The 72,089-nt window shown below is 36.6% G+C and overlaps 3 protein-coding genes, 1 long non-coding RNA gene and 1 pseudogene across 5 annotated transcripts; 2 read left to right on the forward strand and 3 right to left on the reverse strand.

Annotated features, from left to right (window-relative positions):
* Nucleotides 1-787: 787 nt before the first annotated feature.
* Nucleotides 788-7,059, reverse strand: LOC136830904 (uncharacterized). The gene is made up of 9 exons (XM_067090876.1): nucleotides 6,979-7,059; nucleotides 5,291-5,474; nucleotides 3,558-3,688; nucleotides 3,153-3,290; nucleotides 2,815-2,893; nucleotides 2,579-2,715; nucleotides 2,260-2,371; nucleotides 2,032-2,140; nucleotides 788-1,526 (listed from the first exon to the last, which is right to left on the reverse strand). Exons 2-9 carry the CDS (start codon nucleotides 5,334-5,336, stop codon nucleotides 1,340-1,342), a joined length of 939 nt encoding a protein of 312 aa, XP_066946977.1. The 5' UTR covers nucleotides 5,337-5,474; nucleotides 6,979-7,059; the 3' UTR covers nucleotides 788-1,339.
* Nucleotides 7,060-14,117: 7,058 nt separating this feature from the next.
* Nucleotides 14,118-21,008, reverse strand: LOC136830718 (dnaJ homolog subfamily B member 4 pseudogene; annotated as a pseudogene).
* A 7,505-nt stretch (nucleotides 21,009-28,513) lies between these two features.
* On the forward strand, nucleotides 28,514-33,996 carry Pomp (proteasome maturation protein). The gene is made up of 3 exons (XM_067090511.1): nucleotides 28,514-28,631; nucleotides 30,986-31,207; nucleotides 33,455-33,996. Exons 1-3 carry the CDS (start codon nucleotides 28,629-28,631, stop codon nucleotides 33,635-33,637), a joined length of 408 nt encoding a protein of 135 aa, XP_066946612.1. The 5' UTR covers nucleotides 28,514-28,628; the 3' UTR covers nucleotides 33,638-33,996.
* Nucleotides 33,997-36,299: 2,303 nt separating this feature from the next.
* On the reverse strand, nucleotides 36,300-47,191 carry LOC136830719 (tudor domain-containing protein 1-like). 2 transcript variants are annotated; one of them, XM_067090509.1, is made up of 7 exons: nucleotides 46,975-47,191; nucleotides 45,003-45,221; nucleotides 43,994-44,197; nucleotides 42,693-42,860; nucleotides 42,071-42,138; nucleotides 41,281-41,366; nucleotides 36,300-41,160 (listed from the first exon to the last, which is right to left on the reverse strand). In XM_067090509.1, the coding sequence occupies exons 2-7, from the start codon at nucleotides 45,117-45,119 to the stop codon at nucleotides 38,870-38,872; spliced, it is 2,934 nt and encodes a 977-aa protein (XP_066946610.1). In that variant the 5' UTR covers nucleotides 45,120-45,221; nucleotides 46,975-47,191; the 3' UTR covers nucleotides 36,300-38,869. The 2 variants fall into 2 exon arrangements, with proteins under 2 accessions (XP_066946610.1, XP_066946609.1); XM_067090508.1 differs by having other exon boundaries at nucleotides 36,300-41,366; nucleotides 46,975-47,117.
* A 1,584-nt stretch (nucleotides 47,192-48,775) lies between these two features.
* On the forward strand, nucleotides 48,776-55,723 carry LOC136830721 (uncharacterized). Its single transcript, XR_010850726.1, has 3 exons — nucleotides 48,776-48,820; nucleotides 54,638-55,101; nucleotides 55,451-55,723. It is a non-coding gene; the product is annotated as an uncharacterized lncRNA (long non-coding RNA).
* The last annotated feature ends 16,366 nt before the right edge of the window (nucleotides 55,724-72,089 follow it).

A 72,089-nucleotide genomic window follows, 5' to 3' on the forward strand; every position in this document is an offset into this window, starting at 1 on the left:
CATCTCTGACTTTTTGGTGTTCTTGTTGCAGAAAAGGATAATGGTCAAGGATTAAATCAAACAGTCTAATGTACTATTAAATAAAGTAAAGCTAAAGACATTTATAATTGTAAAAAAAACAAGGGAATTCAATAATAATGCAATAAACAGTACGAAAGACAAAGGGTATAAAGTATAACTGTATCAATCTAAAAACTCTGCACCTCACGCGAACAGTGTAGTGTTCCCGCAACTACGTACAGCCGGTCACTACTGACTTGGGATAAATTTCCCTTAATTTAGTAGAATTATTTCTTAGATTTCTTTTGTGTCTTTGAACACTAAAACTTTTTCTTTTTTATTAAACTTCAGCAATTACAAGGTTCTTGATTTTCCTCAATTCCCCAGTAAATCAGTTGGACGATTACTCAGTTGAACTGGAAGACAGTTTCCTATAATGATAATTTCATAGGTTTCTTTACCATTTGTCTCGTGTTTATCGCTTTGTCTCTCTTATTACCTCAGTAGTTCCTTCCATGTCTGAAAATTGTGAATTACTGACGACCATTTCATGGCGCACTGTAGGCATTACTTAAGGTTCTCTTGCAGCGTCCCTTTGTCCCCTAACTGCAACCCCTTTCACTCGTTTTACTGTAACCTCCGTTCATATTCTCTTTCTTCCATCTCAATTTCCACCCTCTCGTTTTAACATTATTTGGCTTAATTTCATATTCCAATTTCAATAAATTTATCAACGTTAATTTGTGCACCTGCTTAAGAAAACGAAAAAAGAAAACAATTCTCAAGAGAAACTTACTCACGTTTATAATATTAATTTTCTTTTACAATATAACAAAAATAATGATGATAAATATTATAATGCTGGTTACAATATTATGCCCTGATATTATGCCAAGGGCATTTGAACCTAAGTAGACTGTATTGATCATTGCATATCATGCAAGTACAATAAAAGACACTTACAAAATGCATAAGGTAATCTATATCAAATTATTTTTTTCATTACAGATATTACATCGAATTATGTTTGGCGCTTAAATTCCAGTCATTATTATTATTATTATTAGTACACATTCCCAAAGAACAACTACTTCAATGACCTTCGTTACTGTGACGCCAGGAAAGCTGAAATCAATGAATCATTCGCAGAGTGGAAGGGTCACGAACCTGCATTGCAAGCTCCAACAGAAAAAGACAAAGAAGAATACTATGCGAGAAGTAAACAATGAAAGACGCTCAGATTCAGGGGACGGTCAAAGTAAGGAGAACTGGGAAGTGACCAATGAAAGACGCTCTAATTCCGAAGTTGGTCGTGTCCTGACGACGGTTTTTCCAAGATCTAGATCTTGGGTTTTTCGTGGGAGACGCAGAGAGGGCTCCTCCGGTCCAGACAGTCTTCGTCTGTGATGTAGAAGAAGTGGTCGAAAGAGAGGCTGGCGCAGTGGCCTGGGGCGGCCTCCTCTGGTCTCTGGTGGTAACGGCGGCAAACTCCCTCCGTTTCCGCTGCACCGCAGTCAGGACTGTACCTGTGCGAATAATTTATATTTATAAGGCATTAATTTGCTAGTTAAAATATAGAAAATGTACTTATACAGGCAAATTATACAGCAAAGACTACACACGTACTAGCAAATTTCAAAACTACTGATGTACTTCAGAACTTTTGCATGACGTTACATGGCTGTATCTTCACAGAGGGTTTGCTTTAATAAAACTATATGTACAGAAATTTCACTACGAAGACTGTATCTGCATACAGAATTGTACATCTGAGACGTTATATTACTTATAAAATCCCGTGTCAAAGAGACTTTATGCTAAGAGAAATCAAGAACTAAGATTATGCTTGAATGTGATTAAAGAAATGTCTAAGATTATGCTTGAATGTGATTAAAGAAATGTCTAAGACACAATACTACTTAAGGCGGAATATATATTTTACCAAGCTTAGCTGCAGTGAATTTAATGCAACAAATTGAGTTTACAGTTTATATTGCCCATTATGAACACAAAAGATCGCAACATGCTTACGTTGTAGCCCAAAATGGAGTTCCCATGACCATAGGGGAGCCATCAACCCACATCCAACCTTCGCTGGCATTTTGAAGCGCTCCCCCAATCCAGAAACTCTTGTCCAGCCCTGAAAATTAAGAAGAAGAAGAATATTTTGTATCATTTACCAGAGAAAATCAAGTTACAGGAGACTTTGTACTCAGTTATCATATAATTTTGAAGATTCACTGACACACAGAACCTCACCGTGTTTCTGCAAGTGTTGAACGATACCCGCGAACTGAGTGACACTCTTAGGGAAGGTCATGAGATCGCCGTCGAGGACGTTGCAAAAGGCGCGAGCCTCTGCCCAGCTCATCTGTGGGTTAGTAACATAGACAATTTTAGTAAATTTAACTTATCAGAACAAAACGTCAGATCGTTAAGCAAAGAATGCAACTGGCTTGCTTGGTCCTGTAGGAGGAGATAGGCCTAGAACCTAAGTGCATGAAGCAATGTATAAATAAGCGAGAGAGAGAGAGAGAGAGAGAGAGAGAGAGAGAGAGAGAGAGAGAGAGATACGTACACTGCCAATGAAGAAAATGGAGACGCATGTATCTCCCACAAGGGTATACATCAGGGGACACTTCTCGTGTGATATCGTGAAAGGAATAACCTGTCGGAACGCTTCCGCCAATTCTTGTGACATGTTCACATTCCCACCTGAGAAGAGAAAGAAGATGAAGATGAAAGGTCACTGAAACACTTGAAATGTTATTGTATCTGACCAATATTGACACTGAGTACTAGGGAATACTTTACCTGGTCTAAGGCTACTGAGGTCTTGAAGCCTTCCTCTCTTCGAGCATCTGAAGACATAAAAATCACTGAGGTTATAGGCCTATCCACCTTTGAATTGGAAATCGATATAGAAATTGTGCTTGCATGTGTATTAAAAAATGGCAACAGTAATTTATAAGGCACAGAATATAACTGACTATAATTTGAGCATCTGAAAAAGATACATGAAAAAAAAACAGTGCGGTATTAGGCCTATCCACCTTTGAATTGGTAACGGACACTGAAATGGTGCCCCTATGTTTTATTAAAACATGGCAATAGTAATTTATAAGATACAGAATATAAAAAATCATAATTACCAAGCATATCCGTCTGTCCAGGTCGCCTTCACAAGGTGGATTGGTCGCGGCACAGTATTTTGCTATTTCCACGCAAGATTCTTCGCCGTTTCTGATACACAGAGCAGATTTCACTGGGCAGCGCTCATTTCTCCAAACCTGTTTGGAAAATACTTTTGTTCACACACACACACACACACACACATATATATATATACTTCTGCCACTATGGCTCCATCGAGAATTACTGCTCATGGTGTGAGCTGAGACGTTAATATTCTTCAATTCCAAATACTAATTCTGTTCCGTTATGATCCAGAAAATTTTTAACATGACTTGGCTTTTTTATATGTATATATTTATATTTATTTATTCATATATATGCATGTATATATACGTACATATATATACATAGATCATACTCACGTCACAGAGCTCTTCATCTTCGTCGGATTCGTCGTCGCAATCGGAATGGTCATCGCAAATGTAGTCCTGGGCAATGCACCTCTTGTCTTTGGCACAGGCAATCTCGGTGCTGCTGCATTCCAAGGCGTCAGCTTCAAATTAGAAGAAGGATCGATGGGTTAAGATGGGTCTATTATTGTAGATAGCTAGGTCTAGAGAACTTTATCTAGGTCTAAAGATCTTTACCTTGGCCTAGAGACCTTTACCTACCTTTACCTAAGTCTAGAGACCTTTGCCTAAGTCTAGAAACCTGTACCTGGGTGTACCTAGGTCTAAAGAACTTTTCCAAGGTCTAGAGACATTGACCTAGGTCTAAGGACCTTGACCTAGGTCTAGAGACCTTTTCCAAGGTCTAGAGACCTTTACCTAGGTCTAAAGACCTTTTCCAAGGTCAAGAGATCTTTACCTTGGTCTACAGACCTCCTTTACCTAGGTCTAAAGACCTTTTACATGGTCTAGAGACTACCTTTACCTAAGTCTAAAGAACTTTCCAATGTCTAGAGACCTTGACCTAGGTCTAAAGACCTTTACCTAGGTCTAGAGACCTCCTTTACCTAGGTCTAAAGACCTTTTCCAAGGTCTAGAGACCTTTACCTGGGTCTAGAGGCCTTTACCTAGGTTTAGAGGCCTTTACCTAGGTTTAGAGGCCTTTACCTAGGTCTAGAGGCCTTCACCTAGGTTTATAGACCTTTACCTAGGTCTAGAGGCCTTTACCTAGGTTTAGAGACCTTTAACTAGGTCTAGAGGCCGTTACCTAGGTTTAGAGACCTTTACCTAGGTCTAGAGGCCTTTACTTAGGTTTAGGGACCTTTACCTATGTCTAGAGGCCTTTACCTAGGTTTAGAGACCCTTACCTAGGTCCAGAGGCCTTTACCTAGGTTTAGAGACCTTTACCTAGGTCAAGAGACCTTGATAAATAGGGAAAATGCGGGAGGGAAGCCACCAATTATCAGACTTACTTGGGACAGGGTTGTTATTATATAAATGAATGTATCTAACAGACGTGAAAAAACAATTTGCAAAGGAAAATTCAACTGAATAGACTACCCATATGAGAGAGAGAGAGAGAGAGAGAGAGAGAGAGAGAGAGAGAGAGAGAGAGAGAGAGAGACTTGCATGGATATTCATTCTGTTAGTACAAGACAGAACATAATACTATTTGAAGTTTGCTTTAAATGGAACGTGAGATACAATTACAATAACAAAGAAAAATTAAGAATGAAAATAAAAGTAAATTGAGGAGTTGATTATAATTTTTAATCGCTTACAGTGGACAATGATCTCTCCCATACAGCGATGTTCCTTTGGATTTAAATAAATATTAGAATGTTTGATGAAAGTATTGAAGATTTATTTAAACGTATTAGAACATTTGTCAGTATATTTGGTTTTATGTGATTATATGGACAGAAGTGAGATAATGTAAGCAAATGTTTCCAAGCAAGCTACTATGAAAGAAAGAAACTGATAAATTATATAAGTAATTTCTAAAAAGAAAACCACATTCCTATGGGAACCTATTATTAAGTGTGTTTATTATTATAAGTGGCTTATTTGTACGTGCTAAGGCTATATATTCATGTATCTGTTAAAAGCAGTCCATAACCTTCTTAATAATAATAATAATAATAATAATAATAATAATAATAATAATAATAATAATAATAATAATAATAATAATAAAATAGGCTTACCAGATAGGCCTACGTAAACGAACAGCAGAAGCGCAAGCACCCACATATCTGAATGCACTCCGTCAGCGTAATCGATCTATTCTGAAATCAGCGTTCAGTAGATATTCAGTCAGAATGTGTTGATACACAGCAAGTATTGCAATGAAGTACTCCGTCAATCCTGGTTGATTTCAACTGCGAACTGCTGTTGCAATGAAAAGCTAATTATGTGATTATGTAATGCGCTATGAAATGTAAAATTCAAGAGATTCAATAGATTTTGTATTTACTTGTAATAAGAATAGGAGAAAGTGCCTTTTAAAAGTTGTATAGATAACATAACAAAGTTTTTTAAAATTACCCCAATCCTGCATACACTCTGGCTCCAAGGGTATATTCTGAAATTAAATGAATAGAAAGTGGAAGACACAATCATTATCTATTGGCTGACTTGTGAACTTTTGCGACAGGCGATTTCATAACTTAGATACAGTGCCTGTAAGGTATAGCATAGTTTCGTCCTATTTCCATCATTTCCGCACATTTACTGAAGTCTTTCACAAGCTTTCAAAAGATTCAGTCTTACCCTGAAAAAAATCCGGTTTATGTTAAGATACTGTTAATTCTTTTCATCAAGGTCCAAAGAAAAGGTTGCCTATTCGTTCCTCTTTGGAATGTTATTCATGTTAAATAACTTCTACCTGTTTGTCTCCTTCATCTAAACTGATTGAATCTCTCTCTCTCTCTCTCTCTCTCTCTCTCTCTCTAGTAGGTACTACTTCGGCCTAGTAGTAGCTGTGCGCCCTTTTCCCACAATTACCGGCGGAAATCGGCAATCATCGGAAATTCGGAATACGCTGTTCGGTTGTGAATGTTGTTGTGCTCCTACTATCATGTTCTGGTATTCTCTTCCATTATCTTATAAACATCGCATAGTCTTTCTTAGACCGTGGTCTATCGCTTCCTCCTTGTTCTTCTAAGGCGTGGTAGGCAGATAGACAAGAAAAGACTTCTCAGAATGGATCTCGGATATCCTTCAAGAATACATGAGCAATCTCCTCTTGGAGGATATCAATAGGAAATTCCAGCCCTTTCATTGTGTTTGGCGTTAAATACCGCATTCAAGGTCATCCTTTCATGTCTCCAGACATTCGGATCCTGATCGAAACTCTTAGAAAAACTACAATTACGCCTTTCCCTGAAATTCATCCTTTAATTTAATTTTTTTTAAATATAGTATTCACTAATCTCGAAACACAGTCCTTGGTTTAAATATAACTTTCTTTTACAAGAAAGTAGCGAATCACAGTTTCTTTTCTATGAAACTCCCAGAGCGAACGAATCTTTTAGGGTACGTTCCGTTGATTACGTTTTGGTGATGTTCGAACTCACGTATGCACTGACACGATATTTATTGTTTTCCTGTAAAACAACTGATATACCAGTTAAACTATTTTCGCATATGTGAGTCAACATAGATGGCGTAACCATCAAAATAAAATCTGACCACACAAGAATCAAGCCAAACACGGTTATGTAATTTGTACACAATGACCGGAACCAGCGATATCTACGGAAGATTGGCGTCGATATTCAACAACTTTCACAAGGAAACTTTGATTTTCACCAAAAGGATAGTGTGATGTTGCTAAACGTTAAGCCGTGAAGGCGTAAGGCTGAAACTATGACCACAATACGGAGATACTCACCAGGAAACGATGACCTCGCCGGTACTGGTAAGACTGTGTCTGACTCAATACCTTCTTGCATTCCGTTGTGTTGGGTTAGACCTGTAAGGGGCGTGCGGGGCTGCCACTCGTACTTTTCAGAAAACCCCAGATTCAGATGGAAAAAAAGACTGCTCTATAGATATATATATATATATATATATATATATATATATATATATATATATATATATATATATATATATATATATATATACTAGTACCAGGTAATTACATTAGACATACCTGGGATATAAATAATCTGAAGAACCTTAGGCTTCCAGTGACTAAGGGAATGGATGGAAAAGGCTCACGTTTGTGTTTCTAGATCCGGATCGCTCTCAGATTCAGATACTTCTTGTAGGGTCACTTTAGTTGAATCTTGTAGATCTTTCAGACGTTTTTGACACCCTTTATGACAAACACCATCCATTACATATTTTACAAGTTCTGATGCAGGTTCCCAAGTGTCACTATTGTTTAAGATCTCGTATTTACAGAATCTGAAAGTTTGAATTTTCCATTTGGTAACAATGTGAGACAATACCCGCCGTCCAGACGGACACTTGTGTTGGTGTAAATGGCCTTAATACCTGTCTGAGACATGTATTAAACAGAGACGAACCAATGAATCCCTTGGGGTAAATACCAAATATAACGTCACTGCAACGTCTTTGTTGATATTATGTACTTACGGACCATAGATACATATTTACAAAAATATCTTACTTCAATCTAAGGGGGGTGGAGGGATGATGGGAAAAAAATGACCTTAATGTGCGACTCTTTAGATGGATTTGTGTCACATTTCCAACTATGGATTGTTTACTATATTCCTGTATTTTTACTTCAGAACAACGAGGAATCTTTCCTTAAGCTATAGGAAACTCCTATATATCAAGGTAACCACTCAGTTTCCTAGCTGTTTGATCATTTTTGTTGTTTTATTTGGGATCAAGATTAATTACTATTAATACTAGATTTTGCCGCATTTTCAAGCAGGAATTCAGTTCTCTATTTGAAGTTTCGTTTAAATTGTAATATGTGACCACATTCATTTTTAGGAATATCAAAGCAGTTTATTTGTCATTGCATCTTCAGTGGGCTGAAAATTTCGTCTTTTATTAATTATCAGTTCTGTAAGCCTCATACAATTGAAGGTGCTTCAGTCTTTTTTTAAGTCACTAACTTATATATATAGTTTCGTTGTACTTTTCTGTAGAATAGGTACGTTAATTCAACGCAACGTTTAGTTTACCATACGCTATACAGTAACGTATAGTAATAATATAGTCTATTATAGAGCTGTTATGGTGTCCCAGTTCAAGTTCTAAGGGCCAGTGCTTCCCAGACAAATTCAATTCTAGACCTCATTATATTCCAGATTTATTACTATCGCCAACCAATTTTCGTTTCCAGTTTGGTTTGTCTGTAGGTAACCTGGCAGGATTGCACACAAATTATCTGGTCCCTTTTTTTTTAATTAAAACTTTATCTAAAGGTGGACCTCTGCATCGTCAATAGGTGATTGAAGTTCGAGATAGAACTGTTGGAGAGGAGAATCTCTCTCTCTCTCTCTCTTGGTTAAGTATACCTTAGTTTTACCAGGCCACTGAGCTGGTTAACAGCTCTCCTAGGCCTGGCCCGAAGGATTAGACTTATTTTACGTGGCTAAGAACCAATTGGTTACTTAGCAACGGGACCTACAGCTTACTGTGGAATCCGAACCACATTATAGCGAGAAATGAATTTCTATCACCAGAAATAAATTCCCCTAACTCTTCATCAGCCGGCCGGGGGAACTGAACTCCGGTCCATCGAGTATATGCCTCAGATACCCTCAGTTTTTGACTGGGAGTTTTTAGTCTCTGGGATAAAGCCCTTGCTTTATAGTTTCCTCAAGGAAATAGCTATTCTGTACTGTCTTCTTCATCTCTTCTTAGGTTACGTAAATCATAATTTCATTTACTTCTGAAATCAGTGTGGTCTTGGGGATTGGGTGGGGGTTTGTAAAGGCAAAGATGGGAGGGGGTTGGCATAGGTGAAGGAAGTACTGTGATCGGGGAGAGAGAATCCATGTCTTTTGGTAGAGCTAGGCTGTGGTTGTTGGGACGTACCAGTCTGTTGTTTCATATGTTGTTCTTTTAGGGTTTGAAGTTTGTTTTGGAATTAGTGCCCTGTACTGAAGTCTAATAAGGTGAGTTTTTGGTTATGCATTTTTCGTGTTATTTTGAACTACAAGCTATCCAGGCAGCTATGGTTAAGAAGACAATTAAAATTTCAACAGATATGATTAAGCCTTGTAAGAGCGAGGTATATGTAATTGCATGGTTAAAAAAAGGTAAAATTGCTCGCTGGGCTTCAGAAAGTGAATAATGTAACTGCTTTTATTCCATTTTTTATTTTTATTTTTTTGTTAGGTGATGCATTGGCCTTGCATTTGGAAATGAAAGAAGATGACCCAGGTGATAGTGACAAGATTGAAAGCTCTATCAGATGGAGCTTTTGTAGCATTTGGGAAATTAACCGATATTTCTAAGCAACAGCTCTGCACGGACCATTACCTGGGAAATAGATTTTTCCGATACTTTTAGTGTTGCCAATGAAGGAGGCGGCATTGTTCATTGTAGGTCAATTATTATTAACCTCATATCTACCTAACATGGTTGGGGACCCAATGGGGATGCGAGGCTTTGGAAACGGGAGATAGACCGGACTGTCATGTTGTTGTTATGGAATGGTTCCGCGCATGCACAAGTCATCAGGGAGCCATATGTTTAAGAAGGGATTGGCTAAGGAAACCTATTTATAAAGGAACTGTACTAACCTAACTTATCCTAGCCTTACCTAACCTAGCAGGCCAAGTTACTTAGTCGGGAGGCTCCACCTCCTGGAACCCCCAGTGGAGGAAACTCCACTTTTTACCAAAAGCTCCCCCCATGACATTGCACATAGGCGATAGCATTCTAGGACGGCCAGCATACAACTTCTGAGGTTAATTACAGTTGGCCGACAAAAAATAACAGTAAATTCTCGATAAGCAACCAAAATACTATAGCAAAAATTAATTTCCAAAGTAGTACCCCATGCAGAGCTCAGTTACTGCTTAGTTCTACCAGTTAACTAGGCTAATTCAATGTGGCCCGGGGAGCAGGTAGATGTTTTTGCAAATGAATAAGGTTGGCAGGGTTAGCTGGGTTTAAGGGGGATGAGTTGAAACGCATAGACAGGTTATCATTTGTGAATGGTATGCCTAGTCAAGTCAGTGCATCATTGCAGCAGCTACCAGGAATACAAGGAATGGCAATGAGTGAAATTATTAGTAGAGTGAGAATACTGACTTCTAATACATTCAGTGACGTTGCTACTGCGAGTACATCTAGGCCCAAGTCTGCTGAGAGTAAAGCAATGGTTGGGTGGGGGGGGAGCAAATGGGTTCAGTAGGCAAAGTTTTGGTGAATTCAGGGGTCAGTGTTATGGGTGTGGAGGCCCACATTTGCTGCGTTATTGTAAGGACCAAAAACCAGTTATGTGCATTTGATGTAATAAGGTGGGTCATATTTCAACTCAATGTGATTCGGGAAATGAGAAAAGGGGGACTGGTGCACCAACAGCTTCACCCTCAGGAGGTGTAAGGGCCCCCCATTCGTGATTACCATTTGTTAAATTGGAGGTGAATGTGTATTCTGTGGTAGGCTTGGTGGACACTAGTTGTTCAACTACAGTTCTTGGTTCACATTTAGTGGATAAAGTTAGTGGAGGAAGGGTCTTAACTGCCTTTGATGGGAGAGAGGTCTGGTGTAAAGGTGAAACTTATGTAAAATTGAATATTGATGATATGGAAATTACTATAATTACTTTGGTGGCTGAGAAAGTAATTGACAATGTTGATTTAATTTTGGGTGTGAATGCAATGAAGGGGTTTGGAGGTTTTGCATTGGCTAAGGGCAAAGTTATGGTTGGTAGGGCCAGATGTTCAGTGGTAAGTGGTAACTCAGAGTATGGTGTTATGGCTAACACATGTGGTAACTCCAGTGTTACTACAATTGAAGATAAAGATTTTGTGACAAGATTTGATGGGAGTCAATGGACAGTAGAGTGGTTTGTCAAAGAGGGAAATAGGGTAGAGTTGACGAATGAGATTAGTTGTTATGATAAAGGATGAGATGAATGGAAGAGAAGGGAGTTTGAGAAGGAAGTAGATAGATGGGTTGAAGAGTGTATTTTGTTCCCTGGGACAAGCAGATTGAGGATGGGGTCATACCCTTAATGGCTGTTGAGCAACCAACTAAAAATAAAGTTGGACCAGTGCTGGACTAATAGAGATATTAACAGGTTTGTTGAGTGCCATACTGGGGATGATGCTATTGATGTGTGTGGTGAGACCTTAAGGGAATGGTGCAGAATGCAAGGCACAGTAAACCCCCCGTATTCGCGGGGGATGCGTACCGCACCCCCGCAAATAACTAAAATCTGCGAATACTTAAAACCCCTCTTAAAACACTTAGAACTGCCTATTTTGATAGTTTAAACACAAAAAACCCACTAAAAATGCTTTTACCCCAAGTATTTTAATAGTTTTATCATAAAAAGTGCATTTAGTCATGAAAATGATACGAAAATATAGTAATTAGTATTTTTCAGTGAAAAATACCGTGAATGGGCGAATTTTCTGCGAATAATGGGTAGATATGTTCCACAGAGAAATCTACGAATAGTGAGGCCGCGAATACGGGGCGGTTTACTTTAACGTAGCTATTGTAGATTTGAAGTCGGCTTATCTGCAAATTAGAGTGGCCAAGAAGCTGTGGTGTCATCAACTCGTAAATTACAAAGGGTGGACTTACTGTTTAACAAGGTTGGGATTTTGGTTGAATTCTGCTCCTCAAATTGTGGGATAAATTTTAAAAACTGTTTTGAGAAGGAGTAAGTACATAAAAGTCTACAAGTTCTTACATCAATGACATTTTGGTTGACGAAAGTCAGGTGCTAGCTTCTGAGTTGGTCACTTACACTTACTTAAAACTGAATGGATTGATTGCTAAACCACCTGAGACTTTGGCTGGAAGTGCTGCTTTGGGTCTTAAGATAAGTGAGAAAGATGGTGTTCGGTATTTTGCAAGAGGTAATGCCATCCCAGAGGTTTCGAACAAGATACCAAGACGAAAGTTGTTCTCAATTTGTGGAAAATTGGTGGGCCAGTGCCCCATTGCCAATTGGCTACGAGTAGCTTGTGGCTATGCGAAGCGATGAGCAGGTGGTAGGTCATGGCACAGTAATGTAGACCCAGATGTTGTGTTGATGCTCAAAGAGGTTGTCCAGAAGGTAAATGAAGATCATCCAGTTCAAGGGCAGTGGCAAGTTTCTCGGTCTGAGGATGTGGTTTTTTGGTGCAATGTGAGTAGTTTCAGCGGTGGGAGTTGTGTTGGAGATAGGTGGTGTTGTGGTTGAGGATGCAGCTTTGTTGTGGAAGAAACATGATAGCAGTCATATTAATGTGGCCGAGTTGGAAGTTGTAGTAAAGGGCATCAATCTTGTCCTGCAGTGGGAACTAGAGAAACTGGAGAGTAAGACTGATTCTGCTGCTGTTCTTTGGTGGATGAAATCCGTTATCACAGAATTTGGTGGATGAAATCTGATATCACAGGATAAGAGGTGCGTACAAAGGGAGTAGGAGAGATGTTGATAAAGTGAAAATTGGTCATTGTGAGGAAGCTTATGGAAGAATTTGGATTAGAATTGAGGGTGAGACTAATAAGTACAGTGAAGAACAAGGCCTTGACCCAGGTTAAAAAGAACTGGCTTTTGGATGAACCAAAGAACCAGGTGACCAGTGAGATGTGTTGCCTGAACACTATTGATTTGAGAGAGAAGCACAACAGGCACCATCTCTTTTAAAAATGTAGGCTAATAAAAATCATCATAATAATGTACTTTTTAAGTGCAGAATGATGACCCTGTCTCTGTAATTTTGGTAATCGACCAAAGTTGGAAAACAGGAAGAATTTGATCACCAGAATATTTCCTATTATTCTGAGAGCAAAACAAGAACGCCCTGCAGAGTATTGCCAAAGGTCCAACATTATCAGTTTTTTTTCAATGCCAAGCTATGCTTCCACAGTAAAGAAGCAGTCTGTACTACCTAATCTCTAAATTCTCCAAACAGTAGTGTACTTAGTGATGAACTTATCAACAAAAACTGGAATGGTCTCTTTTTGTGAAAGCAGTACCATAAGATGAATACTGTAATCAGGAGGATGCAAGTACAACAAGGGCTTGAGTATCAAGCAGTCCTTGTGAGAAAGGAAGGCAAGGCAGCAGCCACCTCTGTTTTCATACAGAAAAACAAAAGCATCTGCCACCTGCAAGAAAAAACTAGCAAGGAGAACCAGTGACCCTTCCATCTATCTGGGTACTGTACTTCTTAAAGCAGCCGGAATGTTCCTCCATCCAGGCGTGTTGACTCACCAGTACTGCAAACCTAAATGTTTCAAAATAGGCAGGTTTGATGATGATCCAAGTATGGAGGGACATGAAACTACATCTCATTTTCCATTTACCCATACCTGCACACAAATATCTCATGTTACTAAGTACTGTACCATGTTTTTTAATTGTTAAAATATCAACCATAGGAATCAATAGATGTAACAATAAAAAATATTATTCATGTCACTCCTGCCAAGGATCAGAGTGGATAGAGAGTCTCACAGCTGGTCAGTAAATGGCACAGTTGAAACAAGAGCATTTGTGAGACCAAATGTTGAACCAGTGACAGTTATGAAATATAAATTACTATGTTTATAAAGGCAATCACTGTTGACAAGGCACTTTTTATATTAGACCTGGTCTGCCTAGTCTAGAATACCAAAAAGCCATTCATAAAACGACAGTTTCAACTTTGTGAGGTCTGGAATTTTCACCTACCACTTAGTATTTCCTCCTTTACTTCATCTTACAGCGGTTCTCATTTTGTATGTTTGCATGCAGTCATATTACAAAAACAGCACTTTTCTGTTACAAAACCGAAGCATGAAAACTGTAACAAATCAATGACTATAACACAAGTTTAAATAAAAGTTCCCTTCTGCAGCAAAATGTTTGGGAATTGAAAAACGAAATGCTTTAAAAGATCATTAACATTTTATTGGCTTTTATCTTAACACTTGTGATATGCTATTCTTTGGTATATTTATTTATGAAGCTGCACTTACACAAGACAGTAATCCTAAGAGGCATAAAAATATACTTTGGAGTTCAACATCAGACAATTGAAAAAAGTGCATTACCACATCAACATTCAACTGCTGAGACTTTCGACAGTGAATAAACTTATCCACTGTCGTCTGAAAGACTTCAGTGTAATGCAGCAAGCTAACAAAATGGCTTAAACAAGATGTAGTTACCATCACATTTTCTTCAAGCCTATAACCATTCATTAATCAAAGTAGCTACTACACACCATAAGCCATTTAAATTCTATAACTGATGAGACATTGTAGAATGAACAATATTTTACAGAGAATATACTGTATCCTAATACTAAAAAGGACTAGAGCTCTCCAATATTCCACTCTTGAGGTAACTAAGTTTCAACATAAACACTGTAAAAACATGTATAACATACACAGCAAAACTTTGACAACAATAAACTAACACAATCATACCACCAATTACATTACAGATTGTACTCAAAATCACTCCTGGAAAAACAACAAACTTTCTCGAAAACAGAAAGAGCAAACTTTCTCGAAAACAGAAAGAGAAGAAGACTGTCCATTCCTAGCATATAGAAATGAAAACCAGTTTATAAACAATGCACTAAATCACTTCAAGTAGAAAAGGGATGAAAAGAAATTCCCATGAACTGTACTTTTCATTACAAGGGCAGTTCCTGACTAGTTATAACCCCATTACACTATAATAAGGCTGAAGGGGTGGGAACACTAACAGTTATTAACACACCACATATCATGAACTAAATAGGAATGGGGACTTGTGTTAAGTTTAACGTGGGAAATCCACATAAACAAAATAGAGAATAAAAAACGAATATATTACTATGACTACAGTAATTATCATTTGCACTGATCACTTCACATTTACATACAATTAATTATATAAATGCAGTATAATGTAAAATTATTTCCACTCAATGCAATACTTAAATCTAACTTGATACAAGAGATTCCAATGAGTAAACGTAACAGAGGGAATTCAAGAGCATGTAAGCTCTCTTAAAAAAGAAAATATTCAATAAGCTATATTCTCTCAGTTTACCATTATCACACTGACCTTCACACACTGTTGAATGTAAAGCTGAAGCAATAAATATACCCTTGATAACCATTCTTTGGATTTATAGTTGAAAAATACATTCTAATAATGAATGACAGCTTTACTATATGTTGGAAAGCCACCACAGAACAGTTTCCTCTCCCTTGTATGTTAACATATGCAGTCTCAAATTTAGTGCAATTCTAACTGGGAGAGTTGTACCAATGTCCTTAAACCATTCTCCACAACGTTATGTGATTCAAGTGACGCATCTTCATTGTAATCTATCAAGCCATGTTTTAAACTGAAGAGATGAGTATTTCCAAAAAAAGTAGATGAGATCAAAGCAATAAAAATTGTAATTCATGATGAACTACAAAAAGTGAATGTAATTTTAGCATTTGTAACTTAAGAATGAAGCAAAGTTTAGCTAACAATGAATATTATCATTCCAAATAAGCCCATTAATAAACTAGTTGGACAATACAGAGGAAAAAAGGCCTTTCCTTATTTCTTTTAAAGAATTTGAGTGTAACAACTTACTGAATGAATAAGAAGCATCTTAAATCTAATAACCTTTTTTATGTAATCGACCACAAAGAACTTCAAAAGGCTTTGCACAACCCAGAAGCAAGCGGAATGCTACAGACTTTTTGTGAGGTTTCAGAGAACCTGACTCAATGTCCTAAAGTGGGATTACTTCAGACAAAATTTCCTTGGTACTATCACTAAGTGTTGTTGGGAAGAGAATATCAAATTGAATAATTATGTCTCCCTTTCTGTTGGGTTCCTTGTGATAGGGTAACCCATAGCCCAGTAATCTTTTAGTGGTTTTTGGATTTACAATCTCATTAGAGAGATCAAGACTTACTGTGGTACCATCTAATGTAGGAACAACTATTTGACCACCACACAGCGCTTGTCTGAGTGATATTTGTCCAGTATATATTACATTTGCTCCATCTCTCTTGAACATCGCATTTGGTTTATCTTTAATAACAAAGACAATGTCAGCAGGAATCTTTCCAGGTATTTGGTCACCCTCTCGCTCAAATGTGACTTTTGTGCCTTCTTTCCAGCCTGGCTTGACATTTATGGTCAGAATCTTCTCTTCTTTCCGGGACAAACCATCTGCACCCACGACACTGCGAGTGATTTTCATTTTCTTTGTCGCGCCTTGTGCCACGTCCTCTAGTGAAACAAAAAGGTCTTTAATGATGGGAGGATCCTGATGCCCTTTTCCTTCTGGTGGTCGAAAAGCATCCTGAGGGCTAAAACTGAAGGATCGTCGTGTGCCGCCAGCCATTCTGTGTCCCCCAATGCCTCCACCCATTATATGAACAAATGGATCATCTTCCACATCCATTTCTTCAAATATCTGTGCACCATGTCCATCAACTCCCATGTTGAAAAACTGGGCAAATGGATCGCTAGTGCCAAAGAACTGTTGGAAGGTAGCTCTGGGGTCACCTGAAAAAGTATATGTGAAGTGAGTACCATCACCACCAGGGCCTCCTGGTACACCACCTTTCAGACCTTCTTCGCCGTACTGGTCATATATATCTCGCTTCTTCTTGTCACTCAGTACCTCATAGGCTTCGGCAACTGCTTTGAACATTTCCTCTGCATTAGCAGACTTATTCTTGTCAGGGTGATATTTGAGTGCCATTTTCCTATAAGCTTTCTTGATGTCATCATCAGAGGCACCCTTAGACAGACCCAATATTGAATAATAATCTTTGCCCATTTTGCTTAGTATTTGATGTATAACACTACACAGTACTGACTTGAGTTTCCTGCAGTTCCTATTCCAGTTAAAAAAAAGGTCTCCTTCCTGTAAAGAAAAATTAAAAAATTAAAAACTTATTCAGCGATATGGAAACTAGGATACTGAACAGAAAAATATTCAGTATCTTGTATACGACGACTCAGATTATAGAGCACACTGAAATACAACGGCACATTCTATAATCAAGCAAAACGTAATCCTAAAAGAAATACTTCTGACCAGTGAATAAAAATTTATGCCTTGGATGACTTCAAAGTAATTTTCACCCCCTTTAGTATCACACACTGACACTTACAAATACAGTAATGGTTTGCAATGTGAAAATTTTAAGAAACACAACATAATTGGGGAAACTATTTTTCCCAATCAACTGAATTATTATCAAGAATTAAAACCTCAAAGCACCTGCCTCTTCCTTTTTGTCAATATTTTATTACAGAAATGGGGATTAGGAATTTTTTCCACTGCCTTTTTCCTATCCACTGATTAATCACTCCACCTTTCTTTATAAATTATATAGTCACTGGTGATGGGCTGATATTAAGAAATCTCTTAAGTGTACTGCCGTTACTTTTTCTTTATTCCATAGCTCTTTGGGCCATTGCTTTACCATGTAGTACTTTGAAAGTTTTAGTTGTTAGTTGGAAATCAGGACTGAAAACATCAAGTCTCAAGAAAGTATAGAAAACCTTCTCATTATCTAAACATTATGATAGTGTGGTTTTCAAAAATTAAATACGAAGTACACCATATGATTCTTTGTATGTCTCTACAGCTGTGTGTAATGAAAAATTAATTTGTGGGCTTTAGACAGCACCTTCAACAAATTGGGTCCAGATAAGAAACCCACTGTAAGTGGACTAGCAAGCCTACTTAAGTGAAGTCTTCTCTTTAGGACAAAGTAACTAATAAATGTGACATTAAAATAAAAATCTGATAAATAAAAGAAACACTGAATACTGTAACAGATGAAATCAGTGTCAGATATAGGAATGGATAATAACAAAGTAAAAACTATAAAATCTATTTTTAGTTGTCAAGCTCGGCACCTAACCTGAGCAGGTTAGTGTGCCTGCCAATGCGTTTGTGGATTAAGCACTAAGGAACCAAGGATGTACAGTAAACAAAGTGAGAATAGGGTCAGGATAAGTTGAGGGAGAGGGAGTTCAAACAGCTGGTGACTCTACTTAAGGGTGGAAATGTAGAGAATAAACAATGGCCCTATAAGTAAATATTTTTCAAAAGGTTTACAACATCCTAGATTACATCTGGAAGTCCAGACAGTAGGTAAGTTAAGGGCAACCTATGATCAGAATGCATCCCTGTATTTCACTTCGATTTACCACACTCTAGGTTAGGCAGGATAGGTTTAGAAAAAGTAAAACACAGTCTCTCTATCTAAATTTCTATAAAATAATCAGGATATTCACGTAAATTGAAACTTGATATGTAAAGCAATGGCATATGCGTTGAATGATTTTTTCCACAGTGCCTGAAACCTTCCATTAAGCAAAAATCTTTGTTAATTACCAATACATAACGTGGATATGGACTGCTTGGTGTTTTAAAATTATTCTCACTTTGGTTACAGTACATCCTTGGTTCCTTAGTGCTTAATCCATAAACACATTGGCAGGTACACTACACTGCTCAGGTTAGGTGCCGAGCTTGACCACTAAAAACAGATTTTTAAGTTTTTACTTTCAGTTCATTATTCACTCTTATATTTGACACTGATTTCACCTGTTATTCAATGTTTCTTATATGTAACAGATTTTTATTATAATGTCACCTTTATTAGTTACTATGTCCTTGAGAAAAGACTTCACTTGATGTGAATGTTTGTTTCTATTGAAAGACCATCACCCTTTCCTGTAACCAATACTTAAAATAATTCTTTGTGAATGCACAAATCACTATTGTACACTTACAGTCTCATGCCCTTGTCCAACGACTGCCCGAATATAAGTGTTACTACTTTGCTTAATTTTCATTACAGAAAATTAACATGTTACTACTATTTAATTTTATACTACGAATTAACAGGTTATTACTTTTCTTTTACCTCCCTTTTGCTTTTTACATTTACTAAGATAGTGCTATGTCCGTCTGTAACAACCTGTGCTTCCCAGGTTAACATAATTCTTAACACTCAGTTTTGAAGTCTCAAAGGTTACTTTTTTATCCATTTCATTTGCTTCCTTAGAGTAGAATAAATGTTCAGTGGTGCCTTCTTTGACTCAAGAGAGATTGCAAACCTCGTCCCTATATTTTCACTTTTAGTTTGCCTTTGAGGTTCAAAATATTGTGATAATATGTTCAAGGATGTACCTCTTCTTCCACATACCAATTGTTCTTCCCGTCCCATAACACTGATGCTTCTTTTCGTTAAGTAAATAATATCGCTGATTCTTTCGTGCGTTACCAGCCCTAGCCTAGTGCGCACGATGTAGGAGGTGGCGTCATGATTTCCAGTACAGTTTTGTAATACAGCTATTGTTAGTCATGTGTGCTTATACTTGTTACTGAAAAACGATGAAGTTTATTGAGGGTCAAGAGTGAGAAATGTACTGTAATAGGTTTCACCAACAAATTTAATTCTAAATATGGTGAAACATGCTTGATCTAGTATTTTTTCATGTGATTCTGGCAAATTTGATATTCATTTCTGTTGTACATGTTTGGTTAACATGTACAAACCCCATTATCTAATGAAGAAGAGGAACTTCAATGAGAAGCCATGCCTTTGAGCTCAGGTCAATAAGGTAGGCCTAAGTGGCTCAAGTTAGGTTAGGCTGGTTAGAATTATCCTTTTTCACTAATTTTTGTTTCTAAAATCATACCTTCTCCCCACCATCATTAGATATATAGGCCTAAAGTTGTAGCTGGTTAATCAGGCATTTCCACTGAAAATTAAAATATAATCCTTCAAATTAACAAAGAAGCTACAACAAAGAAAATTATTTCACCAGTTTTAGAATGAATAATTAGCCTAGACTATAAATATCTACGAACGTAGGCCTACGACCAGCAATTAACCTCAGCCTAGGCCTACACTTCTTAAGTTCACTTGACAGGTTTGTGTCTCCTAAGACAGTTACCTTAACCATAATTAAATTAAAATAAAAAGCCATTGATAGCGTTATTATGACATTTATCGCCGTGACATATTTAGGCTAAAAGAGGTTTCAGTAAAAGGCTATCCATAGGCCTAGGTCGAGTTGCGATGACGACCTAATCTACGACTTGAACAATTCTTTCAATAAGCTAAGGGATCTCGGTAGGCACCAGATCATCCATCCACTAAATTATCGTGACAAAAACCTTAGACATCTTTTGCAATTGTGTCCGGGCCTGAAAGATTACGCCTTACATAAACAACAGTCATTGACCGAAAGAAACCGATAGGCCTAGGCTGAATCCAGCCTGTGACAACGCACCGTAGAGCAGACAGGAGCAATTCCAGTCCTCGAGTCAACTCCAGAAACTTTTAACAAAACACTTGCTTATTTAATGACACAACATACCAAACTGTGACACTTTCGACAGTTGATCCAACACAACACTTACAGGTTGAATGGTTCGTTGTCGACCTGGCTTCCTACAACTTATAAACTGAAGAGGCGCTCGCTGACAAACAGAAGACCCCGAATCACGATTCACAGTTCCTCACCTATCAGCGTTGCCAACCTTCCAGGGATTGCGGAACAAACTAGAACGTGCTTTAATGTAAGTTATAAGACCCAGATATATTAATTATGAAACATAATTAAAGAATATTAGTATTTTTATCTTCTGTTACAATGGAAATCCACAATCTATCCGATTTCCCTTATGTAATTTAACGCCGCTTACTAGAACATCGTGGTATGTCCGACTTCTGCCTGGGAGTGCGGAACTGTGGAATGTGTTGTCTATTTTCGAGATGATTCGTTCAATTTCTAGTATCGGCGATTACGTAATGCCGTATTCGGCTAAATACCAGTGTTTGTTAGACGCGCATTATTTATTTCTTTTGTACATTAATTAATGGAACGGCTTCCAAAGAAGAACGCTTTCAATGAAATCCATTAAAGTGAATCGGTGGTTGCATTGCATTTTTGTTCTTGCAACCTTAAATGCATTCAGTTACTAGTCATCAATCGTGATTTAATGAAAATGAACGAAACCGATGAGTTATTGATTTAACTAGACTTCGAACAGCATCCTTAAGTTGCAAATGAAGACTGCGGACGTTTTCGCGTTGACTTATATAAACTATAATGTAATTGGTCACAAAAGTAAAAAAAAATTATTATATCTCTCTCTCTCTCTCTCTCTCTCTCTCTCTCTCTCTCTCTCTCTCTCTCTCTCTCATCACCCTGACATTTTTTGTATTCACAAACATTAAGCTACAAATGTTTAATATCCAATTCGCTCTACCTCGGAAATAATACCGAAGGGGAATTATAATTAATTTTAGCATGTTCATGAAAATTACAACAAAGCAAAAGATTACATAATGCATGCATAGGTCATTATATTTGGGGTAGGTCTTCAGGTCAAGACCAGTAAAAGGGTTGTATATCCCCATTAAAACTTAGTTGTTTGTAAAACTGATTCGCCATTGTAATCGTTTGTTTCATTGTACATAGCTTTCCTACAAATGTCTGAAGAAGAAAGTATAGACAAGTGAAAAATAGGAAGGGGATGAAATACTGTACAAATGGCTATGCAGAATGGTTGGTTAAAAATTGCTTTAATTTAATATAATAATAATAATAAATTTTCGTCATTGCTATAATTTTTCATAATGACATTGCTCTTGGAGTTTCTGTAAGGAATGAGTTTATCATTACCTTGGTGGAATGTAAGAAGCTGTAATGCGCCTTTGGTTAGGCCTAAGCTATAGCTCTGGATAAGTACTCAGGGATAACAAAATAACGGTCATGATTACCTCTGCGTTTCCTAGATTTATTTGAGTCCCTTATCTCTAAATAAATGATGCGTTCATTATGAAATCTATGAGAAAGGCAGACCATATCTGTGTAGTACTATGCAGTTTACTGTAAATTCGCTTGACTAGACCTCATCAACATTAATTTTGTATCAACTTCGTTCGTAGATAATTTCATTTAGTTTTGCATATCAAACGGGAATGTTACAATCACGCAAGACCTTCCATAATACTGGTCTGCGGACGCCGTCAGACACTTTCTCGTAATCAATCAATAAAAACCACCAGAAGGTGATTCTAATTTAAATATACTGTTGCACAATATGTCCATACACAATATTTGACCTGCGCAACTCCTGAGCTTCTAAAAGCTCGTTTATCCCCAAGCGTTTTATCAATTCCTTTCCTTAGGTTATTGAGAATAAACATTGTAACTACAACCGACATGAGTGTAATGCGTCTATAGTTAAACCATTTAGCCAGGGCACTTTTTGCAGAACCGCAATCTATCGATTTTGCATGAGCGCACACAATATTTTCTTACTTTATTCATGTAAAACCATTAAAATTATATCCAAAACCTCATTATCTGTATTAGACGTCCAAATGCACTGCGTGTGGATCTTGATTATCTCAACTTTTACTCGAATATACGTAACTTTAACAGGAACCATACGAAGTTTAGCGAACCAAAATGTAATACAACTTCTAAACACCTATTTCATCTCTCATTTGAGCTACTATGAACTGGTAATCCATTTCTTTGAAGAATTTAATACATTTCCTTGAAAGGCGGAATTCTATCAGCCTAGTTCCTTGTTGAACGAACGGTTCGTAATACTTTTGAATGTGAAAGGGACGGCATAACGGCATGCAGTCGGAAAGGTCAAAAAGAATCCTAAAGGTTGCAGGATTTCTATCGACAAAAGGAAAAAGGTCACTGAACCTTCACATGTTGTTTGTCGGTACCTGAACTCCGAGTCGATTCATAAGTCATAATGAGAGACGCCGAGAGTGTGGGCGTGGGTTATGCATGTAGCTTTGTGAATAAACGATTTTTAAAACTACTTTTACTTAAACAAATTCAGAGAAGAAACGGATGTTTTCGTCATCTTGCCACATATTCTACGCCTATGTGAAGGCTGCATGAATCAACGCTGTGGTTCAAGGTCTGTCAATGAATTACCTAGGTCTAAGCCTAACGCGGTATACAGCCCAACAGCTGGTATCGTAACGTCTTGAAATGTTAAAGGTGACAACTCACCCTGTTTATTGTCATTTACAATGGCACTAAAAATAGCTTTAAAAGGAATGGATCCCGATTAGCGGAATTCCGAGCGTTGGTGTGTGATTTTACGTGACCTTTTGGGTATGTATGACTTAAAGATGAAGTGTTTATCGAAGTCTGCTGGTCCATGTTACTGTCAGTGCATGATAGAGATGGAAGCTACAAAATTATTCCTTACTGGATTACAAGGTTACAGTGCTTGCATTACAGACCTATTTTTGCTATTATTTGCAGCTTGTGAAGGGAGGCATAATATACGAAGGGATCGTAAATTTGCAACTACTGTAGAGCGATACGACGTCATTAATTTCAAGAGACCTTGTTCACACTAAACGCTCTAATGAGACAGAATTAGATTGATTTGTGACGTAAGCTGTGGGTGTTATTCTATATCTCTGTAAGTGGTGCCTAGGTTTAATAAAGTGCAGATTATTATTTTTTTGGTGTTTTGGAGAAGGCTGTCTCTCTTAAATATATGGAAAACTCCATACAATAAACACCCATATATAAGTGGGAATGGAAAAGAACGCAGCGCAGCTAATGAAACAGACTGGTGACAAACCTTTTGAACATCCGATGAAGAAAATTTAGAGTTAGACATAAGGTAGAGACAAGGTATTAAAATCATTTAAGAAATTCGTACTAGAAAGTCATCTCAACTGCAATGCTTCCACAAAACACCCTGAGACAAACTTGTCATTTAACAAATCTTGCCGTTAATTCATTCTAGTACAAATCTCACGCCCATAAACTCCTTAGGCCTTGATGAGAATAAAAAGTACAATATAACAGGAAGAAGAGATTTCAACTTCTTCTGGTCTCAGAATCACAATGAATTTTGGAAGAAGACAACAAATATCCGACTCACAGAGAAAGTCGACGGATTTCACATCATACTCGAAAGAAACTAATCCTAATCTAAAAATGTATAAGTGGTAAACTTGAAAAGTTTCTTGAAAAGTCCCAGGGCTTCCCAAAAAAGAAAAGAACCTTTCAATTTGACTCCTCGACTTGGAATAAATTTCAGAATCACAATGAAATTTGTCACATATTCAAAATTCTGACAGAATATAGAAGACATATACATATATCCGATATATACCATAGAAAATATCAGTATATTTCATATCATACTACGAAAGAAATCACCTAATCCATGATTAAAAGGGCCTGTGTGAAACTTAACCATTCTTGTCTTTCCTGTCCTTTGTCTTCCACAAATCTCCTCTCATCTCCACCTTCCCTTTTACAGCAGATCTCATCCAAGTAGATCTAGATCTTTCAACCCTTCTTGTCCCAGGGCTAAAACGAAAGACATGACCATGAGCTCCGATTCATCATTATCACATCTACATAGAAAAATTTGAACCCTGTCATTTGAATGCTCATTTTTAATGAAATCTCATCGACAATTGGAATAAATTTCAAATATATATATATATAGCATATTTCAAATGGAACTTTGTCACATATTCAAAATTCTGACAGAGTATAGGAATGATTAAAACGAATAAACATATATATATATATATATATATATATATATATATATATATATATATATATATATTTAAAATATATATCACCCATAAAACACTATTTAAACGTTGAAACCATATATTTTGTTGATTAAAGAATATGGACAGGTGGAAAGTTACAATGGTATATATACAAAACATGAAGGTGTGGCCTTAGGGCCTCCGATGTTAAAACTTAAGAAGGAGGAGATTGACCAAATTCCTAGTGGTTTTGGCCTTGGATCTGGCTGTTTCTTGTCTCTTCTTCAAAACAAAAGGTGTCAATCGTCCGATTTCCAATCATCTGACAGGTTCATATTGTTGGTTTGATTGATGATAGCAGCATCTTTCTTTTGTACGGACAGCTTTAAAACCAACTCCGCAGATCATCCCTGTATCCAAGTAGAAAATTCCCGAACTCTCCGAAGCTAGATTCTTTGCAACCCCTGTCTCGCCTGTGACCCAATCTTGTAAACTCCGGCTTCTTCCCTTTTGTTATTTAAGTATACGTTAACGAGCGAACTCCCGATGGATTTGGGATAATGGAAAATGAAAGGATTATTAGAACTGAGTTGCGATGTTTTCATCGTAGGACATGATTTGCTTTATTAATAGCCCTCTCGATAATGTGTGGTGGATAGAGCAGTTGCAGTTTATGTTGGCATCATCCAGGTACTCATTTGAACATATCCTAAGTCTCTGAGGAATAGGTTGCACCCTAGGAAAATGAATGTGGAGACAGCGAAGGTGGGTTTTCTAGTTGCATACCTGTTCTGTTTTCTTTGATGTCATTTGAACGGCAGTTTTCCGTCCTTTTCATTTGTTTTAAATTTTTGTATATATACCATTGTAACTTTCCACCTGTCCATATTCTACCAGTGAGGCTTGGTTTCAACGTTTAAATAGTGTTTTACAATTTTCATAACTGTTATTACAGGAAAAGACATGAAAGTATATATATATATATATATATATATATATATATATATATATATATATATATATATATATATATATATATATATATATATATATATATATATATATATATATATATATATATATATATATATATATATATATATATATATATATATATATATATATATATATATAACGAATCCCACAGGAAAAAGACAGGCAGAAGTTCAGTAGTACCAAGCGCTTTCACGTTTATTGACGCATCATCGGGGTACGAATGAGACAAAAATATAAAGAAGGTTACAAAGTAAACAAAATGAACAAGAATACCAGATGGTCAGTTGTCCAAGGGTAATAAACAGAAAGTTAATCCAGGATAATCCCGGACCGAGCTGTCACAAACTGAACCTAAGACCACACAAAAAGAAATACTAAAGTTTAGGCTTACAAAATCCAAAAACATGTATAACCTTGAATACCAGATGGTTAATTGCCAGGGGTTAAACAGAAAAGGTTAATCCACGGTAAATCCGGGATCACGCGGTCAAAAACTAATCCAAATATATACTTAACCATAAGGCAAACGGCTTCTTACACATTCAAATTGCAGAAACATGTATATTTATAGGAAGAATTAGTAAGTTATGACATTCCCTTAACTGTAGCAAACCTCACAAAACTTATTAGGTTATGTATCAAAGATAGTAAATTTTGTTTCAATGGGGAATTTTTTGTACAAAAGTTTGGTATGGCTATGGGTAATCCCTTATCTCCTGTCCAAAGCAATATTTACATGGAATTTTTGAGACAAAATTCTTACAAGAATTTTGCCCGAAAAGTTATATGGTTTAGGTATGTAGATGACATTTTTGTATCTGGCCAGTTCACGAAAATCTCCAGGAATTTCTCGTTAAGCTAAATAATTTAGTCCCTTCTGTAAAATTTACTGTAGAGGAAGAAAGAAATTGTAATTTGAATTTTCTTGATGTAACTGTCCATAAACATGATAGAAATTTCACCTTTTCAGTCTTTCGAAAATCAACTAACATTGCCTCTTTTGTTCATTATTATTCCAATCACCATCAGAATGTTAAATTCTCTGTTTTTTCTGGAATGTTCTTAAGGGCTTTACTTGTTTGTAGCCCGCAGTTCATTGATGCTGAGATCAAAACTATTTATGATATTGCTTTGAAACTTAAATACCCAAGGACCTTTGTAGATGTAGCATGGAAAAGAGCCAGGAAAACATTTTATTTAACTAATAACAAACTTGAATTCAGTAAGCATAATATTCTCAAATTACCGTATGGTGAAAGGTTTTACAAATTCCTAGAATTTTAAAGATTTTCAACATAAATGTTGTTTTCAGTAATTTTAATGTTAAGAGTTTAGTGATAAAAAATTCTCCTAAAGATGTTTCTGGCTGCATCTATGAAATTCCTTGTAAAAATGTGATAAAATATATTATGGACAAACTGGAAAACCACTTTCCAAAGAATCAAACAACAGCAATATTCTGTCTGAAATATCGAATGCATTATTCCAACATCCTATTAACTGGATTTTAGTTGCAATGACACAGTTAAACTTGTTTTATTAAATCAAATAATGAAAGTGTTCTAAATTTAAGTCTTGGTTTATTTAAACAGATGCTTTAATAATTTAAAAAGTTGTTGATAAATATAAGCAAAATTAATATACATGTTTCTGCAATTTGAATGTGTAAGAAGCCGTTTTGCCTTAAGGTTAAGTATATATTTGGATTAGTTTTTGACCGCATGATCCCGGATTTACCGTGGATTAACAACCCATCTGGTATGCAAGGTTATACATGTTTTTGGATTTTAAGCCTCTGTATTTGTGACTTCGATCCGGGATTATCCTGGATTAACAAACCCTACAAACCATCTGGTATTCTTGTTCATTTGGTTTACATATTTTTGTCTCCAAATGCGTCAATAAACGTTAATTGTAAAACTTCTGCCTGACTTTTTCCTGTAGGAGATGATGGTGATTTTTTATATATATATATATATATATATATATATATATATATATATATATATATATATATATATATCTTGGTTTCCGATAAAATCGCTTGAAAAAATCAGTATAATTATGAATGAGCATTTTAATAGAAACTAAATTTCTGTTGCTTGTTATCTACTGTACGTGTCACCTAGACTAAACATGCCGGAAGCTCAAAGCCGTGTCAGTAAATCATTAGTTATCAATTTAATTTGACCACACACTATAAAAATTGGATAAAGTAGCTCCGAGTTTCTTTATACATTCATTGTTCCTCTGTGACATCCCACCTCGAATAATTGGTCAAAAGACAGATTATTATCTAGCGTCATCCCCATAATTCGATATAATAATTTTAGTGGACGTCTGAAATGGCCAGAATGATTGAATTGTCACTTAAACATAATCTCACTCTGTTTTTCCTCTGTAAACAAAACAGAAATAAAGCACTAATTGTAAAAGACAGGATGATGGCTGAATATGCTGTTGCGCAAAAAAACAGTTGAAAAATAAAAATAAACAGAACAAAGAAATATAATCTGTGTTCATGATGAATTTGTTTCTTTTTCTACTAATTTTAATTTATTTTTCTGCGTTTTATTTGTTTACGTGGTAATTTACAACATTCTCTGTTCTGTCCTATTTCTTGCATTCCTTTTTACATTATTTCTACCATTCTCTCTTTATACCTAATCTTTAAAAACAAGGTTTTTTTGTGTGTATTCTCGAGCTTCCAATTTTTCTGCTCGCCAGTTTGCAAGAAGAAGCATCTTCAATTGTACACAATCATCGCCGATTCCCCGTGTGTTGTTGACTTGAGTGGCTGACGTGAAGCTTTGTGTCATTTCAAAACTTAAAACCAAATAATTTGAAATGGTGGTATACATTAATACGTTAGTTACGACTGGAATGAAATAACGAACTTTTAAAAGCATATTGTTTGTATAGATTTGACTTGGTTATCCTTAGAATAGCTAGGCTAAACCTCTTTGGCTTCCCTAGACTAGCTTGTCTTGTTTTTTGGGTACCGGTACCCAGTCTTAGAAGGGTACAAGTAAAACCGTATCCTATTCATCTGTATTTTATTGCAGTCAACTCATTCTCCCGGCCTAAAAGATGCATTTTACTGAAAATTATCCTAGTGAAAGTTTTGAGAGGTTGTAATTGTTTCCTACGGTAGCCTACGGCAGGCTACTGTAGCCCTGTATAGTGCTGCACTGTAGACCAGCCTACACATCTGTTTTACAATGTAATTCATTGTCCGGTTCTAAAAAAGTATCCTACTTAAAATTATTGTACTGAAACATTCGAGAAGTACAATTGTAGCGCACAGTAGCCTACGGTAGGCTACTTTAGCCCATTACAGTGCTGCACTGTAGGCTAGCCTACCAATGATAGGTTCCAGGTTCCTCGTTTCTCATTCTACCAGAATAATTTTGTGACCACATCTTGCAGATAACCTTAAGTGCAAAGCATCTTTACTTGCACTTTTTGCTTACTTTCACTTTGGTTTTATGTAAAGCCCTCCAAGGGATGATTCCCTCTCTGGCGGGCCCTTGTACGTCTTCAAAAGAAGGTGCTTCTTATATTTTATAGTTGTCTTTTGGAGTTTTCTCATCAGTATCATAGCTCCTGCAGAATAGGAAAGTCCTTAGTTCTTATTAAATTTGTTTAGTATGATACTTTAGGCTCATTGGGGCCAGTTGGGCATGAAAGGCACAGGTTCTGCCGACGGAAACAAACCCAACCTTGCCTAGTATGCTGTGTCCTGACTTAACCAGACCGTACCTTCTTAACCTGACGTAGGGTGCTGTGCCCTGAACAGGCCTAGGGGACTTTGCCTCCCCTGAATCCCCCAAGTAACCCAAAACAATGAAAATGTTATTTTGCAAACTACCCCTTTAATTTCTCACCAGGTATGTGAACTGTATTTTTCTGAATCCTTATGTTGTGTTTTATGCGTTTTTAACTAGTATTGTTGGTGGAAACTAGGGGTGAATGCAAAGCGATGGTTAAGGGGTAACGCAGTAGCCTAAGCATTTCTGTGGTAGGCATTTCAGAGGGAATGTGACCTAATTAGACGTAGGCTCTTTACCTAGCCTAACCTCGGACGTTATGTTCTTTTTGGCCAAAAGGTCAAAAGGTATACTTTGATTAGTTTTTAAGCTTTGAGGTGAAATCAGGGAACCAGTGTTAAGGCCTCATTCCAGTTATGAAGGTAGGCCACGAAAGTTTCTCAGATACCTTGCATGGTCCTGACTTAAATCAAGGGCAGGATCTTTTGTCTTTGTCTTCTACTGGCAAAGAGTTGTTCATAGATTTTAGGGGTACAGTGTTTAAGTATGCTGTATAGTTTTATGCTAGTTATGGAGTATGTTATTCTTATCTTATGTTGGTGACAGAAAATTAAATACTTTCTAGGCCTATATCCAGATTCAAAGAGGGGTGTTGTTTTTCTCGGGATTAATATCATCAATTTGAAATTAATTTCAGTGCTTAAAACACTTAATTTTCGTACCTTTAGGTGCAGACGCTTAATAGATTTTGTTATAAACTGTGATACAACGATTAATATCTTAGGTGATTAATTAACATTGAACTGACCATGTAGTTAAACCCAACTGGGTAAATAAGTGATAAGGCATGATGCTTTTTAAACATCATTGTTACTATTACTTAGTTTAAATATTCATTAGAGGAAAATTTTGTGTAATTAACATTACAATTCTTTCTTAATTCATTCATAACCTCTGCCTGTTTTGAATAGTTTCCAAACAAAACTTTATAGAACATACACTTCTTCTTTTCAGTAACAGAAAACAAATTCATTCTTTACCCTGTGAGGGATTATTCTTACATTGCTGCTGAAAGATTAGGAAAATTTTAAAGTGTGCACGGACATATGGTGCTTATAGATAAAATTTAACTGATGTGGTTCACATACTGCTATCAAGTAATAAAGATTTTATTTCTGCTTGGATGGTTTGTAAAGCTCTGACAGATTCAAGGGAGTTGGTCTGATTACAGGTGATTGTATGTCTTGATTTGAATAAAAATTTTAATCCTGTAATATTTTTATGCTTGTATGAGTTGAATGGTAATTAGCCTTTATGGTGTGGCAGGGTTATGATATTTTTGGCAAAAATCTTAGTAATGGCAACCTGTGGTGCTTCACAAGATATTTACAAATTTTACCCTAAATTCTTTCTCATTGGTGTATCTTTTTTCAGGCTTTGCCTACAAACGAGTCATTTGCATCTGTCAAGTCACAAGAAACTGATTATGGATGTGACCAGGGCCTTCTTCAGCGCGCACCAGTTACCACCAACGTGCATCCACTCGAAACGTCTGAAAGGACCTATCGCCAAAGGCAAGAGGAGCATCAGATGAACTTTGCTGTAAAAGCTTACGGCCTTGGATTTGGATTACACCTAAAACATGAAAGAGCTGCTGTAAGTATCATTGTTAGGCATAATATTTATTGTTGTAAAGTGTTGAAATTTGTTTTATGCCAAGTGCAAAACTTACTTTTACCAATACCCTTCCTTCAAAAGTCGAGAGAAGCCTAATCAGAATTGATTAGCAGGAACAGACAGTGGTCCCCTGTGTTTGTTGGCTGTAGATTATACATTACAAGCTCCTGATTCCATTTACCCTTGTACTCTAGGCTTTGTTGCCTTTCAGGCATTTAGAACTTGGCTTTACAGGGATATTGATATTTGAAGGAAGTACACAAGCTTTGATATTCAACACTATTCCATAAGCAGTAGGTGGTTCAGGGTGCCTTGGCTGCACTGAAATGTTGTTCATTCACTTTTTCAGGATCAAGTTGAGACCAGCTTCAAGAATAGGGAGGGTTAAAATTTTACAGCTTAGTGGCCCATGTTTTCCTTGGCATTTTTTCTAGTCTGCTGATTTGTTGAGTTTTAGTAGATAATTAGGAAAAAAATTACAAAAGAAAAGTTTGGGCCATGCCCATGAAAAGCCCCGCTTCATCCAGAACAGTTTTACTTCAAATTTTACATTGTTATTTTCTGCTTGAATTCCCATCTGATCTAGGCCTTTCTGCTTGAATTCCCATCTGATCTAGGCCTTTCTGCTTGAATTCCCATCTGATCTAGGCCTTTCTGCTTGAATTCCCATCTGATCTAGGCCTTTCTGCTTGAATTCCCATCTGATCTAGGCCTTTATCATGGCACTTTTTTCTGCTAATTTTCTGACTGCTCCTCATTCCTTCTAGTGTGCTCCTAGTAAAAAGGCCATGTTCTTTGTCCTTTAGTTTTTAGCACACTTTTTTCAGCAATTCTTATGCTTCTACCCTACTCTTGTCTAATCCTATGTCCTCCAAAAAAAATTCTCTGTCCAAACCTCTGCATTTCTTCATTCTCTTCCAAGCCCTCTTCTGTTGATCTCACCCAATTATAAATTGTCATATTCTCATCTGTTAACACTGATTGTGTGGGCTGCTGGTATATCAGTTAAACTGCCCTTCCCATGTCTTCTATCTGTGATCTCCCAAAATTTTTCCTTTATCTTTATTCTTCTGACGTTGTTATTGATCCATCCCTCCTTTTTGAGAGATATTTTCCACTTTTTGTTTCCACTAATGGTTATTCATCATTAAGTCTGTGGGCTATTGTAACACGAATGCCACTCCCTGAATACAAGACTTTGTCAAAATATTATCTCATATCTCTTCTTGATCTTAATGTAACCGCACTTGTCAAATATTTGAGTACTTAGTACATTCTAATGTGTTCATCTCCCAGAAATTTGTATGTACCTTTTGGCTGTGTCTGTTCCTTATTGTTCAGTCTCTTTCAGTGACCAAGGTTTTCATTTTCGTTTATTATTTGTTCCTTCTGAGATAGGGTTTCTAGTATGAAAAGCTTATTTTCCATTTTTTTAAGTTGCACAAGCAGAAGAATGTATAGAAGTGCTAAGTACTCAATTCTAGAGATGAAAAACAGGTGGGTGATGCTAACAAAACCCTGTACTGAATGCAAAGAGTATTATTGGTGTGTGTCCTTCAAGATACTAGGTCACCTTTTTTGTTGGGTGCTTTTAATTTCAGCTACAGTGTTCAAATGACATTTTTACCAGTGCCAACACTGGTCCTCTGTAGCTCGTAACATTTTTCTGTTCTCTCTCTTTTGAAGTTAGTGACCATGTGATTTGTTTGGTTTTTATGGCTGCCAGCTGAAGATTTCAATTGTATTTATGAATGTTCATTTAATGGAGAAAATAGTGCATACTACAGTATTACCAAATTATTTTGCAGCATAAAAACTAAAAAAATCGCATCCCTATTTGCTTGTACTATCCCATGCCTTCCTTGTCCAGCTCGTCATCCATACTTTCATTTCCCCCACCAACTTTTGCATTTGTGTTACTGATAATAATTCTCATATCTCTTCCTGGTATTTCATTTATAACTAGTGGTGTTCTGTATAAAATTTATCTTTTAATTTCTTCACATTTTAATTGTTGGTGCGTAGCACACTAATGTTACAGTACTCATATTGCATTATTTTTTTTATTTAAATCTTGCCAGAAATAACCTACTGCTCACTGCAGTATATTTATGATAACATGAATGCTACTGTCTCTCTTCATCAATTCATGCTGCAAATACTTGCTACCAGAAATGCCTACCCTTCAAAAATACAAAGTTTTGAGATGGCAAAATCTTCATGCAGGTTGGATGTCCGTCGATTGGCCACATGGGATGCTTGCCCCGTTCTAATGCGCTCATCGATGCCTTAACGGGCAGGGACCTCGACTTGGAATTTGATGATATTCTTGGAAGGGACTCGATGGCAGTGGTTAATCCTCACTCAGTCATGGAGAACCAACAAAAGATAAAACTTTTCAGAAGCTAAGGAAAGGAGGGTTTTATATGCTATACCTTAACCGTAAGGAATGATATTTTATTTCTTTGATTTTTTTATAGCATTAACATTTTCTCTTTGTACACTTTTGAAATTGTAAGACTCCAATGTTACCTAAAGTTGAACTTTGAGAACCAGTTATGTCAAAAGTATCTTGGAAATCTTTTTAAACCCTGAGAGAGGTCAATGTTAATACTGTATGCTGGTTTTTTCAGGGAAACTGAACACCTGAAATTTGAATTTTGTATGATCAGGTATTTAATAACAAGGTTTTATTTTGCCCATTTGTTACTAGATGGTTTTTGTCTCTGTGACCATTATAAGTTACATTAAATAAAGGAAAAACATTTTTCAATGTTTATATATCTGTTTGAATCTACTTGTAAACAAAGGCATTGCAATAACATGTTTCGTGCGTGTCAAATATAGTTGTCTACTAGACATTTTCAGGCTCTGCCCAGCCTTTATTGGTACCATCTCAGTACTGTTTTGCAAATTTACACATCAAAAATTTAGGCCACAGTTCTCATCCACCAGTCTTGTAGTTGAACATCAACATTCTTCAAAACAAATTCTTTGGGTTAGTCCCAGGAAAGTCCATGGTCTTGTTAAAACAATTTAAAACTTTTGAGGGACAGTTAAAAGGACAAATATGAAAAGAAAGAGTTTCACTGTGGCTTAGTGCCTCTCTTAAGACACTTTTATTATTAAGTATCACTGCAAAATGTACAAGCAGGAGGCAGTATCTTACTGTAAGCTAAATTTTAGGATTAGATATTAAAATTCAAGGATGTACATATGTACCGTACAAAACTCCATCAAAGTCAAGACAGACTGACAGACAAGATATAAGGGTGGCTTAAAAAACTATTGTTGAGTACTTTTAACAAGATTCATTGGTTAAGCTCAAAAGCATAATTGTGGCTGCATAAATAGGTAAAAAAGGAGACTTTCATCTTTACTGATAACACATTTTACTTGCACTAAAGAATATTGGTACAGTAATTCATACGCCTGACCTGTCAATACAGATAATTGAAACTGAATTTTCTGGTAATGTTGAAGATTTTGCATGAATATAAAGCAATCTAAATTAAACTCCACCTTAGCAAATAAGGTTCTGAAAATTATTTAAATATGGAAACTAAAACCCAGTAAAATTAAGTACTGTATGTTTTTAAAGATATAGGTAAAATATTTTTAAAACCATGCAAATGGCTATGCATTTTGAATTAAAGAGCAGGGATCTTAATGAAATTAGAAATTAAACTAGATACCAGTTAAGTATGTGTAACAGAGCTGAAGAAAGAATCCCAGAAGTGTATGTGAATGAGGCAGTAGTCCCCGTAGGGGGTTAGTGCCATCAGTGCACTGTAGGCAGTCCTTAAAGTTCTGCAACCCGTTTCATTCCTTTTACTGTACCGTACCTTCTTTCATATTCTTTCTTCCATCCTACTTTCCACCCTCTTCTAACAATTGTTTCATACTGCAACTGCAAGGTTTTCCTCTTGTTGTACCTTTGTAACCTTTTACTCTTAAGTTTCCTTTCAACGCTGAATAACCTCATAGGTCCCAGCGCATGGCCTTCAGCCTAAATTTATTCTTCTTGAGGCTGTAGTGAGAGCAGCTGCAAAATGGAAGAAGTAGAGATGGCTAGACTACAGATAAAAAGAAAAATGTCGTATCAGTTGAGAGACCGAAGGCTTACGATGAGTACATATTGTGTGCAGCAGACACATCCAGCGAAAAGAAAATGGAGATTTTTAAAGGTGTGACAACAGAATGTTATGATTCATGGCTGGAATATGGTGAGAAGACGTACAGCAAATTAGGAGATTAGTGGAGGGATGTGGTACGAAGAGACTGGAAAAGAAAGACTGACCTCTCAAAGACTGCAGTAGTTGATGGGAAGGGCGGAGAGACTGTCAGAAAAACTGTAGACATGGAAGGACCTGTGAGAAGGCCAAGGAAAGCCTGAAAAACATGGATAGGTGAATATAATGGAACAGAATAAAGAATTTAGGCCAAGCGCTGTGTCCTGTGAGGTTGTTAAGGACCGAAAAGGAAATTGAAAGTGAAAAGGTTTAAAAGGTGTAACAGGAGGAAAACCTCACAATTGCATTATAAATTAACTTAGGAAAAGGTGGAAAGTAAGATGGGAGAGAGAGAATATGAACAGAGGTACAGTAAAGGGCTTGCAGATACGGGCCGAAGGGTTCCTGCAAAGAACCTTGGGTGATGCCTACAGTGCACCATGTGAGGTGCACTGATGCATTACCCCCCTGCGGGATGGGGGATGAGTGAAGATCAAGTCCTGACGGGAATTCAGGCGGAAATAATATAGGACACAAGAGTCTGGAGAAAACTTCCTTTAAGCTTAACCCCATGAAGGAAAAATTTAACAAACATTTTATGAAATGATGGCTTTAAATTAATACCAAAGTATGTCCAGAATAATCTCCTAACTGAATGAGTAAAAATTTACACAGTGCATTTAGTGTTACCCAGGAACTCTTGAAACGTGGAGATTTGTGCTCACTGAACAACAATACGTACTCAATATAATGTCATCTACAATATAAGTCAACTGTCCATAATCCTGTGGTCATCTAATAATTCTGCTTAGGGTAATACAGTACGTTTATTGCTATTCTATCATATGTTTATTTTATTAAAAATTTAGTTTTAAAATCACTCCTTATAAATTTATTAGTTTTAAAATCACTCCTTATAAACTTATTACTTTTAAAATAACTCCTTATAAATTCACACCTTAAAAATATGTTAACTCCTGTCACAAAGACCAAATTTAATGATGTGAGATCCTTGAAGATTTGAATACTTTGTAATGTACACTCACACACCACTTGGTCAGACATTGAACAGCTAGTGCATACACTACTGTACAGGAACAAAACACAGTACTGTAGCAAATGCAAGTTGGATAGTTGAAAACTAAGTTTAAACACTGCCACTAAATTTGCTTGTCTCTGTAAATGTGTACTCCTTTGGAAAATATTTATTTGTCAGATGTCTGATTCCTCACTTAAGATCTCAGTATGCTTTCTTCATTCTCGGATGGAGATGAAGATTTGTTTTCATCACATACTGATCAATCACTTCAGTTTCTAAATTACTTAATTTTCTAACCTTAGCCTATTGCTTCTTCATCCTAAAAGGAAAATAAGGGTTAGTTGTCCTCTTCACAATAAAGGTCCTTAAATACTAGTTGACCACAGTTTCCTGCATCAGACAAGATAGTCCGGTACATCTGATTTCAGATCCTCCTCCAGAGTCTGACAATACTCATGCCAGGTTTCTCAGACAGTTTTGTTAAGGAAAAAATTAATAACTTGAGCTGGTGGCGTAAGATCTTCAGGAACTTGGTGCAAGTGATCTATTTTTTTGCAGTTTTCGTTTGTGCAACTGATCCATTTTTTGCAAGCTCCCCATTACCATAATCTATATAGTGGACTGTTAGAAAAACCCTGATAAATTAATTTTCAATGAAGCAGACTGAATCTTTTGCATCATAAGGTCATTTGTAAATATCATCAACAACAGACTACAAGTGGTTCTATGGTAAAAAAATTTCCCATCATGTCAGTGAATGATGATTTATCACTTCATTTGTAGGCACAATGAGCCATGATTTAAGCTCAGAATTTAATCCACCTAACAGATGAATCCTCACAGTTTCGTACCTCCTCTGGTTTTATTTCCACACCATCTTTGTTTTATCTACTACGAACTTGCCCTCTATATTTACCTGTCATGCTTTCTCCACTTTCTTTGGGTGACAATGAGAGCTTTCCGTGTGTCACACCCACAGAGCAGTCCCTGTCATTTTCTTCAGCAGAATTGTTTCTGTCCTGAATATGGAACTTTTAATCTTGTCTGGTTCACTTCTTTCATGAGTTTTAGGCTCTTGCTAAATGCAATGGAGTCATGACAACATATCAGCCTCTTCAGTGAGAGAAGTCTTTAAATACCAGATAGCCACAGTCTCTTGTATCATGACAAACTGAAACATGAACCTCACATTCAGTTTCTTCCATTAAGCTCCACTGATGTTCTGACCAGTCCTTATTGATAGCTCTGTCAGAAAGCACGAATGGCCTGATGGTAAACTCAGGACCTTCATTGGAATTAAGAGTAATTCATCAAGCTTCACACAACCCTCATTACCATAATTGGTAAATTGGATCAGTGCATAGCACTGATCTGTTAAAACTTCCTTTAAAATTGTCCTGTACCATCTTGTATTTTTGACATATGGCCCTGTACATAAGCTGCTGGCCTATGAGGTACCTTCCAGTGACTTTCAACAGCTTACCACTTCCTTTGTTCAACCTTTCCACACAAGGATTTAGTGATGGCATAATTCTACGAGGCTGTATTCACAAATATCCATCTTCCTCAGTATGACTGACAACAGTAGTAACTCTTCACAATTCAGTGGAGGTTGAAGATGATTATTTTATATGGAGAAATGCCATCACAATCGATGTTGCAGTCAGTAGACATAAAAATAAGGGAGTGTTTGTTCCAGTGTTTTCCTACAGTTCAAATTAACACAGGGACTCACTTTGTTCACTAAGACTTTGATTATCAGGTTTTGGTAATTTTACTGTCTTTTTCAATTACAGGTCCTTTAACAGTCTTTGCCAAACTCTTATTACTATTTCTGAAATTCCTGCTGGAGGACCAGACACTACATCAATCCTGTTCTGTGTGCAGGTAATGATAATTTTACTATTTCCTCCCTCATCAGCCACCAAATTTTTGGCATTTTAAAATCTCGAATAATTCAACTTTCTTTAGAGATAAGTCCAAAACCTTTCCATCTTAGTTTTTGAAGTAGCACTCCACTGTTTGTCTTTGTAAACAATGACAGCATTTATGAAGCTCATACAAATCCTTCAGTCACTGTTCTCACTTTACCAACATCTGTATATTCCAAAACAGCAGTTAAGTGGTCAATATCACTCTCATTTATGATAGCTCTGTAATATTGTCCATCCCCACTGTGATGTAAGAACCAATAGTAGGAAAATTTTGCATATTTTTAGGATTTTATTAAGTTTTTCCATCATTTCTTTAAAAGTTAGACACAGGACTGAATCCCTTTCTATGAGAAATACATAAGCAGAAAATACGTTATCATACAAAATGGAAGGAATAGGTAAACCATAGCTGGAATCAGCTTGTATTGGAGTATCTCTAGTAGTTTGCCTCTTGTGATTTTACTTCCCATGTTGGCTCTGTTCCTTCTTCAACATTAGAGGCATTTAACCCTTCACACAAAAGAATGTCTTTGTTATCAACTATACAGCTATGCAGAATATTTTTACCCCCCTCACCAAAGTTTGGTAAAAAGGACACAGTAGCCTCTTGGTTCAGTATTTTTTCCACGCTTTTTTTGAATGCCTCCGAGCAAGGGCTAAAATTCCCACTAAAATAACACTGAATTGCTTGCTTTGGAAAGCACATTAAATCAAGTGGAAGAACGTAGAGATCCTTCATTTCCACATGACTACTGTTACCATAATCAATGTAACGAACTACAACTGAATGACAAGCTAAATCAACTTCCTTGACAACAGCTCTGTAAAACCTTTCGTCCTCTGGAAAGTAGCTTATGCATACACTGCCAACAAATGGCACCTCTGTCAGAGGTTGCAATGAACTGGAATTCAAGTTCTCCTGCATCTCTTCTATAGCTGTACACTGATCTGACAGCTGAATCCAAATGCAGCTTCCTTCGACATGAGAAACAATGCCTTTAACGCTGCCATCACATGATGGGAGAATCTCAGGAATATCCTCTTCAAGCAAAATATCTTCACTTTCATCATTTTCTGTAAAGACTTCTCCATCAGCATCGTTATTTGTAGCAAGAAAGGTCATGTGAGAAGTTACATCATTGTCATCCAAAGTTAATTTTTTCACCACATTTCTATGTTCGAACCCCTCAACTTCTTGCGTCAGAGTCAAATAAATTTCCTTTTCCAATATTTTCTCCTCCAAGTATTGTTGGATACTGGAGGACCACTGATTTCTAATTTTGCTGCTAAAATAACAACATATGGCCTGTCTTGGTAAAGGAAAAAACTGTTCAGGCAAAACAAACAAGTCGCTTATTTCTACTTCGCCAGTATCTCCATAATCAATGTAATGCACCATGGCACTACCACTTTCCGGATTGATTTGTATAATTTCAGCCCTGTAAAACTGCTCATCTTTTGCATAACAGCACAAACATGGCCTACCAATCTTAGGAGAAGACATTATGGTTCTACCTGAGTTCACAGCAAAATCATTTAGTTTCCCCATCATTTCCTCAAGTAGTGAAAAATGGTCCAATACCTGTACCCAAAACTTTCCAGCACTTTCAACCTGAGTAACATACACAGCCATTTCAGTATCATACTTAATTGAGTGATAAGGGATTTGCAAGCAAGTACTAGAAACTTCACTTACTTGGCTTTCATTTGGCATAACCTTGAGTGTCTCCCCTTCTGGTGCTCTACAGTTATTCTCATGTTCTTCATGAATTTTGGCAACAATATCAATACCACTGACGATACAACTCTTTAAAATTAAATTATCCTTCTGCAGGGGATCTTCCACCAAGGTAACCTTTAATTCCTCACTGAATATCTTCTCTATTTCCTTATGAAAAACTCGTAACAACTGCTCCTTCAGAGACATTGGGAAATAACACTGGATAGCTTTACAAGCCACATCAAGGAAAATATCTGGAATGACACGTAAGCTGCTCACTTCAGTAATTTCACTATTTCCATAATCTACATAATGAACAAGAACACAATCCATATCTTCGGTGAGGTCTTTCACTATAGCCCTGTATAACCTTTGATCTTCTCCGTACAGGCTCAAACATGGACTGTTAATGCATGGTTTGTCCTTGAAGGTTTTCAGGCATTCTGTATTCATTTCATTTATTTGGTTCATAATTTCATTCAGTGAGGAAATTTGGTCTAAAGGTTGAACCCACACAGCCCCATCTTCTTCAAAGTTGCTAATTATGGCATTAAATTCAACATTACATGTTGTTTGTGCTTTAGGAATACTGGGACACTTCTTACTGTCGATATTTTGTGTATGTGGCAAGTCATTCAGTGCTTCATTTAACACTGAATTCATCATATTTTCTTCTAGGGAACATGCAGCCTGTGTTTTGATAATTACATTCTCTTGTTCTTTTAGAATTACACAAGACCTATTGAATACCTCTTCACTCAGGGCATCACTTGGGGAGGGCACATCAGCTTCTTTTTCAGAGTCCTTGCGTTCTGCGTGAAATTCAGGGCTTGCACAATTTTCAAAACATTTGGGTAGTCTTAAAGAGACTCTTGTTTCTTTTGTCTTAGAATGACCTTTCTCCTCAAAGCTACTATAAAAACTTGTCTTCCTGGCTTTGTTATCATTGCTGATCTGACTGGTGCTATCATCATCGTATGCATTAATATTTATGCCTGTGCAAGGTCCTGAAAGAGAAAGTTGCATACCACTATTATCGCTCATACAATTTCTGTCTGAAGTTTCACTAGAATTGGAAGTGAACTTGGTATCTTTCATGGCAATAAAGACATTCTGTCCTACTGTACCTAAATCACTTTCTCTAGTACAAAGTTTGAAGCCTGCTCCCATTTGGAAGTCCTGTGATATTTCTTCCGACTGACTGTTGTGAGACCTGGAATGAAAGGTACATAAAGGAAGGTATTCATCCTCATCTTGAAAATCTGGTAACAGACATACTGACTTGTTATTAAGTGTATTTCTTTCAAGTGCATGAACAATATAGAGCTCAGATACCAAATAACCTAACAAGGCAACAAACAGACGAGTTGGGGATATGGAAATAGAACTATCTGAGTGCACTCAGAGGTAGTCATCCTTGTGTAGTGTATGAAGTGTAACCTGTGGTACTGGACAGATGGGTTTAAAATCACTGACATTCTTATATTTCTAATGCAACACTGAGGAGGCTGGTGCACTGTATTTCACTGCTGTGGAGCTGCAAAACTAGGAAGAACTTGACACCAAGACTCAAAGAGTACCTGGCCTTGCTACTAAATTAGCTCAAAAAACTCCAGGTCGTTATTGGATCAATCCAAAGTACAAATTGGAACAGGGTTTATACAGGTGAATTATAGGGGACCAATCAAAGAGTAAAAGATAGAAAATTCAGTCAATAAGGTTAGCATATACCTTCACCTTTCTGATGAAAGATGAACTATTAAAATAAGAGAACCCTAGGGACCCTAAATTATATAGTTACTAAGGAGGTAATCAGGGAAGACTTAAATGTGGGATTTAGGTCACAATGCCCAGTACAGCGAAGTATGAGTAGTGCAGTGACCTGACCTAAGAAATACTACAGCAACTATTCCATACCTGTTGCTGTTCAGTACTTCTTTCTCCGAACCTTTAGTTGAATACACTCTCTCAACATATAGCTTAACCTGAAAATTACAAAAAATTACTTCTGAATCTCCTAGAAGTGCATAAAAATAGACAATAGAAATAAATTAGGTAAAAATTACTTGCTATATTTACATATTGTCAGAAAAGCAACTGCCTGTGCAGTGTTCATATTTTAATTTGTACTTTGCAACTTTACCCAAAATAAAACAACAGCCTTACATTTCAAATAATTCAGTATGCACTGAAGTTGTAAGTACAATCCATATTTTACTGAAATTAACAAAATATGTTCCATATGTTATATATAGTTTATATTTGATACGTCAGGCTATTTTGGGATATACCTACCTTTACACGGAAGTAAACTTTGAAAATCTGCATTAATGTTAGCAATGGAAATTACTTACCAAGGGAGCAGTCACACATGGTATTTCTTGTGGCCCCTTATAGCATCTTGCAGTCCAACTGCTCACTAAGCATATAATTCTTGGTTGCTTGGTGTAAAAAATTGTCAGCAAGATGCTATTGACATTAAATAATGTACTGTACTCATAAAATCACCTACACAGTGATTAAATCTATTTAAAATTACCTCCCATAATCCATCTTCCTCTTTTTCAAAATAGGTTAAAAATTGACGACCAACATCATTTTGCATAGATACAAAATGACCAACTGATATATTTCTGTCAGAGAGTGTACATTTTATTGCCTGAGCTGGAGAATCTGTGACCAGTGGACTGTTAGGCAATTCCTGAAGCTGTAAAAAAAAAAGCAACACTGATAAACTTGTATATTTGATCTGCCAAAAAACTATTAGTTGAAGAATGAGTTCAACTGTCAGACAAAGATGAACAGTGCATAAAGTTTTATAGTTTTGCTTACACCAATGGTAATAAAATATTTAATGAAAATTAAAGTCTTTCAAAACATATTTTTATAAATATAGACTCTTGCTTCACTTAGCACAAAACTTCAGCTTGAGGTGGAAGATGTTACATATAAAATATCCTGCTACCGATGAGATGACTATTTAGTTAGAGGTTACCACTGGGTTGAAATGAAATTGATTGAGGTGCCTGACAAAGATGAATGTGAGGTTGAGGGATAATCAACATCCTAGGCTTGGTTGGCAATAACTGGTTACTCTGGGCTGAAGTAGCCAGAGCTTTACAGAGCTCTACTATAGGAAACTTCAATCCTGAATTACAGAATAGGCACTTGGAATCAAAAGGCTAGCCTTGAAGACAGGTTAGTGAGAAGCTAAAGATGTAACAAATTGACAGTAGGGTTTCACAGATATATTTGCAGGCACTAACATGATACAGAGTCGATTTATGTCTTAGTCCTACCCAATCTAAAAGGAAGGGGAAAAAGAATCCAAAAATAAGCCATTTGGATTTTTCAAAAGCTGTATCTATGTAAGTTAAGGGAAAAGAAGAAACCCACCACCTCAGATTGCAATAGGAACCTTGGCTAAAATCATGCAGTTCACCAACTTGATTTGGCAGACAGAGGTTACAATTGGGATAATTTGGTAGCTAGTAAACTCCTATTACTGAAGTACTTTTTTATATGTTCTACAAGTTTTATTATTCCTAAAGTAACTTCTTTTGGGCGAGTAGTTCAAGGTGGTTATAATACACTCTTCAGTGCTGTTTGTCAAGTAATGTATTTTATTGTAACACAAAATGTCTCAAAAAATTTTTTCTGCATAGACCAGACTTTGTAAATTTTCAACCACACAATAGGAAACCAAACTTCATTTTTTTTAATAACCTTGATTATTTGCACTTGCAAGTATGTAAATAATCCGAAGGGAGACATTTTTCAATGCTCTGTGGTAGTTAAATGACCATTCAAAAAGTACCAATAGGTGAGCCCAGCACTTACCATATTTCTTTCTGCTACAATGTCCTTTCCAGAATCTATTAAGAACACTTCAGTCAAGGGGCCAAAGCATCCTGTGACCCGACCTCTGTGCCAAAACTGGTCAGCTTCATCTAAAACTGATACCAGATCCCCCACAGTAAAACATTTGCTGGTAATGTTCTCCTTTACGCCCTCATTTGTTTCCATCAAAGTCTCCCTTATAGTCTGTGAAGATTGAGGGGAAAAAATCAGTAATCTAACTAACATTCACAAGCAAGAATAAAGATCCATTGGATTTGGTTACAGTGATTATACAGTTTTTAAATGCTAATGAATAGAATCTGTTCAATTTAATTTCAAGCTCCAGATACTAAAAAGTAACTATGTTTAAAAGTGATTTAAACATCCACAAATAAAACATGCTCACATAGCAGCAGTAGAGAATTATAAAGACTTTCCTTAGTTCTGTTTCACTATTAGTAATATTTGATACTGTTTAATTGCTGTACTGTAGAATGATATGTAGCCCACAACATTATGTGCAGTATAAGCTGAGGTGTTGCATGAGGTCATTAATGCATAGTTATTTTAACAACCCCTACAGCAGTAGGGGCCAAATCTTATGAAACATGACCAGCTAAAATTACAACCAAAACTTCAGTAAAGGGATATTTCGGTGAAAACCAATTCATTACATTACAAATACTGTATACAACTTGAAAGACTTCGGAATACTGTAAATGCAACCAGCCTTCATAAGAACGTTTGAGCCTATTTAATAATTTTAATACATAAGAGCTTTTTATTTTGTACAAGTAAATATAGGTGTTACTGTACTCTATTTGCAAGTGTCACATACGTTAATTACAAATTGTCCACATAGCAGGGTAACTGGCTACACTTTGAAACTACTCAATTGCACAAGTCATTTAAAACCTAGCCTGTTTGTAAGTAGGAAAATACTTCCAGTAATGCTTTTCTGATATTTAGTAGGAGTACCAACTACATACTTTTATTTCCTTTAACTTACCTGGATAAGACTTTCTTCCTCAAGGAGGGTTACATAAAAGCATGCCTTACTGACATAGGAAAGGCGCGTTGGAACGTAAGATCCTGGTTCAACCCCTTCTTTTGGTCCTAGGGACATGATGAACTAGCGAGCTACTTGTTAATTGCTGTTGATAATGTTTTACCTTAATAATGTAATGCTGAACAATAAAGTAAGACGTCCTGAATTAAAAGCTTATACCTGTAGCAGAGAAAACAGAAAAGTTAACCAAACCTTTTATATAATGAGGAAAAATAGGAGTCTATTGTATGTCACACTTTTTACACTTTTTACATGTGGAATCAAACTGGACCAATCTCTACCCTATTTTAGCATTTTACCACCAATCTTTGCATGGTACTACATAACTTAACAATTCCAGTGCCAGGTCATTGGACTAAACATTCATAAATCAAATCAACCAATCTTTGCACTGAGAAGCTAATGCAGTATTGGTATCCAAATGAAGGTGAGGTCTGTTCATCCTAGGGTAACTTCACTTGAAACTTGAGTGACAGATTTTGCAGGGGAAAAAATGGAAGCGGTACAAAGTTTGCTGGCAAAGTACTAAAAGCTGTCAGAAAATATGATTGTGCCGTGTCACCTCTCTGGTAATCCCTTTTACCAAGGTTCAAGTGGCATTGCAGATGTCAATGTTCCTTGGGTCTAATTAAATACAGGAGATGAAAGCATGTCTGGTCACAAAGGAAAATACAAATGGGCAAATGATGACAATACTGAATTAGCATTTTTTGTGAATGAATTACATGGGGAAAACTCGTCTAAGAAGATATGCACTAGTCAGAGCTAAAAGAAATGCAAGTTTCTTAAGTTCCAGTTTGAGCTTACCAAAGTTCATACTGTATAATAAGTGGGTGGTCAGTAAGTACTGCATATTTTCTCTTAGCCTACGTGCTAAAGTCACATAATGCTAAGCAATATCATCTAAGTAGGAAATGGAAATAAAAATGTCATGTTATCTCAGATTATTTTCCGACATCATACCTCAGTTTACATTTTGACACCTTGTGATAAGTAAAATTATTGATGTTTGGTGGTTGGAAAAATACATATGGCAACAGGGAACAATAACACATCTTTCTGAAAGATGTTTCCAATCTTTTCTGCATTAGATTAGCAAGTGACTTTGTTACTTTTGTGGTCTGGGAAAAACCTTCACATAACAAATTCGTGAGACGTTTCCCACAGGGGGTTACCAGAACCAGTGTGCCTTTTGTGCCACACGGTGTGGTACTGCAGGTTCTATGAAGGTTCCCCTCAGCCTAGTCTACATTGCTTACTGGGTTGTGTGGCAAAGGTATGCATAAAAGGGCTCCGTCCTCCGCATCCCACACTTAAGGTAAAGAGTAAGTTTATGAAGTAAAAGGGATCCTAACAGGCTGCTGCAAAACAATATCCTAGGAGTGTTTAAGTGCAAGGTGTGCTCCAAGGTAAGGCTGTAGGTCCACCTCTACTGTTATGAAGGATGCAGATTCCTAGGTCAAGTCAGATTCACCCTACATTCTCTGAAGGATATGAATAGAAGACCAAAAAATAAAAGGTGCTTCCTGTTCTTAGCAAGAACTTGATGTCACATGCATTGTTAATGCTTGTGGCCCAAAGGCTGAAGCCGTACTAAGTCCTAAGTCATAGTACCTGTATGTTCATAGTATTTTGTCTATTTTACCCTATTCATGTGCATCCAAAGGCTTAATGTTTATGAAGTAAACTGTTTACAGTTTACACTTCCACAGTTCTCACACTGCTTTCCTGTAACTTTTATTTAGTTCACAATACAGTATTACTGTATATTATTTGCTCAGTATTGTTACTTGTCCATTTCACCCTTTTGTTATGCACATTGAGATAACCTTAGCAATTGAATCTGCGGGCTTCGTCTTAGCAAACTAAAAGTCATCATATGTACAAGATGACACAATGGTAAACAGCCTACCTGTTCATATCACTTCAAAGGCGATTAGGTTTCTTGCGTATTTTAAGACACACTCATAAATTACTAACTTATCCAATATTGCGACGGGAATCACAGACAAACGAGGATGCAACCTATATAAGCTACAGGTGTGAATTCAGCTTATTGGACTGAAAGAAAATTATCTATAAGGAAACCTTGAAGAAGAAAACTGAGATGTGAGGAACCCAGGAGTTACGGTAGGTCGACAAAGATATTTGGTATATTGAAGATTATCTCTCAGCCATTAGTTTCATGTTGAATTTCAAATTGGCATGGCTTTATTATATTTTTTTCCATTGTAACCAATATATATTTTATGAAGAAATAAACCTCCTTTCGGCAGTGACAATCTTGAAATTATCTACAGAATTTCGTTGGATTTTTCTTTTCTCTCGTGCAACCTAACAAGGCTTTGATTTTAGGTTCAAAACAAGTTGCATTCTGTGGGATCAAAATAAAGTTGATTCGAATCAACTGCTCGGTACATTATTGGTTAAAATGGCTACTTGTTATGCCTTACTAAATGACTTTTGATACCATATAAAAAATCAGACTACGCAATTAAAAACCCAAGAAATCTTGAAATTTTTAGTTTCATATTAGGCTATTTATCTCGGTGACTTCAAACTTATTATGTTCGATTCTTGCTTTGTGAAAGATAAGCAAGGGTTTGAATGGAATCCTAAATAATCCGTTTAATTTGAGACACAATAAAACGAGGGTGATTTTATCAGCAGGTGAAAACCATAACTCAAGGTTAAATTTGATCTTTCTGGGCTGGTTGTCATATTTCAACTGGTTGAACCAAAAGTAGTTTTCGCATTATATTTGTCACGAGTGTCATGGATGAGATAAATCCGAGTTTGCCGATACCTCGTACCTTGCATGCTGAGATACCACCGATGTTTAAAGATGACAGTTTGAATAAATAAACGTTAAGAAAACGTACTTAACATAGACTGAAGTAACGAGTTTAATATAAAAAAATCAGCTGACGGTGAGTGCCGTTTATTAAAAAAGTTATTCAGAATTTTAGAGCATTTATATGAAATAAGTCTAAATGGCTAATAATCAACTATTATAGTCAAGCATTCGTGCACAGTATAGAATCCGAATTTGTTAAATAAAGAGAAAACATTTGATAGGGAGCATTGGATGAATAAAACAACGATGACATAATGCATAATTACAGAGAAATAAGTTTACTAAAGAGACAAGGGAAGAAAATGGTGGATAATTTGTTTAAGAAAGACAAATAATTCATTGAACACATAAATATCAAAACATACAGAGCAAAATAAGAGATGAATTGTGTCAGGGATTTCGCTTTTAAGGTTCTAGGTGAAATACTCGCTTATAAAGCACGAACATGACTGCAATCAAGTGATAGTCACTCGGTATCACAGTACGAAAACAAATAGGCTACCTGATTGGGTCCAAAATATTTAATCAGAACTTACAAAATTTGGAGAAATGGAGGAATTTCAAACTAATCTGGCTCATACCTTGTATGGGCAAAATTAAAAATAGATACTATTTGCTTCATTCATGTAGAACTAGCTTATTTTAGGCATGAAAGTTACTTTACAAAGTACCTCATCTTTATTTTTACGTGTAATTTGTCAGTCATGAAACCTTAACATAGATGGCAGCACCTGCTTTGCAATGACGCAGGAGGACAGAGTTCTTGGCACTCCATGATAGTACTTCCCTATTGCGGCGTCCTTGGTTATTTTTAGCCGTAGAGGAAGGTGTGCGATCGTTTTTCCGCCATTTAATGCTTGGCTGTTTTGTGTGCTATATCAGTTATGTCAGAGGAGTTAAAGTAAGTGTTGAGGTGTCTTCGTGTTTATTGAAGTGTTGGTGTTGAATTTTGACCGTTTTACTTTAAATTTCATCTGCCTGACAAGGGTAGAGGTCATACAAGGCTTCAGTTTTTTTCCCCTGTCACCATTAGCCAAATTGTGTAAGGCATAGGGAGTGTGGGTATCTGTTGACGCGAGTGAAACCTTTTTCGAAAAGTTGACAGTAACTTTGTGAAATAGCTTTTTTCTTGTAACATTCTTTGTAGGCTGAAGAAGCTACTGTAACAGTTCATTTGAAGTGGTTTAAAATCTAAATGTTTTTTTTTTTTTTAGGTATCGTTAGCTGAAGGTTTTAATGACGGATGTTTCCTAGAAATAACTTTGTAAACTGTGCCTCCCAAGTCTTTGGTAATTCGGGTATTTTAGTTCACTTGACATTGAATTACTGAATGCCGTTAGGGACTTAACCAGTGAAGGCCACCATTAAACGATCTTTTCAGTGACATAACCAGGTTTTAGGCAATGGTGGAAGTTGAGTTTAGAATAAACTCGTATTTAGTCTGATAATCTTGAAATGTGACTTCGTGTTTTTCTCTGATCTTTATTCTTTAAGGAAAATCAATTTTTGGCCTTGAGCCATCCATGAACGATAGTGATTGCTGCAGCAACCAGCAGTTGGGAATGATAGGATTTCTTTAATTTTATCCATAATAGCCTCAGTTGAAGACTGTAGCTAGGTTAACTGCCACAGTTCGGAATATTTGGTCTTTTTGCATCTGGATCAGAGAGGTAAAGTAAAACATAATTTTGGCTGTATAAACCGGAGAATTTGTGATTTTGTTTAATCTTGGAGTGTGGTCACTCGGTGCTAGCGTGAATTCAGAACTGGGTACAAGATGGATTTTCAAATTCAAACTTTATGAAATTACCCCCATGGAGACAAAAATTATAATCTCTCATTGGTGGCTCGACCTTAAGGGAATGTAGGTGGGAGTTTCATATGCTTTTGCCTACTGTATTCCATATCGAAATTTATTTCGTAATTAACACTGGCTGGGCTGGGTTTTGTAAGCATTAAAATGGCGTAAAAACCCACAAGGCTATATATTTTTGGACAGTTTAATGCCTAGTGTTTTAGAAAATTGAAGAAAAACTGCTTAATACAATCGGTATATATAAACATGGGTTAAACTAATGGCTAATTGCCTTTTAGCAAATTACATTAGTAAAAATTAATGCCTTATTCTCGAGAATATCAGGAATAAATATTGCGTAATTAAACTTGTAGTATTTTTTGATTAAGGGAGACGATAGAAAACAGTTTACCTTTTTAAGGCGTGTAAACCTTCTTAAGGTATAACTCAGTTTTATGTTGCAAATGTTACTTTATTATAACGGGGCCTTATACCTTCTCCGTGGTCTCTTGTAATCTTGATCTGGGTGATCGCTAGTGCCGAAATTATTTTGGTTTTGAATATCCGGCTTGGTTTTGATTTACCGGCTTGTTTCTGCTTTATTTCTGTAAATATCCGGCAGCCGTTGATTTGGTTTTTAAATTTTTAACAAATTTTCTTTGGTTTTAGATTTGTTCCCCTGGTTTGGTTTTGGTGCCTTGTAACTGTTTGGTTTGGTAAATGTCTTTGATCCATGGGTCCTCTGGTTTGGTCTTTGAAAATATGCTGCTTGTTCCTTTGGTTTTGCAAATATTTGGTTTGTTCCTTTGGCTTGCTTACCGATTTCAGACGTGTTCATTTGATTAGGTTTAGAAAATATCTGTACATTTGGCTTGGTTTTGAAAAGAGGCTTTTTACTGTGGTTTGGTTTAGAAAGATTTTGGTTTGGTTTTGAAGGTTCGTTCCCATGGTCTGGTTTTGAAAATTTTGTTCCTTTGGTTTTGTCATTAATGATTTGCTTTGGTTTGAAATATCCAGCATATTCCTTGGGTTTAGTTTTTGGAACTTTCTTCCATTACTTTCGTTTGTGAAGTGGGGCTTATTTCTTGGATTGGCTAAAATCAGTATCTTGGGTTGGTTTTGAAAATACTATCTTGTTCCTTTGGTTTGGTTTTGAAATTACCAACTTGTTTATTTGGAACTTGGAAATACCATTTAGTTTCTTTGGTTTGGTTTTGAAAATGCCATTTTGTTTGGTTTGTTTTTTTAAATGCCATTTTGTTTGGTTTGGCTTTGAAAATGCCATTTTGTTTGGTTTGGCTTTGAAAATGCCATTTTGTTTGGTTTGGCTTTGAAAATGCCATTTGGTTTGGTTTGGATTTGAAAATGCCATTTGGTTTGGTTTGGCTTTGAAAATGCCATTTAGTTTGTTTGGTTTGGCTTTGAAAATGCCATTTGGTTTGTTTGGTTTGGCTTTGAAAATGCCATTTGGTTTGTTTGGTTTGGCTTTGAAAATGCCATTTGGTTTGTTTGGTTTGGCTTTGAAAATGCCATTTGGTTCGTTTGGTTTGGCTTTGAAAATTCCATTTTGTTTGGTTTGGTTTGGTTTGGCTTTGAAAATGCCATTTTGTTTGGTTTGGTTTGGTTTGGCTTTGAAAATGCAATTTTGTTTGGTTTGGTTTGGTTTGGCTTTGAAAATGCCATTTGTTTGTTTGGTTTGGTTTGGCTTTGAAAATGCCATTTGTTTGGTTTGGTTTGGTTTGGCTTGAAAATGCCATTTGTTTGGTTTGGTTTGGTTTTTTGAAAATACCATTTTGTTTGGTTTGGTTTGGCTTTGAAAATGCCATTTTGTTTGGTTTGGTTTGGTTTGGCTTTGAAAATGCCATTGTTTGGGTTGGTTTGGCTTTGAAAATGCCATTGTGTTTGGGTTGGTTTGGCTTTGAAAATGCCATTGTGTTTGGGTTGGTTTGGCTTTGAAAATGCCATTGTGTTTGGGTTGGTTTGGCTTTGAAAATGCCATTTGTTTGGTTGGTTTGGCTTTGAAAATGCCATTTGTTTGTTTGGTTTGGCTTTGAAAATGCCATTTGGTTTGTTTGGTTTGGCTTTGAAAATGCCATTTGGTTTGTTTGGGTTGGTTTGGCTTTGAAAATGCCATTTGGTTTGTTTGGGTTGGTTTGGCTTTGAAAATGCCATTTGGTTTGTTTGGGTTGGTTTGGCTTTGAAAATGCCATTTGGTTTGTTTGGTTTGGCTTTGAAAATGCCATTTGGTTTGTTTGGTTTGGCTTTGAAAATGCCATTTTGTTTTTGTTTTGGCTTTGAAAATGCCATTTTGTTTGCTTTGTTTGAAAATGCCATTTGGTTTGTTTGGGTTGGTTTGGCTTTGAAAATGCCATTTGTTTGTTTTGGTTTGGTTGGTTTTTGGCTTGGTGAAAATGCCATTTTGGTTTGTTTGTATTGAAAATGCCATTTTTGGTTTGAAAAAAATGCCATTTTTGGTTTGGTTTGGATGTGAAAGTCATTTTGTTCGGTTTGGTTTGGATGTGAAAATGTCATTTTGTTCGGTTTGGTTTGGATTTGAAAATGCCATTTTGTTTGGTTTGGTTTGGATGTGAAAATGCCATTTTGTTTGGTTTGGTTTGGATGTGAAAATGCCATTTTGTTTGGTTTGGTTTGGATGTGAAAATGCCATTTTGTTTGGTTTGGTTTGGATTTGAAAATGCCATTTTGTTTGGTTTGGTTTGGATTTGAAAATGCCATTTTGTTTGGTTTGGTTTGGATTTGAAAATGCCATTTTGTTTGGTTTGGTTTGGATGTGAAAATGCCATTTTGTTTGGTTTGGTTTGGATGTGAAAATGCCATTTTGTTTGGTTTGGTTTGGATGTGAAAATGCCATTTTGTTTGGTTTGGTTTGGATGTGAAAATGCCATTTTGTTTGGTTTGGATGTGAAAATGCCATTTTGTTTGGTTTGGTTTGGATGTGAAAATGCCATTTGGTTTGGTTTGGATGTGAAAATGCCATTTGGTTTGGTTTGGATGTGAAAATGCCATTTGGTTTGGTTTGGATGTGAAAATGCCATTTGGTTTGGTTTGGATGTGAAAAAATGCCATTTTTGTTTGGTTTGGATGAAAATGCCATTTGGTTTGGTTTGGATGAAAATGCCATTTTGTTTGGTTTGGATGTGAAAATGCCATTTGTTTTTTGGTTTGGATGTGAAAATGCCATTTGTTTGTTTGGTTTGGATTTGAAAATGCCATTGTGTTTGTTTGGTTTGGATGAAAATGCCATTTTGTTTGGTTTGGTTTGGCTTTGAAAATGCCATTTTGTTTGGTTTGGTTTGGCTTTGAAAATGCCATTTTGTTTGGTTTGGCTTGGCTTTGAAAATGCCATTTTGTTTGGTTTGGTTTGGCTTTGAAAATGCCATTTTGTTTGGCTTGGTTTGGTATTTACCATTTTGTTTGGTTTGGATGTGAAAATGCCATTTTGTTTGGTTTGGTTTGGCTTTGAAAATGCCATTTTGTTTGGTTTGGTTTGGCTTTGAAAATGCCATTTTGTTTGGTTTGGTTTGGATTTGAAAATGCCATTTTGTTTGGTTTGCCATTGTTTGGTTTGGTTTGAAAAATGCCATTTTGTTTGGTTTGGTTTGGACTTGAAAATGCCATTTTGTTTGGTTTGGTTTGGCTTGAAAATGCCATTTTGTTTGGTTTGGTTTGGACTTGAAAATGCCATTTTGTTTGGTTTGGTTTGGCTTTGAAAATGCCATTTTGTTTGGTTTGGTTTGGCTTTGAAAATGCCATTTTGTTTGGTTTGGTTTGGTATTTAAAATTTTGTTTTGTTTGGGTTGGTTTTGTTTGAAAACACCAGTTTTGTTTGGTTTTGGTTTGCCTTGGTTTTGAAAATGTCTTTTTGTTTTGGTTTGGTTTTGAAAATGTTTTGTACTTTTGGTTTGGTTTTGAAAGTTTTATTCATTCTGCTTAACTCGAAAATCAGTTTTGTTCCTTAGCTTTGGTTTTAAAAATGTTAGTTTCTTGAAAGTTTCTTGTCGAAAAAAGCAGAAAATGGGTCAGACTTTTTAACTTGAAGCCTTCTGTTACTTATAGCTTAAATAATTCAAGTATTTAGGTATTTAAGAAAATTCAGTTTTATTACTGCTGTAGAGTTTTAGCCCCGTGGTCAGCTGGAGGTAAAAATTGATAGATTCAAGACTGATGTATGGACCGCGTAATCTCTCACAATGCTTAGTTTATTAGTATGCAAATGGCTTGCTATGGATATTAAAATGTTTTGTTAGATCTAGCAATGGTGCCAGACTATTGAAATCTATCTTAATTTGGGTATTAAATTTATCGGACATTCAGTAATACTGGGATTTTTAGTGTCCAATTACTAGGCTAATTTACCGAAGTTTTGCAACCTGGCAATATTTTGAGTAGCCATTGAATTGTCACCATGGGTATAACCCGCCATATTTCTAATAGTATGGTAAATGTCATTATCCTCTGCCTGTTCATATACTTTGCAAAGCAACACTAACATCCTATACGTACACTAGTGGTTTTGAGTTTTTACTACCCTGGTTTGTAGGTTCAGGTATCTCGAGAGTGGAGCAAGCTATATATATTAGAGGGCAAGTAACTGAAGCAGGAGAAATTAAATACTTTCGAGTTTCATTAGTGTCGTTAACTAATGGGTTTAGATACTGGAAAGCAGAGATTAAGTAACTTTATATTGTGAAAACATTGAAGTGGACAGCTCCATGAATCTTATTGTGGCAATTCCCTTCTAAACTTTGATTTTCGTAACCGAAGCATTGAGCTTACTTTCATTCCATTAAGATTGACGGTTTACTTTCCCACCCTTTCAAGCCAACTCCAGATTTCATTTAATTACTAAAGCATTGCCAAAAGTATTTTCCCGGTGAATTAATGTAACTTTTTCATTGACAGGATGGTCTTGGGGGCCCCATAGTCGTCAGGAGGAGGATGGTCTTGGGGGCCCTATAATCGTCAGGCAGGAGGATGGTTTTTGGCCCCCTATAATCGTCAGGCAGGAGGATGGTTTTTGGCCCCCTGTAATCGTCAGGCAGGAGGGTGGTTTTTGGCCCCTGTAATCGTCAGGCAGGAGGATGGTCTTGGGGGGCCCTGTAATCGTCAGGCAGGAGGATGGTCTTGGGGGCCCTATAATCGTCAGGCAGGAGGATGGTCTTTGGGGGGCCCTATAATCGTCAGGAGGATGGTCTTTTGCCCCCTATAATCGTCAGGAGGATGGTCTTTTGCCCCCTATAATCGTCAGGAGGATGGTCTTTTGCCCCCTATAATCGTCAGGAGGATGGTCTTTTGCCCCCTATAATCGTCAGGAGGATGGTCTTAGGTGCCCTATAATCGTCGGGGGGATCTTCAATAGTTTGAAGGTAACATTAAATTTTTCTGTTTTAATCCTAATTAACACGCTTCCGTGTGTTAGATAACTAAATCTATCAATTCTGAATACAAACTTTGTGAGATCATTGTAGACTCATAATCTCAACATTTGGTAAATGCTACTTAAAATGCTGTTATGTTAGGTAAAGATGAAAAGAGAAACTTGATTTAATTTAATGTTAGTGAAGAAAACCATAAAGGTTTGTGAGATCTTAATGTTTCGGCTGTTAAAATTTCTAGGTCCTGTTTCCCCGAAATTTTTAACTCTAAAATAGTAAGTTTTCATCGCAATTCATATTTAGATTCTGCATATATTCTAGTCTTAATGTTTTCTTTCAGATTTAAAGCGAACTCCTTGTACACTACAGAACGGTTACCATATCTTCAGTGCTTCAGATCTTCAGTGCTTCAGATCTTCAGTGCTTCAGATCTTCAGTGCTTCAGATCTTCAGTGCTTCAGATCTTCAGTGCTTCAGATCTTCAGTGCTTCAGATCTTCAGTGCTTCATAAACTAAGAGGCATCCAAAGTCGTGGAGAACGAATGGTTTTGACGAAGTAAGAAGTTATCTAAAAATGCTTTTAAGTACTAAAATAGAAAAGACTAACAAAGTAGTGGGTCATTTCTTATCCTTTCCGGTGGCGGTTTACATTCTATAAGCAGTAGGTAGGGTGGAAATCTGCTTCTTGACACTGTCAGCAGGCGATATTCTCAGAAATCCCCTGAGTAACAAACTGCATTCCTTTTATAAAGCCCCTCCCCCCCCAAAAAAAAAAGGTTAAATGTAGGACTCTGTATCAGTTAAGCAAAGCTTATTGAGTTGGCTGACAAAATTTGGAGTAGTGAGCGGCATACATCTATTCCAGTAATTCAGTAGTGACTGAATGACACTTATGTAGTTCCATCTCAGCTTAATACCAGATAAGTAGAGGAAAAAATTTCATTTACTAGACAAATTTCATTTATCTTGATAGACAGCAGTTGTACTAAACTATGCTAATTTAATTACCGTTGCTGCGCAAAAAAAAAGTATGGTCCAAAGAATCAAACTAATATCACGCAGCCAAAATTTCAAAGAATGGCGACACGCCATTACACCAACCAAACTAAATATGCAAATATCCCATCGATCCATCAAATTGTGGAGTAGTGTTAAATAGGTTAATGTAAATTTGTGGAAGAAATTATCTTAAGGTAGATGTACTTTCAACTAAATCACACTCCCAAATGTAGGTCGCGGGAAAATGTAATCTTGACCACTCCTTAAAATATTGGAAAGATTTTAAAAGGAAAATTGTCTATTAAAATGCTTTGATACTAATCAGGAAAATTATACAATACACAAGTCTACCACCGTTATAACTTCAGGATGCGGGAATCTAACATTGCATTTACTTGAAGTGTGGTGTTCCATCTTGGAGTTAACACAAATCAGTTACCATGTGGATAGGAATTTTTTTTTTGATTGACTAGACCATTTTCTAGGCTGCCTCAAATTGACTATACCCAAAGCATTTTTAACACGCCCTTCACAATAGATACATGCACCAGTGCTCTAGGCTTTGTTTTTTTTTACATTAAGTTTTAGGACTTTCAAAACTGGAAGTGTTTTGTAGTGGTGGTTCATTCCAAAGAAAACATTGACGTAATACATGCTCTTCGAATTGGTTTAGACAGTTCCTGAATGCAAGAACGAAAACACTAATCGGACATAACTTTGGATGTTCTTTAAAACCAAAAACTGTTAGCGCCCATTGGGAATGAATACTTTAGTCTTCAATATTGAGTTTTTGCTTATGAGTTAAAATACTGATCTAACAGTTTATCAAGAACATTCTCTCGGGACCACCTCTTGTAAATGCCAACTCGGTGTTTGGTTTAGTCATAATGGATAGTATTGCGAGGTTCAGTACCACATTTCAGAAGTTTTGTTCCAATCGTGAGCAAATTAAGGTGGTCTAAAATTTTTAATCATATTTGGATTGTTGGAGCTTCAAATTTTATAATAGCTACGGTGCATTTTTATAGCGCGGGCTCAAATAGGTTCGTAGTTTTTTCCCTCTTTCTGTATGATTTTCCATATTGCAACTAACGGTGGTGGTTCAATATAACTCAACAGTATACATTGTTCTAGTACCATTCAATGTCCCTGCTGATAACTTATGAAAGGTTTACACCCAAATTTTCTTTGATGTAGACTACCATTCATGCAGTTTCTCTAATTGCTGCTACTGTCATTAGTCACAATTTTAACAAGTATAGTCCACTTTCATTCAGACTGCATATCTAAATTTCCTTAACGATACATATTTGCACTTCGTCTCCCATGCTTCCTTACAAGATTGTTCGTGGAATTTATGAAAATTAGACAAAACTTTTAACACTGTTGGCGTTTTAATGAAATTCTGTGCCCATAATCATCCAATGTGCTTTAAAACGGTTAATGTAATTACAAATGGGCTTGGAGTTCAACCAATTATAATTTTAAAAGTGCTCTTGCGTTTTTGATTTTTGGGTGATGTAAATGTTATGGTTACAGTCCAGAGTACTGGATTTTATTTTGGGGAGTAATAAGATTAGGACTTTTGTCACCATATTTAGCAAGCAATGTTATATTCCATCTTTTTCCAGGCATTTTTTCCAGGCACCATGGTGTTCCTTTATCTTTTTCCGGGAAAATTAGTACTTTTTTTTGTCACCATATTTAGCAAGCAATGTTATATTCCATCTTTTTCCAGGCATGATAGGGAAATAATTACCTAATTACTTTTTTGTCACCATATTTGCTTGTAGCAGGCAATGTTATATTTTCATCTTTTTCCAGTCATGGTAGGGAAGGGCAAAGTAGTTCTGTGAATCCCACAAGGTAGTTCGAGGTTACAGTATCTGCAGCTTTGCGGCGTCATGCTAGATTAATTATTAAGTCTTGAAATTGGGGTTTTTGCCTTTATGGCGTTCAGTTGTTGGTAGGCACTTTATGAAAGGGCTGCTATTGTTTGTGTATTTACCGTGAAGCAACTTGTTCACAATGTACTACCTCTTTATTTCAACCGGTTCACAATGTACTACCTCTTATTTCAACCAGTTCCATTTCTCATTTTAAGCTTTAGGAAAATGAGCTGCTAGGAATAGCGATATGTACATATTCGAGGAATTAAGTATTGTTAGAAGATTAAGCTGGTGACTTAAATATAACCCCTATTTTAGATATTAAATTCCGTAGAAATCAATTATACTGGTTCTTGATATTACTCTGCTTAACACCTAAGAGGGCTGTACTATAGGACCTGGGTATTCGGAGGAAAAACTTCTGCCGAAATATACGTTACTTCTCGTTACGTCTGGGGCGTACAGTATGTTTGTTCAGTCTGAGATTTAAATTTGATTTTCTCATCTTACAGAGAACGGGAATACTACAGGACTGAACTGAGGATATATGCCAGACGACTGTACAAGAAGGAATGGCATAGAGAGAACTGATGAGATATAGATGAGGACTGTACAAGAAGGAATGCTACAGGAGTGATAGACGAGGACTGTACAAGAAGGAATGCTACAGGAGTGATAGACGAGGACTGTACAAGAAGGAATGCTACAGGAGTGATCGACGAGGACTGTACAAGAAGGAATGCTACAGGAGTGATAGACGAGGACTGTACAAGAAGGAATGCTACAGGAGTGATAGACGAGGACTGTACAAGAAGGAATGCTACAGAAGTGATAGACGAGGACTGTACAAGAAGGAATGCTACACGAGTGATAGACGAGGACTGTACAAGAAGGAATGCTACACGAGTGATAGACGAGGACTGTACAAGAAGGAATGCTCCAGGAGTGATCGACGAGGACTGTACAAGAAGGAATGCTCCAGGAGTGATCGACGAGGACTGTACAAGAAGGAATGCTACAGGAGTGATCGACGAGGACTGTACAAGAAGGAATGCTACAGGAGTGATCGACGAGGACTGTACAAGAAGGAATGCTACAGGAGTGATCGACGAGGACTGTACAAGAAGGAATGCTACAGGAGTGATCGACGAGGACTGTACAAGAAGGAATGCTACAGGAGTGATCGACGAGGACTGTACAAGAAGGAATGCTACACGAGTGATAGACGAGGACTGTACAAGAAGGAATGCTACAGGAGTGATCGACGAGGACTGTACAAGAAGGAATGCTACAGGAGTGATAGACGAGGACTGTACAAGAAGGAATGCTACAGGAGTGATAGACGAGGACTGTACAAGAAGGAATGCTACAGGAGTGATAGACGAGGACTGTACAAGAAGGAATGCTACAGGAGTGCTAGATAAGGGCTTCACAAGACGGAATGAAGGAGTACTGCGACGGAATGCTACAGTGAAGAGATATTTCAAGTGACTGTAGTGAAGAATTGAAAGGATATAAAGAAAAGTAGAAATATAGATTTATGCCTGGTACTAGTTTACTATAGGAGAATATTAAAAATGAGGAGTGGATTAAGATAAAAAACCTTGCATTATCTGATGGGAGGGGTTGTGAAATCATAACCGTATTCTTTCCTGGCTGTATGAGAATATTTATTGTAAAAAAAAACTCTGGTTTAAAATTAGATGTACCCAAAGCAAATCAATAAAAATCAAGTATGACCAAGACTTTTAATAGCCGTCTTTTCTGTGAGACATGCAAGGTTATTTCCTTTATAAAAGTATTTCTGCACCTTAACTGTGACAATGCAGGTTCCTTGTTCTACAGGCAACGTCTTTTCAATATGCTTCCTTCCTTCCACCCGCTCTAGAATTCCAAATGACTAGTAGTCTCCCAATGCTTGGGTTTCAGCCATACGCAGCGTCCTTTCGCCTCTTACTGCCCCCCTCTTCTTGGCCTCCGTCCTCAATTCCTTCTTGCTGTCCACCCACTAACTTCCTACAGTTCCGAAAGGGTGGAGGTGCCCTGATGCCTGGGCTACAGCCATTACACAGCGTCCTTTCTCCTCCCAGCTGCACCCAGTTCTTAGCCTTCGTTTCAGATCTGGAAGACCTGATGCCTGTCCTCGCTTCCTTCTTGCCAGCTCCACCCAGTTCTAACCTGTCCGTCCCGAATGGCTGGAAGTCCACCCACTAACTTGTGCTTGGCTTTGTAGCCAACTCCCCATAAATCCAAGGTAATCCAATCTAGACATAAATCAGTGCTCCAAAACAACCGGTTCATGAACGTGTTTATTCTCTGTGACGAGATTATCTGGACTTCATTTCCGCACCACACAAGTCATTCCTGAAAGAAGTTTTTCATTAATAATCATAAAGCTAGCTGTCTGCAATCCTGTATGCAATCATTCTACAGGTAAAACTATTTTAAAGCCTATTTAACCCAATGATGCAAACATTTGCCCAGTTCAACCTTACTCAGTGATACTTTAAATATTTTAAAAATTGACTTCACATCCATACAAACTTTTAAGAATGAAGTTTATACTCGGCCATGAATAACGCATATACTGTTTGCAATTACTAAAAACAAAGGATCTCGCCTAATATACGACCTACAAATAAATAATCAGTAAATAAGGCCTATTAATTGTAAGTATCAAATAAAAACATTGCCTGCTTGCCTGGCCCCCCACCCCGTACTCCCTGTGTGATCTCTAATATTGTAATTTTAATCTTAAGTTATACAATAACAACGATATGACAATTAGGAGATCCTTACTTCGTCCAATACAAGTTACATGAACTTAAACAACCGTATCGCCATTCAAAGCTATAAAGTTTTGATTATCTCAAGGAAACTAACACATTAATTAAGGGATATTAATTCAAAACTTGCTTTGAGTGGTGAAAGTTTTCCAGCACTTAGCAGAATTTACCAGGCGGCCTGTCGTGTCAGCACGAAAAAAGTTACTTTATATTTTACAGTCGTCCAGATAAAGGATTTTCAGTCTGTACTGATAGACAAAGGTTTCCTAGCCTGTACTAATAGGACAACGGCTTCTTAGGCTGTACGAGTAAGACAAATGATTCCTAGCCTGTACTGAGTAAGACAAATGATTCCTAGCCTGTACGAGTAAGACAAATGATTCCTAGCCTGTACGAGTAAGACAAATGATTCCTAGCCTGTACGAGTAAGACAAATGATTCCTAGCCTGTACTGATAAGACAAATGATTCCTAGCCTGTACTGATAAGACAAATGATTCCTAGCCTGTACTGATAAGACAAATGATTCCTAGCCTGTACTGATAAGACAAATGATTCCTAGCCTGTACTGATAAGACAAATGATTCCTAGCCTGTACTGATAAGACAAATGATTCCTAGCCTGTACTGATAAGACAAATGATTCCTAGCCTGTACTGATAAGACAAATGATTCCTAGCCTGTACTGATAAGACAAATGATTCCTAGCCTGTACTGATAAGGCAAATGATTCCTAGCCTGTACTGATAAGGCAAATGATTCCTAGCCTGTACTGATAAGGCAAATGATTCCTAGCCTGTACTGATAAGGCAAAGGATCTAATGCAGTAAAACTCTCATTCTTTAATCTCTACTTTCCAATTGAAAGCCATACACTTCCAAATAGGTTCAGCAACTTTCAGCAGTTCTATATCTGCTGTACAACTTAGCAACATTACATGAACTTCAAACAAGTATATCACTTACTTCATAGCAAAGGTCGTTAGCATGAAATCCACCCTTTTCAACTCCAAGGATAAGGAATACAGACATGGCGTTTAAGGTTCCTGCCTCTTCTTGTCACCACAACCTCTCATCTTCCTCTCATTCCGCTTCGTCTCCTTTCTGCAAAAGACAGCCTTTCAGTAACTTCCACTGAATAAGTGCACTGGGGAAAGAGGACATGAAACACTAAGATTAGTAGCCGTTCGTGAAACATGAAATTAATCTTACAAAAATGTACTGCAAAATTGTTGCTGTAATTAGGTGTGGATAATTAACTATCCCTTTACTGGCAATTCTTCAACCAGAATCAAACTGAAAAATTAGTTGAGCATAGAATTGTACAGTATAGAAATAATGGCTAAAATGTACTGTAGTTCTCACTTGAAGTACTCAATGATGTAAAGCTCAAAAGTCTAGACATTCCATATGCAGTACATTACAATAATAATTGACATTACTATAACAAATTTCTACAACATCAAATAATGACATTTTTCCCTTGTGCAGCACTTTCTGCAGTACTAAAAGCCTTTGCAGCATCCATTTGACCTCCACCTATGTTACTGTCAACCTTTTATTAATCGTCTTTTCCTTTTAGTCTCTTTCCACTTACCCGTCTACCTCCTGGAACTGTCATACCTGAAGATACCCCAATTTCCACCCCTCTAGGAGAGCCCTCAGTTAGATAACCGGTGGAAAATCCCAGGACCATCACGCCGTCACCTGCTAGAGAAGACGACCATCTAGTCATTAATGAGCCTTTGAATAAGTAGGTATAAAGATCAGGAAATATATTCCCAGACAGTTATGTCTATTGCCTAAGGTTGTCATTTTTTAATATTTAAGCACGCAAGACAAGTACATACAAATACAGGGGGGCTAAATACACCAAGTTAAATCGAAGTATATCGCACTTTTCTGAACATCCCCGACTACCATCTTATGCGTATTTCAAGCCTCATTTTTACATGCAAAAGCAGCCGTGCCTATTTCTAGTTGTAACTAATACTGCAATGCTTCTGCGAGTCAGCAGAATTTGCGTTCCATAATAAAGAAAAAAAAAATTGCCTAATCACATTCACCTCACAGTTTTGTCCAAGTCACTGAAATATTTCAATTCAGCCACTGTGCAGCAGAGGCAAGGGGGATGACATTGCAGTCGCGTACAATGTCCAACAGAATAACTTTCATTCTATGCAACCAACGCCACTCTTAACACGCAGGACCTAGCCAATCAGGTAGACCTATGAGTCTCCAACAGACTCATTCCTGGTCCCCAGGGACAGTAATGTCATGTGCCAATGAAAATTTTAGAATCTCGGGGTTGAATAAGACAGAATAAATAATTGTGTACATATCTTTTTCGCTGAAATAAAACCATGGACAGCATTAATTTTTTTTTTTTTTTAATTCCAGTGTCCATTGCTTACAATTCTGAATCTCAAATATTAGACAATTTCAACCGGTAACTGAAATGTGGAATGAAACCGCCAATCCGTAAAGATGAACTGACTAATGTAAATAATCAGATGAGAAACGAGTCGCTATATTATCTTGACCTAGTCCAATGAGACGCACCCTAAGACCAAGTAGTACAGTGTTTTGCAAAAATTATCGGTACACAGACCAACTCAAGTATACTTTTTAAGCATTAGTGAGAGCTAAGTTAAGTATACCTTAGTTTAACCAGACCACTGAGCTGATTAACAGCTCTCCAAGGGCTGGCCCGAAGGATTAGACTTATTTTATGTGGCAAAGAACCAATTGGTTACCTAGCAATGGGACCTACAGCTAAATTTCCGGCATTATTTGCTTTCAGTATTAAAACAATGAGTGGTGCTTTTGTCTCCATGAATGGGCCATTGACTTACGGCATCGACAAAATACTGCCAAAATTGTACTGCCGTCAGTTGAACAGAATAGTCCCCATGAAATCTAAGTGTCATGGCGTTTCAAGCCAATATATGTCCATAAAGAAAACTTGGCTGTCCTGTCTATTTCTAAGAAAACGTAAACAAATACAGGGTACCACAAAATATTTGAACATCGACAGCAATAGAGTCACTGACGTAACCTTCCTATCACCTTCTAGCAAGAAATCTGGCTAGCGAAAATCCTAACCACTATCATAAGGAAGTTTAAGCACTCCTTACTTGTTACCCAAGTGAAAGAGTTTTGCGAGTTTTTAAAAGTCTAGTCTGTACAAAACAATGAATGCATTGTTTGAGTGCCTATAGAGACCCCGCTGGTAAATACAGGGCGACTCAAAACTAGCAGACTACTGTGAGGTTTATTTAACAATATTAGTCTATCACTTTACCATAAGTTTTAACAACGGCAAATAGTAACTTTTCTATTACCATATAATATTTGGAAGATTTCCGATATACCTGAAAGCATATTTAGGGCCTTTTTAAGGAATACCAATGCACGTGACAGCTACTCGATTCAAAACACTCAGGTACACTGTAGGTTACAAGGAATAACAGTGATGTAAAAGTTATAGCTCTTAGATAATGGTTTCCTGTCACACCTCAAACTCTGTGAATAATAAAAACTTTTACTTTATGTCTCCAAAGGTAGTTTCATATAAATATTTTAATTATACCAAGTACTCCGTGTTCCATGCCTGATTCTAGCACAGGGTAGCAAAAAGAAAATGAAGGCTTGGATATTCAGTACTAATTACTAACGTTGTACATAAGATATTTTAAATCACCCTGTAAGATAAACCTCGAATCGAAAGACTATGCTAATGGTCTTGAGTCAATCACCTATTTCATTAGTGTATATCTTTAGTTAAAAGTTTGACATATTATACGAAGTTCATGGTACTCAAGGCTCCTTGGCTATTTAAATAACAGATCCAGCTACTCTATTTATATAAACTGGTTGAATCAAAAACAATGTACGAAAGGAACATTCTAAAACAAAAACTTTCTCAGTAAACCACCACTTTCTTAATTTCAAAAACCCCTGAACTCCATATGTTTAATTAAAGGCTTTTCTCTAAATACAACAAAATAGTTCCAGCTGTGCTATAACTTCAATAAAATGAAAATAAGAAAAGCAATGTTTCAGGATCCTTAGATAGCCACTAACAAATACAGGGTTAACAAAAAAATCGACTCGTTAATCATTTTTAAAAAAAGCGTGTACCTTGTTAGTACAGGGTAGTACACAAAGAAAATGAAAGCTGGGATATTCTTTAATATTAACATTACTTGTATATAATGTGTTTTGAATCCCTTAATGAGAAAGCTTCGAATTAAGAGACGATCCTTTAAGTCCCAAGTTAGTCTCAAAAGTTCGATTAACCTTTAACTGGACATTTGTCCTTGGTACCTAAGACTCCTTGGCTATTTAAAGACAGCTCCCGCCAACCGATATATATACAGGGTGAATCAAAAACCATTTCTGAAATGAATACTCAAAAAAATAGATTCTTAGCAAACAGCTGCATTCTAAATTTTACCAGTTTTTTTTTCACCTCTGTCAGTAGTTCAAATTAAAGATTAATTTGCTCTTAATGAAGCAGCAAAGCTCCGTTTTATTACAACTTTCACGGATACAAAGCAGTGGTTGTAGCTTTGTTTCAGGATCCTTAGAATCTACTCGCAAATACAGGGTAACTCGAAAAAAACTAGCCTTGAAGATGTTAATCAGTTTAACATAAGCTTCACAGTCGATAAAAATTACCTTCCTGTAATGATGAATATATCAAGACGTGTTCCATATCACTTAAGCAGAATATTTAGGTTATGTTCAGAGGTCATCATAAATCAAGGTTTCATTCTTTAGTCTCATTGGCTGGAACAAAAGACAGGGTGATACTGAAATTATATGAAGACACTGAGGCTCTTAAATAATGGTCTACAGTTTCAGAGCGTTCTCGAGATGGTGAGGTTGGTTCTTAATGTAAATCGTGTTCCATTTAACCAGTTACCAACAACTGTTTGAGCTCCTTGTTCTGATGCTATTACAGGGTAGCACAAAAAAATTTGAAGACTGGTATATTCACAACTATTAGATTAAATTATATATCAGGTGTTTTGAATCCTTTTATAAGAAAAACTTCGAATTAAAAGATTACCCTAAAAGTCTTGAGTCCGTCGCCAGTCCTAATAACCTTTACTTTAGCTAGAAGTTTTGACATTTTGTATGAAGGGCATAGCACTAAAGACTCCTTGACCATTCCAACAAACAGACCCCACCAACCCAATATGTACAGGGTGACTCAAAAACCATGTGTTGAATGGTGACCTAAAAGGCACTCTTTTAGAAAACTGCTACGTTCTAAATAATTCTAACCACGTCTTATGTACGCTTGAAGACATTTTCAGTTAACTAAGCGAAAATGGCTAAGTTTTTGCGATAATTTTATGGATTCAAAGCAGGGATGAATTACTGAAGATTTACAAGGCATCCACCAGAATATACTGAATGGTTAAAACAAATTTATTTCTTTTAATTATATCCTTGACTTAACGCAAATTTCACACAGGTGAAATTTACTTTTCAAATGTTATTGTTATCATGGCAAGACGTGTTCAGTATTATTTTTACCATATGCAGGATATCTTTACAGGCAATTCAAAGAAATACGAAATTGTGTTCAGTACCTTAGTACCACTGGTTAGAACGTTAGACAGTGTGGTGCAGAAAAGTTGTACGATAACAAATTGCTATTGAATAATGATTCAGTGTATCTCAACAACACTATAAAATTTTAAAAATATATATATAATTACTTCAAGCCTTCCGTGTTCTTTATGAAAAGAATGAATCTTTCATCAAAGTAAACTGCATTAAAATATATCAGCGTACCGCATAAAATTAGATGATCCGTTTTCCTTGCCTATGACACTAGTACAGGGTAGCACAAAAGGAAAATGAAGGATACGAAATTCAGTACTACTGGCATACATTGATTACCGGGTGTTTAGAATCATCGTGTATGAATATCTTGGAATTAAAAGTATCATAAAGGTCATAAGTCAGCCTGAAAGCTTGATGAACCTTTAATTTAGCTGGAAGTTTGACAGATACTATAAGAAGTGATGGTACTTAAGACTCCTTGGCTATTCAAAGAAAACTAACCCCGCCGGGCTGATATATACAGGGTGAATCAAAAACTATTTGCAGACTGAAATGGGCAAAGCATTGTTTATTACCAAATCCTAGGATTTCCAGATTAAAAAGGACTCTAACCAAGTTCATAAGTGCTTTCAAGGATTCATCTTTCATTTAATAAAGCAAAAGAGCTTAGTTTGAGCTACTACTTTAGTCCATGTAAAATAGGAAAGGCACTTGATCCTTAGATAAGCACTCCCTACTACAGGGCGATTCAGAAAAATATTGCTTGCTTTAAAATTATTTTAAAATCCAGTTCAGCAGTCTTTACAGCCAGCAATGATTGTTTTCCATTATCATAATCATGTCAAGAAATACTTAAAGTTTCCTTTAAGGCATAATTAGCCTCTCTTGATGGGTCATTTATGTTAGTAGGAAATCAGGTGTTTTGGTATCACTGGCTAGAACAAAAGACAGGGTGATGCAAAAATTATATGGTGACACACTAGTCCTTAAAAAACGGTTTGCAGCCTCATCTCAACTTATGATTTTTTACAGTTGTTAACTTTACCTCCAAGAACGTTCTACGAGCACTGAAATTCTTTCAGCCTTGTAAATTTCATAATAATTGCAGCTCAGTGCCACGGAAAAGTAGGTGCTCCGTGTTCCTTGCCATGACGCTAGTACAGAGTAGCAAAAAAAGAAAATGAAGGCTGAGATAGTAATTGCTAGTTGTTTAATTGCCTATTAAGTGTTTTGAATCGCCCTGAGAGGAAAACTTCAAATTAAGAGATTTTACTGAAGGTCTCAAGTTAAATCTCCAAGCTTAATAAACCTTTACTTCAGCTGAAAATTTCACAGATTTTTCACGAAGTACATGGTACTTAAGACTCCTTGGCTTTTATTCAAATAGAACTCGCCTGGGAGATGTAGTACACAGGGTAGCTCAAAAACCTTTTGTGGAAGTCGTACTGATAAGACAAAGGATTCCTAGCCTGTACTGATAAGACAAAGGATTCCTAGCCAGTATTAATATGGCAAATGATCTAATGCAGTAAAACTCTCATTCTTCAATCTCTACTTTCCAATTGAATGCCATAAACTTCCAAATAGGCTCAGCAACTTTCGACATTAACCACTCTATATCTGCTGTACAACTTAGCTACATTACCTTAACTTCAAATAAGTATATCATTTACTTCATAGCAAAGGTCGTCAGCATGAAATCCACCCTTTCCATCTTCAAGGATAAGGAATACAGACATAGCGTTTAAGATTCCTGCCTCTTCATGTCACCACAAAACTCTGTCATCTTCCTCTCATTCCGCTTCGTCTCCTCTCTGCAAAGACAGCCTTTCAATAACTTCCACTGAATAAGTGCACTGGTGAAAGAAGACATAACACTAAGACTAGCAGCTGTTCGTGAAACCTGAAATTAATCTTACAAAAATGTACTGCACTGCTGGAAAATTTTTGCTGTAATTAGGTATGAATAATTAAGTATCCCTTTACTCCCAATTCTTCAACCAGAATAAAATTTTTAGTCCCTCCAAAACTTAAAAATTGAGCAAAGGAATGTACAGTACAGAAATAATGGCTAAAATATACTGTAGTTCTCACTTGATGTACTCAATGATGTAAAGCTCAAAAGTCTAGACATTCCATATGCAGTACATTAAAATAATAATTGACATTACTATAACAAATTTCTGCAACATCAAATAATGACATTTTTCCCCTGTGCAGCACTTTCTGCAGTACTAAAAGCCTTTGCAGCATCCATTTGACCTCCAGCTATGTTACTGTCAGCCTTTTATTAATCGTCTTTTCCTTTTAGTCTCTTTCCACTTACCTGTCTACCTCCTGGAACTGTCATACCTGAAGATACCCAATTTCCACCCCTCTAGGAGAGCCCTCAGACAACAGGTGGAAAATTCCAGGACCATCACTATGTGACCTGCTAGTGAAGATGATGATCTAGTCATTAATGAGCCTTTGAATAAGAAGGTATAAAGATCAGGAAATATATTTCCAGACAAATAGTTGTCTATTGCCTAATGTTCAGTCATTTTGTAATATTTAAGCACGCAAGACATGTACATACAAATACAGGGTGACTAAGTACTCCTAGTTACTCTTCAAAGTTAAGCCGAAATAATCACACTTTTCTGAACATCCACGACTACCATCATATGAGTATTTCAAGCCTCATTTTTACATGCAAAAGCAGCCGTGCCTATTTCTAGTCGTAACTAATATTGCAATGCTTTTACAAGTCAACAGAATTTGCGTTCCATCACAAAAAAAAAGATTAGAAAATACCTAAGACATTCGCCTCTCAGCTTTGTCCAAGTCCCTGAAATATTTCGAGGCAACCACTCTGCAACAAAAGCAAGGGGGGTGACGTGACATTGCAGTTTTATACAATGTCCAACAAAAAAACTCACATTCTATGCGATCAACGCCACTCTCAACACGTAGGACCTGGCTAATCAGGTAGACCTACGAGTCTCCAAGAAAGACTCATTCCTGGTCCCCAGGGACAGTAAAGTCGTGTGGCAATAAAAATTACGATCTCGGGGCTGAATTAAGACAAAGAATAAGTAATTGTATACACATCTTTCACTGACGTAAATCCATGTACAGCATTAATTTTTTTAAATTCCAGTGTCCATAGCTTACAATTCTGAATCTCAAATATTAGAAAATTTCAGCCGGTAACTAAAATGTGGAATGAAACCGCCAATCCGTAAAGATTAACTGACTAATGTAAATCAGATGAGAAAATGGTTGCAATATCTTGACCTAGTCAAATGAAACGCACCCTAAGACCAAGTAGTACAGTGTTTTGCAAAAATTATCGGTAGACATACCCACTAAGTATACTTTGTAAGCATTAGCGAGAGCTAAGTTAAGTATACATTAGTTTAACCATACCACTGAGCTGATTAACAGCTCTCCTAGGGCTGGCCCGAAGGATTAGACTTATTTTACTGGCTAAGAACCTATTGGTTACCTAGCAATGGGACCTACAGGTAAATTTCCGGCATTATTTGCTTTCAGTATTAAAACAATGAGTGGTGCATTTGTCTCCATGAATGGGCCATTGACTTATGACGTCGACAAAATTGTACTGGCGTCAGTTGAACAGAATAGTTCCCACGAAAACTAAGTCACGACATTTCAAACCAATATACAGTATGTCCATAATAAAGAAAACTTGGCTGTCCTGTCTGTGATTCAAAGAAAACGTAAACAGATACAGGGTACCACTTATTTGAACATCGACAGCAATAGAAAGTCATTGACGTAACCTTCATATCACCTTCTAGCAAGAAATCTGGCTAGAGAAAATCCTAACCACTATCATAGGGAGGTTTAAGGACTCCCTTCTTGTTACCGAAGTGAAATTTTTGCGCTTTAAAATTTAATCGGTACAAAACAATGAATGCATTATTAGTGCATAGAGACCACCTGGTAAATACAGGGCGACTCAAAAATAGCACGCGACCGTGAGGTTCAACGATATTAGTCTATCAGTTTACCATAAGTTTTAACAACTGCAAATGGTAATTTTTCTTTTACCATATAAAATTTGGAATGTTTCTGATATACCCGAAAGCATATTTAGGGTCTTTTTAAGGAATACCAATGCACGTGACAGCTACTTGAGTCAAAACACTCATGGCACACTGTAGGCAACAGAGAATAACAGTGATGTAAAAGTTATATACAGAAAATTTAGCTCTTAGATAATGGTTTCCTGTCACACCTCAGACTCAGTGAATAATAAAAACTTTTACTTTATGTCTCCAAAGGTAATTCTCACATATAAATCATATTTTAATTATGCCGGTACCTCACGAAAAAGTAGGTACGTGTTCCTTGCCTGATTCTGGCACAGGGTAGCAAAAAGAAAATAAAGGGTTGGATATCCAGCACTAATCAAAAGACGATGCTAATTGTCTTGAGTCAATCATCAATTTCATTAGCGTATATTTTAGCTAAAAGTTTGACAATATACGAAGTTAATGGCAATTAAGGCTCCTTGGCTATTTGTATAAACGATCCCGCCACCCTGTTTATATAGACAGGTTGAATCAAAAATAATTTGGAAAGGAATATTCTAAAACAAAAACTGTTTCTCAGCAAACCATTGCTTTCTTAATTTCAAAAAACCCTGAACTCCATAATATGTTTGGAGACTGATATATTCACGACTATTAGCTTAAATTATATATCAGGCATTCTGAATCCTTTTATGGGAAAAACTTCGAATTAAGAGATTATCCTAAAGGTCTCGAGTCAGTCTCCAATCCCGGTTAACCTTTACTTTAACTAGAAGTTTTGACACTATGAAGGGCATGGTACTCAAGACTCCTTGGCTATTAAAAAAAAAAAACAGACCTCACAGCCCAATATGTACAGGGTGACTCAAAAACCATTTGTGGAATGGTAACCCACAATGCACACTTAGAAAACTGCTGCGTTCTAAATAAAAATTCTAACCACTATCTTTTTGCGTTAAGAAATTTTCAGTTAAGCGAAAATTATGGATTCAAAGCAGGGATGAATTACTGAACATTACAAGGTATCTACTAGCAAATGCTGTGTGATTCAAAAATTCGAATTTTTGTTTAATTATAGCCTATCTTTAATCAGTTTTATGCAAATTTCAAGACAGGTGAAATTTACTTTCCAACTATTATCAGAGCAGGATGTGTTCAATATTCATCTTACCATATTTAGGCTCTCTTTACAGGCAATTCAAAGACACGAAATCTAAGTTCAGTTCCTTAGTATCAATGGCTAGAATGAGTGTCATGCAGAAAAGTTGTGCAACAACATATTGCTCTTGAATAATGATTCAGTGTATCTCAGCAACGCTTTATAAAATTAAAAAAAAAATATTTAGTTCAAGCCGTCGGTGTTCTCTAAAGAAACAATCTTACATCCTAAATTGTATTAAAATATATCAGTATACCGCATAAAATTAGATGCTCCGTTTTCCTTCCCCTGACATTAGTACAGGGTAACACAAAATGAAAATAAAGGATATGACATTCAATACCATTGGCTTACATTGGTTAGCAGGTGTTGTGAATCAGTGTATGAATATCTTTGAATCAGAAGTATCATAAAGAACTTAAGTCAACCTTAAAGCTTGATAAACCTTTAATTTAGCTGGAAGTTTAACAGATGCTATACAAGTGCATATGGCACTTAAGACTCCTTGGCTATTCAAAGAAAC

Source organism: Macrobrachium rosenbergii, chromosome 47, assembly GCF_040412425.1.
Source record: "Macrobrachium rosenbergii isolate ZJJX-2024 chromosome 47, ASM4041242v1, whole genome shotgun sequence".
Classification (NCBI taxonomy): Eukaryota; Metazoa; Arthropoda; class Malacostraca; order Decapoda; family Palaemonidae; genus Macrobrachium; species Macrobrachium rosenbergii.

Excerpts from the sequence above, each read along its gene's own strand:
- Pomp (XM_067090511.1), top strand. Across the intron at positions 31,208-33,454 it reads TAAAACATGAAAGAGCTGCT|GTTGGATGTCCGTCGATTGG; the intron begins GTAAGTATCATT and ends ATCTTCATGCAG.
- LOC136830904 (XM_067090876.1), bottom strand. The coding sequence starts at position 5,336 with ATGTGGGTGCTTGCGCTTCTGCTGTTCGTTTACGTAGGCCTATCTG. Across the intron at positions 2,894-3,152 it reads TGGACAGACGGATATGCTTG|GCCTATAACCTCAGTGATTT; the intron begins GTAATTATGATT and ends AAAGGTGGATAG. Across the intron at positions 2,716-2,814 it reads CCTCAGTAGCCTTAGACCAG|GTGGGAATGTGAACATGTCA; the intron begins GTAAAGTATTCC and ends TTCTCTTCTCAG.
- LOC136830719 (XM_067090508.1), bottom strand. The coding sequence starts at position 45,119 with ATGTCCCTAGGACCAAAAGAAGGGGTTGAACCAGGATCTTACGTTCCA. Across the intron at positions 42,861-43,993 it reads TTGTAGCAGAAAGAAATATG|CTTCAGGAATTGCCTAACAG; the intron begins GTAAGTGCTGGG and ends TTTTTTTTACAG. Across the intron at positions 41,367-42,070 it reads GAAGTACTGAACAGCAACAG|GTCTCACAACAGTCAGTCGG; the intron begins GTATGGAATAGT and ends CTTTCATTCCAG.